Below are 72,089 nucleotides of genomic sequence, written 5' to 3'. Positions count from 1 at the left end.
TATGGGGCATCGACTTCATGGGTCCATTTCAAATTCTCATGGCTTCCTATACATACTTGTAGCGAGTTGACTATGTGTCAAAATGGATTGAGGCATTGGCATGTCGTGCTAACGATCATAAAGCGGTAGTTTTGTTTGTAAAAGAAAATATTTTCTCTCGATTTGGTGTTCCAAAAGCTATAATTAGTGATGGGGAAAACATTTCTGCAATAAAATTTTTGAATCATTAGTAAAGAAATATGGAGTCACGCACAAAGTGGCAACTCCGTATCATCCTCAAACCGATGGTCAAGTAGAAGTCTCTAATCGAGAAATAAAATCCATTTTGGAAAAAGCTGTCAATCCATCTAGGAAAGGCTGGTCTCTACGATTATCGATGCCTTGTGGGCATCTGAGCGACTTTTAAGACACCTATAGGGATGTCTCCGTATCGCCTCGTTTTTGGAAAACCTTGTCATCTGCGGTTGAACTTGAGCACCGTGCCACCATGGGCCATCAAAAGCCTCAATTATAACACTAACGTGGCGGTGAAAAAGAAAATTGCGGTTAAATGAGCTTGAGGAAATTGAGATTGATGCCTATGATCTCTCGAAATCCTATAAAGCCAACATGAAAAGAGTGCATGACAAGCACATATTGCGAAAAGAGTTCAAAATCGGTCAAAAGTTTTGATGTACAACTCAGATTACACATTTTTCGGAAAATTAAAAACTTCGATGGTGCGGTCCTTTCAGCTTTCTCTGCTGTGTCACCCCCATGGGGCTATCTCGTGAAAAGCGTAAATGATGGTAGCGAATTCCAAGTAAATGGCGGTAGCCTTAAACATTATCATGAGTTCGCTCTCCGGATGTCGAAGAGACTCTTCTCGATGATCCGATCTACCGGACTAATAGATTATTTGGTGTACTTCTTTCCATGTATTTAAACGGGAAAAGTATGCCATTAGGGTAGCGGGCCCTCTTCTATTTTCTTTTCTAAAATTCCCTAGAGTGTGTGGTTGCAAAGCGCGGAACCTTAGTCCACAAAACTCTAATTGGCTGAGTATAAATGTCTTACGATGTCGAGCAAAGCGTGCCTCGGGAAAAACAATGGGTACCAAAATTTCAACTCCTTCTTTCTCTTCCCTTTTCTATTCTCTTCCTCGCGAACTCCAACTCATCATTTGGTCCAAATCTCACCCATCTCGAATTGGTAATGGTGGTAGTACTTTTTTTCTTTCGGCGGCGGCGAAAGGATGGGGTGGTGTATGGTATCAAACTCCTTTACGTCGGTCTTGATCTTTTATCGAGATGAGCGGTATAAGGTATATTATTATGCGACACCAGCTCAAAGGATAAACTTAAATCGTCGTCCGTTGCTCCCCGCGGTTGGGATTGGGATTTAAAGACTCTTGAGGATCGGCGTTAAAAGACTCACGATTAGATCTTGAGGATCGGCGTTAAAAGACTCACATTAAATCTTCGGCGTTAAATCTTGAGGATCGGCGTTAAAAGACTCACGTTCGTCGGCGTTGAAAATTAAATCTTGAGGATCGGCGTTAAAAGACTCAACATGTATATACCGTTTTGTTTTATTAGCACCCGGCATGGTGCCCAAAGAGAGTCGTGATATGCACCATCGGATATTTCATAGTTAAATGCGGGGAATGGATTCCCCGAGGCCAACCCATTCAGTTTTCTATGTATTTGTTTTGGGCGGTTTGAGGCTATACCATATGTACTAAGGGTAATATTATTATTAGACCATTGCACATTGGTCAAGGATGAATGCCGATCCTAAACCACTAGGCCCCCAAAACATAAAGGATAAAGCCGCGATCACGGGCGGATTGGGTTCACCGAGCCGACATGAAAGTTACTGAGTTAAAGCTTTGTTTGTGATGTGTTGTTTTATTTGGATTTCGGTGTTGTTGACCGTTCTTCTCGACTTGTACATTTGTATATAAAGGATAAATAAATAAAACCAAAATTGTTAAAAAAAAAAAAAAAAAAAAAATTTTTTTTGAATGTGATTTTTCATATTCTAATGGATGGCATTTTTAATCTTGATCGTTTTGATATCTCATCGGTTAAATTCGGAGTTGAAGCGAATCAAATTTCCAAGTTTGAAATTTGAACATTTAGGGACATAAGAGGAATTTCTGTAATTCATTTGTACTTGGGCCAAAATTTTGACCCGACCCAAAACCCAAGATCGGGTTTTAAAGCCCGCGGCGGGGCACCAGCGCGTTCCCCCTCTATTTTCTTCTTCCACAAAAAACCGGATCTTGGTCCCCTGACATAAACCCTTGCGCGCGACCCTCCCTGCACCGAAATCGACCAGCGCCGCGCGTCAACCTCCACCAAACTCCACCCCTTCCTCCAGCAGCACCTCCTCCACCTCCTCTTACTATTTGCACTATCAAAATTCAATTTAAACGGCTATGGCAGCCGCGAAGGCGAATTACGGTCGAGAGAAATTTGAAAATCTATATAATTAGGGATGTTTCACCCATTTTTGATGAGGAAATTGAAAGTAGAAGTGGGAATATCTTTTGCATCGAATCCCAGCTCAATATTCGAAGATTTGGTGTTGAAATTTTATAACAATGGAGGTTTCGGGGTGGCCAATTTTGGATTCGGCGGATGGGATGGAGCGTGAACTCCACTTTTGGAGTTGATTTGAATACAGCGGATTCGATTAACTTTCGGATAGCCCGACTGTTATTGTCGAGTATCCGACCACGAGGGATTTGATGTTTGACCGCGCTTCTCGGGGAAGTACAACAGGGCTCGAGCTGCGTGTACCGGCATTAAGCTCGGGGCGTAACCAATTAGCCGTCACTTTCGATGGTTGGCGCCTGGCGTCATTGGAACTTCAAAGGCGTCGGCGTGAACAAGACTTTCTTGCACTGCTGTGGATCCTACGGAGAGGAAGCACACTTTCGTATGGTCCATTTCACGGGCCATATTCTTCTTCGACCCGCGTCAAATAGGTCGACTCCTCTTCTTTGTACTTGTTACTTTCGGCTTATGCTTAATTTAGGGTTCGATCTACTCGCCTTTCATTGAAACAAGGGCTTTTCGAATTTTGGAATTTTTGAGACTTGTGTTTTGGACCATTGGGACCCGGTAGCTAGAGATGACATTGAGCATGATAGCGTACCTCCTCCTCCTCCTTCACCACCGGTTGTTTTAATGAAGATACCATCGCCCGAATAAATACTCCTATGGATCCTTGAGGAACATGAATTCTAGTATCGCAGCGGGATGTTTCTTAGCGAGGAAGAGATGATTACTTCGGAATGAATTCCGGCAAAGAAATGAGAAATCGCCAAGGCCAATTCGAGAATGATGATGATGGCTAATCGGCGGCAATTCAAGATCGGTTACTTTCTGATCTATAGGCCACATTCACCTTGATCAACTTCGGCTGAAGTTAAATTAATTGGCGAAGGCGTAGAAACCGGGTTCATCTTACGCTAACCGGAGGATTCGATAGATTTTATTTATTTTCTTTGGTTTAAAAATGACTATGTCATTTATTTCCCTAATGCATTGCATTTTTATTTTTTTTGCTAAATTATTATATATCGGTTGATTTCTCATAATTTTGTATCTCGAACGGTTTAAATGAGAAATTATTTATGTTATCACGAATATAGTACTTTCAAAAATATGAGTTTGCTCCTTGATTCATTGGGCCTACTCTCAAAGCCCAATGGTCGAGAACCAATGGTGATCAAAGCGGTCACATGCCAATGATTGAAACCAAGTTATAAATACAACTCTCCTTTCCTCTTTCACTCATTCCCTTCTCTCAATCTTCACAACTTCTTCTTCACAAATTTTCAATTTCTTGACAATAATGAATAAACTAGGCGATGGGAAAAGGAACAGCGAAATGGGCTATCACATTAATTGTGATGGCGGTGTTTATCATCATTCTCTTGTCACTCATGCATAACACGATCGGCATAACTAGATCTATGTAACCGTTTTTTTTTTTTTTTTTCTGATTTTCATTTTGTATATTAGTATGGTGTGTTAAATAATTCTCACACATTTATGCGGGTTCACGTATTAAATGGAGAAGTTCATTATTAATTAGTTGTGTCTATTAGTTGTCTTTTTAGTCTCTCTCTAATATATATATATATATATATATATATATATATATAATAAAATATAATAAAAAAAAAAAAAAAAAAAAAAAAAAAAATAAAAAAAAAAAAAAAATAAATATAATATATATATATATATATATAATAATAAGTAAATAAATAAACAAACCATAACAAAGAAGGCCATCCAAAATTCAACAAAATCATTAATGGATACACATGGTGTTGAGGAGAAAATCCATGCGCTACAAAGTACACATAACACTTGTCACATCATCGCATTTCGATTATTCTATCCATATTCTATTCTTGAGTTATGATCATCATTCTGAAATTACGTGTAAGTTTAACTACCACAATGAAACTTTCCTCCGTATTTTCTAAACATTAAACAATCTCATTAATTATATTTGGATATCGACATGACAAAGACTTCTTGTGGATCCCCTATGATCTTTGTTCATAATCACATGGGTCATTAAATACACTTGGACTCAGTTGGTATAGCCTCATAATTGCTCTATAAATCTCTTCTTTTTAAGCCATTCTTATTCATACAATTTTCACTATCCTTCCCTCGATAATGGCTCAACCAAGAAAAATAGCGGCGAGAAAGACTACCTAAAACTTTTCGAAGAAGGCGGTTTTCTCTCTTATTTTGACACTTGAAATCATCGTCGAGGATGGGCGCCTCTTCTATATCATTCATCGACTAGTTATTCGAGAATTGGTTTTGATGTTCTACCAATTTAGCGGTTATGAAGATGGAAAATTCTACTTCAATGCCTATGGACAGCGTTTGGAATTGAATAAGGACATGATCTCCGACATACTTCAAATCCCATAAATACCCGGGGAGTCCCTTTTTCAAGAGTCATCATTTGATTCATAAAAACTTTCTTTGCGAGCTACCGTATCTCATGGCGGCGTCGAAATACACATCACATTGTTCTTCAGCTCTTTGAAACGAGAATCAGCGTGTTGTGCTCCACTTGGTTGGGACATAATGTGGTAGGTACATCACACCAATCTGAAGTCACAAAGCACCGACTTCACCTACTTTGGATTTTGCAAACTCGAAGAGATGACTTTTGTATGATCGACACCTGCGGAGCGTAATCACCAAGAAAACAAGAAGGTCAGCAGCTTTACCCACTTTGGTTCGCAGATTATGATCGTTGGGGTTATCGATAATTTCTCGGAGACACCCCTTCAAAGAGCATATATAAAGGTCTTTCAAAGCGGACTACTCCGTTGGTTTTGGACCCCGATACTCGATAGATGAAGCGAGAACACACCCCAAGCTCAAATTGACCATTTTATTTGATGAAAATGCCATGGTGAATATTATTAATCCTATGGAAGGCATTAAACTCCTTCATCGGGGGTTTGGGAACTACTGCGCTCGTCGAGAATATCATCATCACAACTCTTGAGGATTTCCAAGATCGTCAAACAACTCATGATGTTGAGCGGGGAAGAGATCTTGGAAAATCATTCTCAATCCTTGCAAAATCATGCTCTCTAATGGAAAATCAAAGCTGTACTCTCTCGCCCCGACCAAGGGACATTCGGATCGCATTTCGGCCAACAAATAGAAGACCTAAAACGATGCGTGCAAAATATGCATCTCTAGATCAATATCGAGAATCCATGATATTACTAAGTCAATAAGTATATAATCATATATGTTATTACGTTTTTTCCGTCCGTCGTACTATGTATTTTATCTTATCCTTTTGTTTTATTTTGTATGAAATGCTTAGTAGGATTGTCATCATTTCCATTGTGACTAATATAATTTTAACATGTGCTTCTGGGGAGGGTCTATTTTCTTACATACTCATTTTTCCATCCGGTTGCGTACCTAGTTTATTACTTCATCCACTATGGCATCTTCATCAAACCACGACATCTTCATCATCCATGGTCCCTCCCAAAATCATTCTGAGCAATCCTTTTCGATCTATGATGGATTCGAATGCCTATGGCCATCTTTCCATGATTACATCACAAACATTGGGTGGTCTTCCCTAATTCTTCAACGACCAAACTTATTCTCCTAGTTTGGCTGCATACTTTATGCTAATATGGATGACACACCAGCATTCAACCATGCGCATGGTTTCTACTTAGGCGGGTTCACAATCCGAGTTGGTGACACACCTCATATCTTTTTTGAACAACAACTTGCTCTATCTTTGGACCTTCCATATCCGAACCCGGCTGCATCTTGGCGGTACATCTTTCATAATTCTTACCGTTCCTTTTCGGTGGCAAGCGTTTAGCGACTCTTATGGTGATGGTCTTGAGATCAAGCGAGAAGGAGATGGCCATGTGCCATGGCGAAACATCACCATTCCATTAGCAAGCATGACCATGAACATGGGGATTTGCCATGTTATTTGTACTCTAAACATTATGGGAGATTGGCATTTTTCTCTGCCAATGAGGGCTTGCTGCGTTGTATTGATTACTAGCTTCGGGGTCATGCATTATTTAACATTTTAGGTTGTGTTGTCTCGGCTGAAACGAGCTCGCGCACTTTTCGGGATAAGTATATACTTTTACCGATCACGCTTGCGAATCATGAAGACACATTTCCCACGGTTTGCGGCTACTTTTCATGGTGGGTCAAGGTGGATTCCATGTGCCCGACAAAAGCGAGAATCATTAAGCTCATTGAGGTTTTAAAATTCAATGGAAGCGTCCATTCGATACGAGGCATGTTGATGTTACCCAAAGGGCGAAAAGATGAAGACCAATTTGAGAGAATCGGAGACAAAGAATGGGCAGAAATTTGGCGGACTATTATCTATTGGCGATGCTAAGGAAATGCATTTCCTTAAAGAGGGCCTTGAACCTTCCGTCTGTTTTGGATGGTAAACTTGAGTTTGCCATTGTACATATATCTAGCTAAACCTTTTGTTTGGTGTGCTATTGTTTTTTCATGTTTCATATCTTTGTGGTTTATTATATATTGTGCTATGTTTAGTGTGCTATTGAACATTTTTCTTGTTCTTTCTGAATAATATATTATGATCTCCAACCTCTCGGTTCCGACAATCTAGCCCTAATTTTGCTCCGCGGTTCTCGGTACTTTCTCTCTTTAATTATTGATCCTTGAGGACTAAGCATCATTACGTTTGGGGTGCTTTAAACCTATAGCAAAATTAGGCATCTTGTAGCCTATATATAGTTTTATTTTCATATTAATAATTGTACTTAGTGACAAAGTCTTGTTTCCTTTTCAATGATGAAAATTGTCTAGAAATCTCACATTAGTATCGAATTAGGATTTGTTTTAAGAAATTTTAGATATCGTCTGCGCAATAGTTTTATACATCTTTTCATGAATATTCATATGCTTGAGTATCATTGATTGTACATAGCGATAAGTTTAAAAACAGCGGTTAGTTACTTAAACTATAAATCCTGTGAGAATCTAACCAAAAGCCTTGATATGAGTGATTTGTGTGTGATGACCGCGGAGGAGTAGTTTTTCGATTAGAGGAAATTACGCATCTACTTACTTGATCACCACCCGAACCCTAGGCGAGAATTTAGGCCTTCTTTGGATCGACATAGCTAAAATTCTTACATTACAAATATTACCGCTAGTCACTCCACTTGAACCTTTCATCAAACCTTTCACTTTCACCACAAAATTCCTTACCCATCTATTAAACCAAATAAAAAAAACCTACCTAAGTGATGAGTATGAAATAGGATGAAATGTGGAAAGAATAAAGAAAAGACTTGTCCCAAATATAAATTCGGTTACTTGCTTGAAAAAATAAAATAGAATCATGTTCTTAAAAAAAAAAAAAAAATCTTAGTATCCGGAGGCTTAAGAACAAGGTTGGAAAAACTTCGGTTAGAAGAAGGAAAGGAAAAAGGATTTCTCTAGTAAAAATATATGAAGACCCTATTCTCTCATACTTTCGTAAATTTTGATTATCCATTTCCATTTTCTTGTACACTATCACCTAAGCCCCACAATACCTAATAAAGACCTCTAGCTCAATTAGGAGTAGGGTGGTGTGATAATAAGTAGTAGGCGTGATTGATCGACATCGGCTCCTCATTTGTCATTGAGATGTAAGGAAGCGTGTGCCACGCTGCTGGAGAGTTAACAAAACACTGAGTGGAAAAATTTTTGAGTGAATATGTGTTTCAACACATACAGTGAGAACCCCGTTTAGGTATGCTCTCCAAGGATCGAAACAACCACTGCTAGTATATTTCAATGAAAAGTTCACTGCATGAATAATCATATGTAGATGTTTTAATTATTGAATACATATTAACTTGAGTTTCAAAGAAATAAATCCTCGTTCCTGCTAAGGAGATGTATGGATATCGAGATTAATTTAGGAAACAAGTTTACGTCATTTGAGTCGTTGTAGTATAAATGAAGTTTGTGAGTATCTTTTACGGAAAACTCTCCGCGAGGCTATAACTTCGTCCACTAGGGAATTCCTAGTGGTTTAAGGCCTGTTGCATATAATCAATGCAATCGCTCTGCTTGAAAGCGAGAATTAGTTTAGGACTACACATTTTTTTGGCCACTTATCTATTTTAGTGTCTCTTCTTTGCTTGAGGACAAGCAAAGTCTTTGTTTAAGGGTAGTGTGATAAGCACCCAAAAGTGTATTATGAAACCCCATTGAGACATATAAATTTGGTTCATTATGTGTTTAATAATCATGAAATAAATATGTTTTCATACTTTTGCGGTATTTGCGATAAACATGGAAATATTGGTTAAACTGCTGATAAAGCATGATTCAGCGCGTATATATGAATTCTCCCAAATCCACGTTGAAGCATCAAACTTCCAAAGCTCCTACCTCTCGAACCCGGGGACTCGAATCGACAAGAGAGCTGCTTTCGGACAATCGAGGCGATGAACTCTACGCGTAAAGGGGGAAGTTGTAAAAGCGCCCAAAATACGGGACTGCCAGCTGGACTACACATGGACCCACTATCTTGGGGCCACAAGATTGGATGAGTCATCAATCATGGAGCATGTCAAGACAAAGATAACAAATTATTGGTGCAAAGTTGACACCTTGCATGTAATAAATTAGATTAGGTGTTAATAGTGAGAAAAAGGCAAGGTGTCACTTTGTTTTAATGTGGTAGATAAAAATGAATCAATGTGGTTTGATAATTCCGTGGGAGGAAATGAGATTTCTCTCAAATGGAGAAGAAATTAGACAAAGGTGGGGGATACTCCATTTACTCCCTTGACTTATTTTCCTCACATGGCATTATTTTAGTTCCTTAGTGAAAATGAGAAGTTAGTTTTATTTTATTTTTTGCAAAAGCTTGTAATAGTTTTAATGGAGGAACACTTGTTCTTCTAGTTCTTCTAGAAATATATAAGTGAGTTTGGTTGTGGATTCTCTCTCTCTCTCTCTCTCTCTCTTCTCTTTTTTTGAGTTTTTAGTAGTTCATAAGTCCTTGTCCCAAGGATCATGAGCTAACTTCCCTTTTTGGGGAGTTAATCCAACTCATGTGAGGGAAAAACATTGGTTGTGAGTTTGGTAGGTTTTTAGGATAAACAACTAACACTACATCCTATCCCAAAATGATAGTTGGTGTAGTGTCTAGTTAGAAATCAAACAATGAGCTTAGAGATAAGTCATTGTTTGGTTTCACTTGCTAGCATGTATGAGCTCTTAAGTGAGCCATGCATGCTAGGGATCAATTATATTTTTCCGTTAGGGACTTGTCTATGAGTTTAGGAAGAATAAAACCTATTTCAAATCAACACTAATGGTAGCTTTCATGAGGAGGATTAACTCTCCAACTTCTCTTCCAAATTTCTATTTTTTGTATCAAGTGCATGTTTTCAACTTAATGTTTTCTTAATGTTTAAGTAGGAATGATAAAAATCTAACATTTATAATAGACCCTTACTCCTTAGTTCCCTTATTGTAACATCCAATTTGTAGTTGTTCTATACTTTTGGGTAGTTTGAATCCTTATTCTAACTCTACTCAACAAATATCGTGAGTAAGGAACCTTGATTTCTTTTGCTTCAATTTAGAGTTCAAAACTCCGGTGAAGAAAAACAACTAACGTAATTACACCAAAGAACGCCGACAAACACATCTATCTAGTATACCACCCATTACACCTCTAGCTACTATTCCACACACACCACCGATATAATGGCTGAAGAAAGAGAGACTCCTCTCTCTGACTTCTACAAAGCCTTGAACGATAGTCCCAAATCTTGCATCGTTCTAGCAGACCCAGTGGGGGATTTCCGAATCCCCCTAAATATTTTTAATTTGTTACCCGTTTTTCATGGTTTAGACCATGAAAAACCTTATCAACATTACGTGGATTGAACAAGTCCTAACAACATTCCACCATCCTACGGTTGGTGCGAACAAATTAAACTGAGGGTATTCCCTTTCACCTTAACCGATAAGGCGGCGTCTTGGTTAACTGCCCAAACGCCAAACTCTGTGGACTCATGGGCTCAACTTGTTCAATTGTTCATGGAACAATTTTACCCACCACTAAAGACAGATGAAATACTTCAAAAGATTCATTTCTTCCGCCAATCCTCATGAATCCTTTTCAGAGGCACGAATCGTTTTCATCTTCTTTTGAATGCCCGCATCATAATCTTCGCGAAAGACACGCTTTGTTCGTGCCTTCTTCAAGGGGCTTTTACATCATCATAAGGAGGTTCTAGATATCATGACTGGGGTAGTTTTCTTAGTAAAGGAGCCTTGAGGCTTATAAATTCTTAGAAGATCAATCTAAGAAGAACAACAATTGGGGAGGTAACGATTCCTCCCGCCCTCTCTCCTTCTTCTCTTGAGGTTAAATATGATCCCGAAGTTTAAAACTCTTATCGATGCCCCTCACTAAAAGGTAGATGCCATCTCGTTCATCAACAACCCACTCCATCATGAACATTAACTCTACTCGTTGTAATGTCTGTTATAGTCTTGAGCATTCCGACTTCTATTGTCCTCTTGTCTATGCACAAACACCACCACAACCATCACACTTCAACCAGCTTAACTCAACATCAAGGACAAGGGAACTTAGGTGACCAGAATAGAGGTTTAGTACCCATTACCTTAACTATCAACATCAAGACATGAACGCCAACAAGCTTTAATTCCAATACAACTATCTACGTATTAAAGTAGTAGTGACCTTGTTGGAGAAACAAAATCAAATTATGCAACAAAACTCCAACTTGATGAAAGATCAGCATGATCAAAACTCTAATATGATGAAACAAACTATGCAAATGATGCAGTCTTTATGCCAAAAGGTTATTGACATGTCTTCTAACCAAAATAATAACCAAACCGGCGTGTTTCTAGGTCAAGCAGTGCCTAATCCTAAGTCAACAAACACCGCCTTCGAAATAAAAAGTATTCAGTGTAATGGTAATATAAACCAAGGGGACCTACAGACAGTCATTACCCTTTGTTCAGAGCGAGTAGTTGATAACCAAGTGACTATGCCTAAAGATTACCCGCAAACTAAAAATGATACCATACAAAATATTATAATAGAAACTGAAGACCCTACAACTGTAGAAGTACCAGTTAAACCACAACCAAAAGGGCAAACATTACAAGACCCAATAATAGAAAGTGAAGACCCTACACCTGTAGAGGTTCCAATATGGATACCTAGATGGAAAACGGATAGAGATAAAGCAAAGACTAATAATACTTTTATCCCTTCTGTTAAAAATAGCGATAAAGCACCATATCCCCAAAGACTAGTTGTGTTTAAAAAGGACGAGAATTTTGATGAGATTAGGAAAGTGTTTAAAAATTTGACTATAAACCTACCTTTTCTAGAAGCTATAAAAAGTCTACCTGGACACGCTAAGTTTCTAAAAGAGTTGTGCACCAAGAAGAGGAAAACCAACATACCCCATGATAACCGTAAAAACAATAGAATCCTAAATATTAATGTTAACAACACTAATACGTAATCCTACCGTTCTTACGTTTAAATCAATTCTTCTTACTCTCAAAACATAATCATGCAATATAATGAGTAAGGATTCGTCCACTCTTAACTCTCTAGACTTAAATCGAATTCTACTAATCAAACCCAAAATGAACAATGGTAAGAGTAATGATTTGATGTGAAATTTCTATTCTACCATTCCCAACACAAGAACAATAATAACAATAAGACATAATTAAATTAAATTGAAATTAAAACTAATTTAGAACTAAGATTGTGAATAACTAATTATGAATTTAAGACAACTAAATCTAAATAAGAATTTAAGCAATAATCTAAATTGAAATGAATAACTAATACTTTATTCTAAAAACTAAAATATGATTCTAAACTAACTAATTGAATGAATGTAAAAAAACTAGATCTAGATCTAAAAACTAATCTAGATCTATCTTTTTCTAACCCTAAACTCCATTAACATTAGCTTCCTAACCTCACTACCATTAACAAAGAGTCAAGCTTTTGTTTTTATACTTTCAGATCCAAAAATCGTGTATGGGTTTGGAGCCATGTTTTGGGCCGGAAAATCGGGCCCAAAACCCAATTTCTTTAATCCAAAATAGGCTCTTCAGCTATAGTTGGCTTCGATAGATGTTTCATCTACTTTTGCTCCTCTGATTGGGCTAAGGCTTAGACCATTGGAAAGCTCTTTTCGAGCCAGTCGTTTTGACATAAGGTAGGCCCAATTCCGAGGTCTGAGTCCAAAGATATGGTCTTCGAAGTTCTCACGACTTTGTGCAATCAAGCCAAGACGCGTGGACTTTGACTTTTCAGCTTTTGACCGGGCTTTACAAAGCCTTTGTCTTCTTGAAAATTGGCCTTTAATCACAGAACTCCTTAGCAACCGACCTTTGCTCCTTTATCTCGCTAAAGTGGCACATTTCTGCACATAATAGACTTTGAAGCCTGAAATGCATAAAAACATGTAATAAGTATTAACTCTTAATTATTACTCACATAATTGGTCTAAAAGTATGATTGTTAAGGGGTTAAAACTACAGTTTTAGGCTCTTATAAAACCACCCCCAAACAGCATTTTGCTTGTCCTCAAGCAAAGATGAGAAATTAGAATAAGTGACCAAAATGGAGTTCTATCTACTCGTTTAGCTACTGAAAAGGATTGCATTGACCATATGCAACAAGGCCTTAAACTACTAGGAATTCCCTAGTTGACGAGTTATAGCCTCGTGAGAGTTTTCCAGTGAAGGTACTCACAAACTTCATCTATACTACAACGACTAAGAAATAAAACTATTGTTTCCTTTATTTATGTCTCAATTATCTATACATCTTACTAGCAATGAATACGTAATAATCATGTCGAAACCTAAGCTAATATATGCATAATAATCAATCATCTACTTAATAAACATCTATACAATGAGTAATGCTATGAAATGCAAGAATGTGTCCGTTTCAAAACTTTGGAATAGCCCCTTAAGTAGGTTCTCACATAAAGTCAAGACAAAAATCACTCGATTTTTCCACTCAAGTTTTGCTACTCCAAACAAGCAGTGGGCATACTTTACCTTACAATCTCAATGACACACAAGGAAGCCGAAGTTGATCAAACACATCCGCCACTTACTATCCCATTAACATATTCCTAATCGAGCTAGAGGTCTTTATTAGGTGTCATGGGGGATTAGGAGATGGTTTAAGAAGGAAGGAAATGGATATTCAAAAGGGATAAGTCTGAGATAATAGAGTCTTCATATTATGTAACTAGAGAAAACCTTGTTATTTACTTTTGCTTCTACACTTTGTTTCCATCCTTAGCCATTTTTCTTTTTTCTTTTTCTTTGGCTTTTGACTCCTTTTATTCTATTTTTTTGGAGTTTTTATTTTATTTCTATTTTTATTTTTCATTTCTTTGGATGGAAACTTCTTTTCTTTATTTTCTCAAGCAATTAACTAACTTTTTGTTTACACACGGGTTTTCTCTTCTTCTTTCTTCCTTATTCTATTCTCGGACTTATCTAAATCGGGTAGGTTGAATTTTTTATTTTGTTTTGTTTTGTAACAGGGTAAAGGATTTGTGGTTTATGGAAGGCTAAAGAAAGGCTCAGAGGGGCGACTAGCGGAAAATAATTCATAGGTTTGAATTTCTGGCTATATCAATCCAAAGAGGGCCTAAATTCTCGCTTAGGATATGGCATAGTGATCAAGCAAGTGGACGTGTGATTTCTCTATCCGGATTTTACTTCTCCCTTGTGTCATTTCTCAAATGTTTCACTCATATAAGGCTTTAGGCTATATTCTCACAGGATTTGTAGAATAAGTACTCTAGCCTAGATTTCAGAAACTTACTACCAAACAATCATAGATACTCATGTAATATATTTATAGATAGATGCAAAGATTATTACCTACATATTAACCTAAGTTTCTAAAAACTATTATAATGCAAAAGCTACGTGAGACTTCTAGATTATTAAGAGCATAGAGAAAGAAACAATACCAATATTCCTAAGTATATAGCATAAACTTTTTATTTTTATTTTTATTTTTATTATTTTTAAGACAAATAATACGTAATATACAACCTAATATGTGCTTAACATTTACATCGTGTTTCTATACCACCCCCAAACAATTTGGGAGAAGGGGGTTCATGAAACAATTCAATAGCACAATTAAATTTTGTAACTAACTAATTTTTATAATTTTTAATATTTTATAAATAAAAGTGCGTAATTTACATCTTAAAAGTGTCTAATTTTTGCAAATGTTTCTATCCCACCCCCAAACAATCGAACGCTTTGTCCTCAAAGTTTAAAGAGATAAGGAAAAGAATTTACCATAGAAACGTGGCAAAAATTGGCGCGCACTGCATGTAAATATTGTAAAGATGATATGATAATATGAAGCACAATTAAACCGCACGCACTAACTAACACAAACTCTAATCAAGTAAACATGACAGGCTTAGGGTGGCAACATGATTTAAAATGAATACCAAAATCACACCCCAAACAAAATTGGAAAACTCTTTTAAGTTTGAAAATTTTGTTTGGCCTATACTCGTAAAGTTGGTATTGTACGAAAACTTGGGTCTTTTAAAAGTCGATTCCCTAGAATTACTAATATATATGTATTAAAATGCAGTTTTACCATATATCAACAATCGAAAACTTGTAGGTCTTTCCACAAATAATTAACATGGAATGCACCATCAAACGTAATTAAGCACCAAGATTTCCTATGACATAGCTTAGTGGAATGAGAGCAAAGCCTTATAAATCTAAAACCTAATTGAGCATACAGTTTCTTCTTTGTCCTCTTACGGGCGGGATGCCAAGTAAATGAACGCGGAGAAAATTGATGGTTGTGGAAGATAATGGGATGTGGATAATTTTGAGAAGGAAAAATGGAAAAAATGAAAATGTGTCAGGTGGCTTGTCCTTGGGTGTCACTTCTTCACCAGTTGGTTTTAGATAGGTATGAAGCATAGGAGAAACGCCAAGGTCAAGTACAAACTCAATGGTTCTTTGAAAAGGTAGAGGGCGAGGAACATTCGTGATGGAAGGTGAATGAGTGACATGAGGATGTGAGGTGGGTGAATGGTGTTCAACTAGTGTTCTTAGTTCTATATCATCAGAGGCCTTGAGATATGCAAGACATTCCTCAATAGGTAGGTAAGAAGAATCACTGGGATAGAGGTTGAAAAATTCTTCTTCCGTCATGGCGTCCAGAGATGAATGGATGTCAATAGGAGAGAACTTCCGAGGCGCATAGAAAGGGTTGCAAAAGAGTCGGAAGGAAATCCTCCTTGATGTTATCTACGCCTAGGGAGTAGAAATTGTGATCCTTGTCTTCTTCCATAAGAGGGGTATCTACTAGTGTGGGGACTAAAGTGTCACCGCACTAATGTGAGGTACAAAACTCTCAATGGACTTCACTTCCGCCTTCTACAGTAAAACCTAGTTGTCCCTGTTTTTGTCTAAACATGTTAACTTCTACAGAAAGATTTCTAAAAGAAAGAGTCATTGAGCTATCCCAACAATTGATTTGGGCATTGGCGGTTGCCAAGAAAGGACGCCCTAAGATGATGGGAATGGAATCATGAGCAACTTCTGTGTCAAGAATAACAAAGTCGGCTGGATAGTAAAAATCCTGAACTTTAACGAGAATATTTTCAACTACACCCTTGGGATACTTAATAGAACGATCGGCTAACTGCAAAGTCATTTTAGTTGGTTGAAGTTTTATTAGACCTAGTTGTTTATATAAATAAAAAGGGAGTAAGTTAACACTCCCCCGTGTCTAATAAAGCGCAAATTATGAAGGTATCACCTAAGGTGCATTGTACAAGAGGGATCTAATTGTGGGTCCTTGTACTTAACAATTCCGCTATGTTCGGATAAAGAGGGATATTGTTCAGCCAAGAATGCTTCGTGGGGTATGTTGGTTTTCCTCTTCTTGGTACACAACTCTTTTAGAAACTTAGCGTGTCCGTAGACTTTTATAGCTTCTAGAAAAGGTAGGTTTATAGTCAAATTTTTAAACACTTCCCTAATCTCATCAAAATTCTCGCCCTTTTAAACACAACTAGTCTTTGGGGATATGATGCTTTATCGCTATTTTTAGCGTAAGGGATAAAAGTATTATTAGTCTTTGCTTTATCTCTAGCCATTTTCCATCTAGGTGTCCATATTGGAACCTCTACAGTGTAGGGGTCTTCACTTTCTATTATTGGGTCTTGTAATGTTTGCCATTTTGGTTGTGGTTTAACCGGTACTTCTACAAAGTAGGGTCTTCAGTTTCTATTATAGTATTTGGTATGGTATCATTTTTAGTTTGCGGGTAATCTTTAGGCATAGTCACTTGGTTATCAACTACTCGCCTCGAACGAAGGGTAGTGATCGCCCAGAGGTCCCCTTGGTTTATATTACCATTACAAGAAATACCGCTTATTTCAAAGGCGGTTTTGTTGACTTAGGATTAGGCAATCGCTTGACTTGGAAACACGCCGGTTTGGTTATTATTTTGGTTAGAAGACATGTCAATAACCTTTTGGCACAAAAGACTGCATCATTTGCATCGTTTGTTTCATCATATTAGAGTTTTGATCATGCTAATCTTTCATCAAGTTGGAGTTTTGTTGCATAATTTGATTTTGTTTCTCCAACAAGGTCACTACTACTTTGTCTGTAGATGGTTGTATTGGAATTAAAGCTTGTTGAGCATTCATGTCTTGATGTTGATAGTTCTGGGTTATGGGTACTAAACCTCTATTCTGGTCACCTAAGTTTCCTTGTCCTTGATGTTTAGTTAATTGGTTGAAGTGTGGTGGTTGTGGTGGTGTTTGTGCATAGACAAGAGGACAATAGAAGTCGGAATGCTCAAGACTACAACAGACATTACAACGAGTAGAGTTAATGTTCATGACTGGAGTGGTTGTTGTTGAATAGAGATGGCATCTACCTTTTTAGTGAGGGCATCGATAAGAGTTTTAAGCTCGGGATCATGTTTAACCTCAAGAGAAGAAGGAGAGGAGCGGGAGGAATCGTTACCTCCCCAATTGTTGTTCTTCTTAGATTGATCTTCTAAGAATTTATAAGCCTCCAAGGCTCCTTTACTAAGAAAACTACCCCCACCATGATATCTAGAACCTCCTTATGATAATGTGAAAGCCCCCCTTGAAGAAAGCACGAACAAACAAAGCGTGTCTTTCGCAAAGATTATGATCTGGCATTCAATGAGAAGATCGTTGAAACGATTCCGCACCTCGAAAAGGATTCATGAGGATTCCGGCTGAAGAAATGAATCTTGTGAAGCATTTCATCCGCCTTTAGTGGTGGGTAAAATTGTTCCATGAACAATTGAACAAGTTGAGCCCATGAGTCCACGAGTTTGGCGTTTGGCGCTTAACCAAGACGCCTTGCCTTTGTCGGCTAGGGTGAAAGGAAACACCCTAAGTTTAACTTGATCCGACTTACGCTAGGATGATGGAATGTAGTGAGAACTTGGTCTATCCTACGCGTATGTTTGGTAAGGCTTCTCGTGGTCTAAACCATGAAAAACCGGTAAGAAGTTAAATATATTAGGGGGATTCAAAATCCCCACTAGGTCTACAAAGAACGATGCACCCACTTAGGGCCATCGCTTTTAGGGCTTTATAAAAATCAGAGAGAGGAGTCTCTTGTTATTTAGCCATTGATGCAAGTGTAGTGTGTGAAATTCTAGATAGGTGTGTTGTATTTATTTCTACTGAAAAACAAGCCCGATTATACTAGAATTAAAACTCCTCCTACGTAAGAGGCGAGGAGTGGAAGAAGGAGTACCGAATGCCTCCTTGCTACGCGTTTGAATAGCGCCTTGTATATCGATCTCTCAGTGTATTTAACAAGTTAGAAACACTGAATAACTTGAAGAAATAGAAATTTGAACTAACCTCGCGAAAATTGGGTCGCTCACGCCGAATTTTCCTTCGGGGCGGTGCCCTCGTTTGAAGCCGCAGCGCGCGCTCGTGGTTTTCGAATGTCCAATGTTTTGGCGCGGTCGCCGGGTTTGGGCAATTAAGCTTCTTCAGGGTTTTCGAATGTCCAGTGTTTTGGGCGCCGGGTCGCTTTTCGGTTTGGCGCTGGTCGCTTCGTGGTTTTCAATGTCCATGTTTTGCGCCGGTCGCTTTCGGTTTGCGCTGGTCAGCGCTTCAAGTTTTCGAATGTCCAGTGTTTTGGGCGCTCGGTCGTGGTTCGGTTTGGGCGCGGTCACGCCAGCTTCCAAGTAATTTGAGCGCAGGTGCGCTTTAAAGCTTAAGGCTGGTCGCTTCGAAATTTCGATGTCCGGTGTTTGGAGCTGGTCGCTTTTGGTTTTGGGTCGCGCGCTTCAGGTTGTTCGAGTTTTAGGCCTTTTATCGTACTCCAAAAAATTTGCACTTTTTACAATAATTTGCTAAGATGTCTATCAAGTAGCCTGTAAAATTTCAGATCAATCGGAGCTATGAAAGTCCCTCTACTGCCCTGCAAAGTTTACAAAACAGTTTTCGGACACAATACAAACAACCGAATGGTTAACCCATCAAACCAAAGCAAAAAAAATTCAAATTTTTACTGGAGACTCCTGACAGATCCTACTTGTTCCTGTAAAAATTTTAGAGCAATTGGAGTTCTACAACCTCTCCTTATCGGTTGGTGTTCCAGATATTAAGTGTTTGCAACACTGCAGAACACACTGGAAACACTCTACTATTTAGGAGGTCAAAACAAATCAAAAACTCGTCAAATTTTTACTACAAACTCCTGACTTAGGATAGATACTCCTGTAAAAATTATAGAATTTTTAGAACTCCCTAAGTAACCTTACTCGTCTGTTTTTCAAGAACATACGGTGTGAAAACTGAAATGCAGCACTGTAAAGATCGTATTTTTTTCACAAGGTAAACCAACTTTGAAAAATCTGAAAATATTCCAGTAAATCAACAACACATTAAATATTATGTATGAAAATTTTTAGAATTTTCGAAAATTTAAAAATACCTTCACCGCAGTGTTTTTCTTTGTGAATCCGCATCCCCTATGCCTAAAACAGTGAACAGTTCCGAAAATTCAAGAAATAAGAATGAAAAATTAAAAGGGTGGGTGGGTAGAGAATGGGGGATTGCCCCTTGGATTCAAACAATTGAATTCTTGTCTTGAACGAGATTAAGATGGCAGCGGCGCCATTTGATAACCGTAAAACAATAGAATCCTAAATATTAATGTTAACAACACTAATACGTAATCCTACCGTTCTTACGTTTAAATCAATTCTTCTTACTCTCAAAACATAATCATGCAATATAATGAGTAAGGATTCGTCTACTCTTAACTATCTAGACTTAAATCGAATTCAACTAATCAAACCCAAAAGGAACAAGGGTGAGAGTAATGATTTGATGTGAAGTTTCTATTTTACCATTTCCAACACAAGAACAATAATAACAATAAGACATAATTAAATTAAACTGAAATTAAAACTAATTTAGAACTAAGATTGTGAATAACTAATTATGAATTTAAGACAACTAAATCTAAATAAGAATTTAAGCAATAATCTAAATTGAAATGAAGAACTAATACTTTATTTTAAAAACTAAAATATGATTCTAAACTAACTAATTGAATGAATGTAAAAAAACTAGATCTAGATCTAAAAACTAATCTAGATCTATCTTTTTCTAACCCTAAACTCCATTAACATTAGCTTCCTAACCTCACTACCATTAACAAAGAGTCAAGCTTTTGTTTTTATACTTTCAGATCCAAAAATCGTGCATGGGCTTGGAGCCATGTTTTGGGCGGAAAATCGGACCCAAAACCCAATTTCTTTAGTCCAAAATGGGCTCTTCAGCTGTAGTTGGCTTCGACAGATGTTTCGTCCACTTCTGCTCCTCTGATTGGGCCAAGGCTTGGACCATTGGAAAGCTCTTTTCGATTCGGTCGTTTTGACATAAGGTAGGCCCAATTCCGAGGTCTAAGTCCAAAGATATGGTCTTTGGAAGTTCTGCTGACTTTGTCCACTGTTTCTGCCCGCGTGGACTTTGACTTTTCAGCTTTTGACCGGGCTTTACAAAGGCTTTGTCTTCTTGAAAATTGGCCTTTAATCACAGAACTCCTTAGCAACCGACCTTTACTCCTTTATCTCGCTAAAATGGCACATTTCTGCACATAATAGACTTTGAAGCCTGAAATGCATAAAAACACGTAATAAGTATTAACTCTTAATTATTACTCATATAATTGGTCTAAAAGTATGATTGTTAAGGGGTTAAAACTACAGTTTTGGGCTCTTATCACCCCACGAAGCATTCTTAACTGAACAATATCCCTCTTTATCTGAACATAACGGAATTGTTAAGTACAAGGACCCTGGTCGTCCTACTGTACAATGCACATTAGGTGATACCTTCATAACAACCGCTTTATTAGACACGGGGCGTGTTAACTTACTCCCTTTTTATTTATATAAACAACTAGGTCTAACAAAACTTCAACCAACCAAAATGACTTTGCAGTTAGCGATCGTTCTATTAAGTATCCCAAGGGTGTAGTTGAAAATATTCTCGTTAAAGTTCGTGGATTTTACTATCCAAATAGACTTTGTTATTCTTGACACGAAGTTGCTCATGATTCCATTCCCATCATCTTAGTATGCCCTTTCTTGGCAACCGCCAATGCCCAAATCAATTGTCGGGATGGCTCAATGACTCTTTCTTTTGGAAATCTTTCTGTAGAAGTTAACATGTTTAGACAAAAACAGGGACAACTAGGTTTGCCTGTAGAAGGGGAAGTGAAGTCCATTGAGAGTTTTGTACCTCACATTAGTGCGGCTGACACTTTAGTTCCCACACTAGTAGATACCCCTCTTATGGAAAAAGACAAGGATCACAATTTCTACTCCCTAGACGTAGATAACATCAAGGAGGATTTCCTTCGACTCTTTTGCAACCCTTCTTTGTCACCATGAAGTTCTCTCCTATTGACATCCATTCATCTCTTGACACCATGACGGAAGAAGAATTTTTCGCCCTCTATCCCAGTGATTCTTCTTACCCACCTATTGAGGAATGTCTTGCATATCTCAAGGCCTCTGATGATATAGACCTAAGAACACTAGTTTAACACCATTCACCCACCTCACATCCTCATGTCACTCATTCACCTTCCATCACGAATGTTCCTCGCCCTCTACCTTTTCAAAGAACCACTGAGTTTGTACTTGACCTTGGCGTTTCTCGTATGCTTCATAACTATCTAAAACCAACTGGTGAAGAAGTAACACCCAAGGACAAGCCACCTGACACATTTTCATTTTTTCCATTTTTTCCTTCTCAAAATTATCCACATCCTACGTATCTTCCACAACTATCAATTTTCTCACGTTCATTTACTTGGCATCCCCTTCGTAAGAGGACAAAGAAGAAACTGTATGCTCAATTAGGTTTTAGATCTATAAGGCTTTGCTCTCATTCCACTAAGCTACGTCATAGGAAATCTTGGTGCTTAATTCTGTTTGATGGTGCATTCCATGTTAATTATTTGTGGAAAGACCCACAACTTTTTCGATTATTGATATATGGTAAACTACATTTTAATACATATATATTTGTAAGTCTAGGGAATCTGACTTTAAAAGACCCAAGTTTTCGTACAATACCAACTTTCTGGAGTATAGACCAAACAAAATTTTCAAACTTAAAAAGAGTTTTCCAATTTTGTTTGGGGGTGGCGTATTTTGGTATTCATTTTAAATCATGTTGCCACCCTAAACCTGTCATGTTTACTTCAGTAGAGTTTGTGCTAGTTAGTACGTACCAGTTTAATTGTGCTTCATATTATCATATCATCTTTACAATATTTCTGTTACAGGTACTGCCAATTTTTGCCACGTTTCTATGGTAAATTCTTTCCTTATCTCTTTCCACTTTGAGGACAAAGCGTTCGATTGTTTTGGGGTGGGATAGAAACATTTGCAAAAATTAGACACTTTTAGGATGTAAATTACGCACTTTTATTTATAAAATGTTAAAAATTATAAAAATTAGTTAGTTACATAATTTAATTGTGCTATTGAATTGTTTCATGAACCCCCTTCTCCCAAATTGTTTGGGGGTGGTATAGAAATACGATGTAAATGTTAAGCACATATTAGGTTGTATATTACGTATTATTTGTCTTAAAAATAATAAAAATAAAAATAAAAATTTTATGCTATACACTTAGGAATATTGGTATTGTTTCTTTCTCTATGCTCTTAATAATCTAGAAGTCTCACGTAGCTTTTGCATTAGAATAGTTTTTAGAAACTTAGGTTAATATGTAGGTAATAATCTTTGCATCTATCTATAAATATATTACATGAGTATCTATGATTGTTTGGTAGTAAGTTTCTGAAATCTAGACTAGATTACTTATTCTACAAATCCTGTGAGAATATAGCCTAAAGCCTTATATGAGTGAAACATTTTTGAAATGACACAAGGGAGAAGTAAAATCCGGATAGAGAAATCACACGTCCACTTGCTTGATCACTATGCCATATCCTAAGCGAGAATTTAGGCCCTCTTTGGATCGATATAGCCAGAAATTCAAACCTATGAATTATTTTCCGCTAGTCGCCCCTCTGAGCCTTTCTTTAGCCTTCCATAAACCACAAATCCTTTACCCTGTTACAAAACAAAACAAAATAAAAAAATTCAACCTACCCAATTTAGATAAGTCTGAGAATAGAATAAGAAAAGAAAGAAGAAGAGAAAACCCGTAAACAAAAAGTTAGTTAATTGCTTGAAAAATAAAGAAAAGAAGTTTTCATCCAAAGAAAAGAAAAATATAAATATAAATAAAATAAAAACTCCAAAAAAATTGAATAAAAGGAGTCAAAAGCCAAAGAAAAAGAAAAAAAAATGGCTAAGGATGGAAACAAAGTGTAGAAGCAAAAGTAAATAACAAGGTTTTCTCTAGTTACATAATATGAAGACTCTATTATCTCAGACTTGTCCCTTTTAAATATACATTTCCTTCCTTCTTAAACCATCTCCTAATCCCCGCAACACCTAATAAAGACATATAGCTCAATTAGGAATAGGTTAGTGGGATAGTAAGTTTGATCAACTTCGGCTTCCTTGTGTGTCATTGAGATTCTAAGGTAAAGTATGCCCACTGCACACTGGAGTAGCAAAACTTGAGTGGAAAAATCAGAGTGATTTTTGTCTTGACTTTTATGTGAGAACCTACTTAAGGACGCTATTCCAAAGTTTCATAAACGGACCTGTTACTGCATTTCATAGCATTACTCATTGTATATATGTTTATTCGTAGATGATTGATTATTATGCATATATTAGCTTAGGTTTCGACATGATTATTCTGTATTCATTGCTAGTAAGATGTATAGATAATTGAGACATAAATAAGGAAACAATAGTTTTATTTCTTAGTCGTTGTAGTATAGATGAAGTTTGTGAGTACCTTCATCGAAAAACTCTCACGAGGCTATAACTTCGTCCACTAGGGAATTCCTAGTGGTTTAAGGCCTTGTTGCATATGGTCAATGCAATCGCACTCAAATAAACGAGTAGTAGATAAACTCCATTTTGGTCACTTATTCTAATTTCTCATCTTTGCTTGAGGACAAGCAAAATGCTGTTTGGGGGTGGTTTGATAAGAGCCCAAAACTGTAGTTTTAACCCCTTAACAATCGTACTTTTAGACCAATTATGTGAATAATAAGTAAGAGTTAATATTGATTACGTATTTTTATGCATTTCAGGCTTCAAAGTCTATTATGTGCAGAAATGTGCCACTTTAGTGAGATAAAGGAGCAAAGGTTGGTTGCTAAGGAGTTCTGTGATTAAAGGCCAATTTTCAAGAAGACAAAGCCTTTGTAAAGCCCGGTCAAAAGCTGAAAAGTCAAAGTCCACGCGGGCAGAAACAATGCACAAAGTCGTGAGAACTTCCAAGACCATATCTTTGGACTCAGACCTCGGAATTGGGCCTACCTTATGTCAAAACGACCGGCTCGAAAAGAGCTTTCCAATAGTCTAAGCCTTGGCCCAATCAGAGGAGTAGAAGTAGACGAAACATCTGTCGAAGCCAACTACAGCTGAAGAGCCCATTTTGGACTAAAGAAATTGGGTTTTGGGCCCGATTTTCCAGCCCAAAACATGGCTCCAAGCCCATGCACGATTTTTGGATCTGAAAGTATAAAAACAAAAGCTTGACTCTTTGTTAATGGTAGTTAGGTTAGGAAGCTAATGTTAATGGAATTTAGGGTTAGAAAAAGATAGATCTAGATTAGTTTTTAGATCTAGATCTAGTTTTTTTTTACATTCATTCAATTAGTTAGTTTAGAATCATATTTTAGTTTTTAGAATAAAGTATTAGTTCTTCATTTCAATTTAGATTATTGCTTAAATTCTTATTTAGATTTAGTTGTCTTAAATTCATAATTAGTTATTCACAATCTTAGTTCTAAATTAGTTTTAATTTCAGTTTAATTTAATTATGTCTTATTGTTATTATTGTTCTTGTGTTGGGAATGGTAGTATAGAAATTTCACATCAAATCATTACTCTCACCATTGTTCCTTTTGGGTTTGATTAGTTGAATTCGATTTAAGTCTAGAGAGTTAAGAGTGGATGAATCCTTACTCATTATATTGCATGATTATGTTTTGGGAGTAAGAAGAATTGATTCAAACATAAGAACAGTAGGATTACGTATTAGTGTTGTTAACATTAATATTTAGGATTTTATTATTATTACGGTTATCACACACTAGTGACCAAGCTAGGAGTAATCTTGATGTCAAGTGTACCTTCATTGGATATGGCGATGATGATCTTGGTTATCGTTTTTGGGATGACCAAAACCGGGAAATTATTCGAAGCAGAGATGCCTTGTTCAGTGAGATGGTTTTATACAAGGACAGAAAAGAAGCACAACCCATGGAGTCGGTTACAGACAGTGACACTGAGTATGTTGAGTTAGAAGGCTCTTATATAAGTCGTGGTGTTGTGGAAGTTCCACAGTCAGATGATGATAGTAGTGACTCGGGTGAAGAGACTACGCCACCAAGTCCATCTCCATCTCGTGCACTAAGGAGGTTATCCAGGCAAACTGTACCGAGCATGAAGTATCCTCCCTCCACCTATTTATTTACTGATGATGGTGAACCTCATTGATATGATGCGGCATTGGAGGTTGGTGATGCTAGCGAGTGGGAGCTTATTATGCATGATGAGATGAAGTCCCTCGTCTTTAGTGTCACTTGGGAGTTGGCCAAAGTACCCAAGGACATGACTCTACGTAGCAAATGGGTGTATCGAGTCGAGAAGGAACATGATGGTTCCAAGAGATATATGGCCATAGTATTCTCTCCAAATATTTTTCAGTCACTGTTTAGTATTGTTGTAGCGGAAGGTTTAAATCTTAAGCAGTTAGATGTGAAAACTGCTCACCTCCATTGTGATCATGTTGAGGAGATTTACACATGACAACTGTTAGGTTTCCTACGGAAGGATAAAGATAATATGATGCGCAAGCTAAGAAAAAGTTTGCATTGTTTCCAACAAGCCCCTAGGTGATGGTACATGGTTTGTGCGCACCCGGATATATCTCATGCAGTGGGAGTTGCTTGGAGGTTTATAGCTAACCTTGACAAACATCATTGGGAAGCGGTGAAACGGATATTGTGTTATTCATGGAGTACCACGGAGACATGTCTATGTCATGGTAGGGGTGTTGTGAAGATGAAGTTGAAGTGTTCAACTTCGTCGGGTCTTCTTACTTGAAGACCATCTTGGATGAGCCGAGTGTTTCATTAGTAAATTGGATTTGAATTGAGTTGTTACAATTGAGATGTGATGTGCATATAGAATCTCGAAGGTTCCAAGTGGAAGATTGTTGGGTTTGTGGAACCGTCGAGCTTTGCTCCAGTGTCCGACCTGTTACCTTCAAGTTTTTTAGTTTGGAGAAGAGGGCGCGACCCGCGCTCAACCATGCTTTGAACAAGGCGCGCCATGCACTGAAGTTACTGGAGCTGGGCGTGACCCGCGCTCAGATTAGCCTTGGCCGAGGCGCGACCCACACTCATGCTTTCCGAAATTTTCACTGATTTTCGAAATTTCGGTCCAAAGCCCATTTTCTCACCTTTTTCTATGTGTACCTATATAAAGAAAATAAAATAGGGTTTTGAAACAACTTTGAGAGATTCATTTCTTAAGTATTGTGGGAGCTCTATTAAGCTAGGGTTTGAGTGAGGCCTCTTGTTCTTGATTCTTGATATCTCTTGTAAACTCTCCAATCTTTGTTATAAAGGAAACTCGGCTCTTGTGTGAATGTAGGTAACATTTACCGAACCACCTAAATCTTTGTGTCTCTTTGCATGTTTACTTCCCTATTTATTGTTTGTTTGTTATGGGTGATGATAAATTAGTGGCTTTGCTTGTTTGAGTTTGTTGTGATAACTACCAAAGTCTTGGGTAGGTGATTTTCTTGGTGTGAGCTCCAAGTTGAAATCATTTGGGATAGAAAGTAGCTAGATTGAGGTGTGACTTTCTAGTGAAATCTCCCAACAAGTTGTTCATACATCGTAGTGACCACAACCCTTTAGTAAATCCATTTTTGTCACTTGATAACGAGATATGTCTTCCGTGTTTAGACTCTTTCAAAGATGAATATGGTAGTGGAAGTGCTTTTAATGTAGGATATATTCGAAAGGCAATTTTGTCTGCGTACCACGGTCCAATTTTCTTTTTTTGTCGTGAAAATTTATAGTCGACATCGGAAGTTAGCGTTCTTCAAGTATGTTGGAGTTCCTTGTCTTTGACATGGGGGGGGAACAATTTCATTTACTTCACTGAGGGTTTTGTTGTGTTTAAGTGGGATCCATTTCTAGGCGATAATTCATCCTTCCGTGTATCGTCTTTTTAATAAACCATCCTGAATGCAAGCCGAACTCTATATATTTAACCTTTTTTTTTTTAAACAACTAGGGGTTAGAGTACCATAACTTTTATTTATATCAACTTCTCAAATACAACTTCCCATCTTTATCCGCTTCTCAAGCCGAACTGACATCAGAAGTTGTATCTTTAGTTGATTTCGGTCCTGTACTGGCGAAATATGGTTATACCTTCGTGCCGTTTTGAGTATTCCATCTGAAAGCTTAACTCTGGAAATAAATTTTTGGGGCCTAACGTATTTCCATCTAATAGGTTGTGGAGCAACGTCAAAGGTGTGACATATGAGTATAACTCTGGAAATAAATTTTTGGGGCCTTTGACCTGATGTAACAATGTACTTCCCTTTTCTCTGAGCCCAAATGAGTATATCATCCAGGGCTCGTAAAGTTGGGTGGGTTGGACAAATTCATCTTGTGTTTTCTGTGCCCTGCAATATTAGATTCTCACTTCATGATCTATTTGGAACCAAAGTCACCTGACAAGCAACTGAGATATTTGCTTCAGAATGAAGGAAAAAAACAAAAAGGGTTGTGTTTGTGTGTGTGGGGAGGGAGTGCAGTTTCTCAAGAGTGAATATGTTCACACTCTGAAGTTTGGACGGTCAACTTATTAGGCATTTAGCCCAGATATGGAGATACTCAATAATCTGTTTTGTACTTTGTAACTGTTGTCCAAGTCAAGTTTTGTTTTTTCCTTTTAATGTGGTCTTAGTCTCTCTTATAGATGCATGTGTTAGTGGAAATCTCCACATTGACAATACTACATAAGCGGCCGTCTGAAACAATACCTCAAAATACCTCATGGGACATAGGGTTTTTTTTTTTTTTTCGATAACCACCACTCTATCTATATATTAGAACATAGTAATATCAGTTACAAAGTTGGAAATACTAAGGGGAAGTTGAGTCCATAAAGCTCCTTTTATAGCCTAGGAAGCAATCTCATGTGCCAATTGATCCAACAAAATTTGCAGTAATTAATTCCTGCAACTAGAGTTTTAATATGACATACAATGGAAAAAACTTTCCAACCTACATCAGTTACAGTACTATCAGCCAGTACTAGCAAAGCACTTCTGCAGTCACTCTCGAAAATGACATGTTGTAGACCCATCTGTATTGCCAGCATCCATCGCAGCTATCTCTTCGCCTATGTACTCAGCTTGCTCAGCGTCCTCAGCAAGAAAACGCTTGTATGTAGTCCCTTGGATCCTCCCATCTCCAGCACGACAAATGGCCCCAGCAGCTCCGTATTCTTGTCGAAAGTACCATCAAAATTCAGCTTATACCAAGGGGGCGAATGCGGAAACCAAATACTAGCTTCCTCATTCAGCGAGCCAAGTAACTGGCTATTATTGATATCGGAATTAAGCCTTGCATAAGCTGCTTCACAGGACATGGGTTGGTTGAAAGGTATCATTTCTTTTCTCTTTCTCAAATCTCCATATATAGCACAATTTAGCATGAATATTAATAAAATTTTGAGGTGAAGAAGGTAATGCTAAAGGGATGGGAATTGATTGATTCGGGCTTATCCTTCTCCATTTGCAACAGTGTGGTTCTTTCTTAGAAAAATTCAGGCAGACCTGAATTAGGATAATAGAGAAACTAAACTTGTATAATATATGGTCTCCATTTTTTTTTGGAGTTACATTATATATTGTCTCCATTTTGCTCTGCTCCACCCCTTCGTAGATTTTTGTTATTTTTTTGAGTTCATAAATCTGATTTTCCAGCCCATAAAAGTGAGGAGAATACATTTTAGCAGCTCCACTCTTTCATCACGTCTGGATTGGCTGTTCCGGTTTTACAGGACAAAAGACTGGGAAGGTTTTACAGGTTATGAGAATTTTCCTATATGTGTTTAGTTGATAATTATAATTTAGAGGAGAGACATCCTTTAAATGGTGATGATTATGTTTAGATGAGGTTCGGTCTCATAGTTCGATCTGTGAAGTGGGTAAAAATAATAATCAGTACATGCCTGGTGATTTCTTGAATAGTTTTGCAGAAAGGATTTCATTAAACTCTCAAAATTCGAAGATACGGGTATTTTTACTCATGCAGAATTCTTCCCAGTTTTTTAAGAGAATTTTACTACGGTAATGTTTTATTCCACAATGCCTTTTAATGATTTGTTTGCCAAGAATATTATGGAGTTTTTAGAGAGTGCTAGCCCGTTGAAACCATTGGAAGACTCCATTCCAGCATCATTGCTTCCAGATGTTTTTGATCAAGCAAGAACAAACTTTGTTCATGCCTTTTTTTCAGTCTAAGTAAGAACAAACTCTGTTCATGCAGAGAAGGTGTTTAATAAGCTCGTCGACTCCCCTTCTTTCAATCTACTGTCTCTGATCTACTCTATTGTAACTCACCATCACTCATTACTTTGGGGTGGAGTTATATCGTCCAAATATGAGTGCTTGATAATGCTTTGACATTTTCTGAAAAATAAGTGTTAGTGTTACAGATTTATTTCTGAAAGCCGTAGGAGATATGCGGGTATGCTTCTGCCTTTTCTCTCTCTGTTTTTCCCTTGATTCTTTATCAATGTGATATGTTATATGGTGTCTTATTTTCATGTTTTTAAGCAATTTGATGTGAACATACTAGTTGGAATAAGTGCAAAGTATTGGATTCGGCAACTTGTCACCTAGGAACTCTCAATTAAGTGTAACGTATGGGTCTATGGTGATCACCATTTCTTTCCATCGTCTGCAGATACATATTCGACAAGGCAGCAGCTTCTACAGTTCTGTAAATTGGGTTGGGCAACGAATATGGTATTTCTTCTAGTATTACCTGTTCAAGTTATCTGTTATTTCTCGATGCCTTGTTTATTTAGTTTATAGATAATTTTTGTACTTTTTGCAGGAAATCTTATTCCCGTAAAGCCAGTTTTATAAGCCAATATGGAATTCTGGTCCTTAGCAACTTCAAGGTATCTTAAGGTATCTTTTGGAGTTCCCTTTTAGTTCTTATTCTGTATTGTTACTCGAAAAGTTTTAGCATTTAGTTTGGGTGATCTTGTTACACTTATCTAAACAACCGACTGAAAGCTGAAGTTACAAAGTTATATTGATTTCTATTGTTGGGTTTCAACCAAGAATCCTAGTTTCGTTGGAAACACATTATGTCTACTGTTGCTTGTGCATGTAGACTTTTCTGGAGCTTTCCTTTTGTGTAGTATTTCCTTCAAATTCTTTATATGCTGTTGTTATTGGAAGAGTTAAATTATTTGGTTTAGGTGATTTTCTTAGGCATTTGGGTGCCATAATTTCTTACAGATGAAGGTTTTCATGATGATTCCATTGTGGTTCAACAGTTGGACGAGATGCATGATGCATCAGGTTTATATATATATATGACTTTTGAAATTTTAACTTTACCTTGTTATACTCCATTTATTAACCAGACTTACTGTAAAGAAGTGTTTTAGTTTTCCCTTACATACAAGATTAGGAGGAGAAGGGGGGGTTGAATATTGGAAAGCCCGAGTTCGTTGTTAAGCGAACTGCCTACGTATCTATCTCTCAATTCTGGAGGGAGAGAAGAATCAGGCCTGACGTAGTTCATGTGGGAGGTATTTATAGTTGTTGAGCATGAAGATCTACTTAACACATGTACTGACGAGTACAGATGTGTGGTTGAGATCAGGGATGCGTGTAGGGCTGGTGTTGGTAGGAATTCCGTAATGATGGGGAGTGGTTGTAGTAGTTCATATATTATGGTAAGGGTTGTCCTGGAAATGATTGCATCTGAACAAAGGATGACGTCACGAGATAAAACGCTCTGCGTGAGGATGTGCGAGTTGATATGTTCTAGAGCGATCTCGTAGCTCGGGTGTGTGAGCTGATAAAGTAGGTCGCTCTGAAGGCAGTTCGGGGAACGAAGTCAGAGGTCAGTATGGTATTTCTGTTATGCTTAACACGTATATTCCTGAATGAGAATATCACTCCCTCACATAGCCCCCTCTCAGTGGGTCGTGATGTACATTGAAGCGATCTGCTAAGAGAAAACGGTGGCGCGTATTGAGCATGAGTGAAGAAGCGAACTGATGTGAATGGAAATACCAACTGTGCTATGGAGGTCGGTTCGTGGTGCATGATGAACTGATGTGGGTGATAATTGGCACGTGAGCGAATCTGAGCAGTTGAGGAGAAAATGCGCCGCCCCTTTTTCGGGATTTGAAAAGACAAGACAGCTCTTTGGTAGTGTTGGTTAGTTCAATGATGGACTTGCGAGAAAAGCTGGCGATTGTGACAGATTACGCTAAGCAATGCCAGGGCGTTGTGCGGAAGGCGCAAGGTGTATATGACCGGGTGTGCAGAGAATATGTCATGCTTGAAGAGAAGTACTTGCAGTTGTCAGAGGAGTGTGAGCGAGGGTCTCTGGGTACGAGTGTGCTTGTCGTACCTAGAGATGTGAGGAACGCTCCCTCGACTAGTGCTGCTCCTGTTATGTCTATTGTCTGTTTACCTCTTAGTAAGAGAGTAAAAACAATAGAACTGGTATCCTAGGCTTGCTTGGGCAGTTCGCCTTTTTGGTACAGATACAGAACGAACTGATTTCCACGCTAGTGGCAGTTCGACAGTTTCAAAAGTTGTAAGAAGACCGACCTGGATTTCTGGGTAGTCCTAGTAGATCGGTGGATTTGTGAACTGGTTTCCTTAGTTTGTTCAGGCAGTTCAAATTATGGATGTTTATGGAATGCATGTCATTTGCTTATGCTTAACTGCTTGTACCTATTGTTTTGTCCACAATAAATAAAGCATGTATGGGCTAAGAGCCCTGAGAATTAGCTTAAGGAAGTGTTTTGCTCGTAGAGAGCGTTTTCACTTAGTTGATCCTAAAGTTGTTGGTCGTCAACTAGTAAGAACTGTATAGGCTATGGAGCATGGTAGCTCGAGTGAGCGTGGTAGCTTTAGAAAGCGTGTTGCTCGCAGAGAGCATGTTGCTCGTCGAGAGCGTTCTCACTGAGTTGATCATACAGTTATAGGTCCTCAACTAGTGAGAATTGGAGAGGTTATAGAGCCTATGTGTCACACCCCGAATTTCGACAGAATTCGAAAAAACAATATTTGTTCTCGACTCTTCGATTTTCGAGGTGTGATGCACTCTCCACTTCCAAAAACCTATCATCTATCTATTTACGCGGATAATTAAAAACCAATAAAATTTTTAAGATAAACAAAAGTCATCTTCATTACCAAAAACTCACAAATATGATTAAATTACAAATCTCCTTTCAACCCTCTTTAATTATAATTACAACTGAAAATACAAAACAACATTTGTCTCAACTAAAATCTATTACACCTTAAGGGAAAACAAAACATATCCTGAATGCGACGCTAACGCAAACCACAAGCAGCAACCAACCTTCTTTAACATTAATTATGTCAAGACTTATCAACTATGTTCATTTAATGAACACACCCGATAAGCAAACATGCAAATCGGGTCAGCATTATAAACAATGCTGGTGTGAGTAGCCCTAAAATACAAATCATACTAATACATATATATACCCAATAAATAAGGCAGTTAGTTCCTCCACCGAGGCGCCTTAACATCCAATGAATAATGCAACATCCTTAAGTATAATAATTAAGGCAGATAGTTCCTCCACTGAGGCGCCTTAGCTTCCCAACAATAATACAAAGGTATTTAGTTCATCCACCGAGGCGCCTTAGGTTCTAACTAAACTAATAACCAACCAAGCATATTCTATACTTATCGCATTTCATGCTCAATTACAGAGTGGGTCGTCTCTGCAGAAGTAGTTAGTTTGACCCACCCTTCTGCAAAACCATATACAATCATATATTTAAAGATATATCATTAACCAACATATTACCATAATTATATTATTTAAGGCTTTCTTTGTGTGTCCCTAAAATCACGTCGTATCTATGTCTTACCTAGTTTCTCTGGCTACCACAATCGCTACCTAACGCCGAACATGTACATCCACATGCCTCCCATCACATAATGAACCACTCCGTGCGTAGTTACCCTAAGCGGGATATTGCATACCAGGTAACCCTCATACGAAAGCCATTATGTGAGTACTGCCACTATTCTGCATAAAAATATCGCGCGTCTCGTTCTAATTTTGCGAACGGAATAATCAAGCCACTATTTAGCTATGCCAGAAGGGCCAATCAAATTACTTATGCCAGAGGGCCATTCACATTCACTGAAACGCCATAAGGGCCAATCATATCACATACGCCCATCATAAGGGCAAATCACATGAGTTGTGGTAGCTAGGTTCTAGGATTTTCGTTACGTAATTTATTCAGGTGTCATACATTTATATCTCATAATAATTCTAGTTCTATCTCATGCCAGTATACTTAATTGTACTGAAGCTCAACGTTTCTCGTTATAATACAATCCACATTATCACGTGCCAATACTATTCATTGCACGATATCCAAGTATCTCTATATCAAATCTCAAAACTTATTATTTCACGTGCTAATCATATATTGTACTACACCATATGGAATATCTCAAGCCTTCATAAATACTACAATTCATTTAAGTAGCAACTCATAATAGTAATCAGTCATGTAATGTATTCGTTCAATATATTTATGTGAACTCAATTCACCATCAAAGCCCAATACTAAAGTCCATGAATCTAAGTCCGTATATAATTTAATTATCATAAAAACGTATATATCTAAGTCATATAAGAATTCTCATCTTGTTACGTGCCAATATTTATATATTTTACACACTACTCACGTCAAATCTCAATTAGATAATGACAAACCAATTTATACAGGCTTCCATAACATTTTAGCATTTGCTTTGTCCATACAATTTACAACATAAAACGTAGCACAATTAAACAGTCCACAGTCCACAATCAAAGCCCAAAACCAAAACCCAAAAATCTACATATTTAAAGACCACATTGGATCTATTTTAAGTTATATGGACCAACCCAAAACGTAAACTAAAACTGGTCCAAAACTTAAACTAAACTGGTCTGAAACTTAAACTAAACCGGTCCGGCCCAAGAACAAAATTAACCCAAATTGGCCTGAGAAAACTAATCTAAACTGGCCCAAAACAAAAGATTAATTTCGGCCCAACAACTAACAAAGGTTTAGGCCCAAGCAAATAAAATAGAACTAGCCCAACCAAACCAAATATAATCGGGACCCAAAGAACTAAACCAAACTGGTCCAAACTCAAAAGAAACTTGGCCCAAGCCCAACTAAGAGGAACAGGTCGTCTCCTTCACCTCCAGCGCTAGCCGGCAGCATCTCTCCTCCACCACCAACCACCACTCGTCCGCCACCCCCATCATAGCGGTTTTGCTCCTTGTGAAAAACCTCATCTTCCGATACCTACCAAACCCGATTCCCCTCACCTCCAAACTCGACCCCAACCGCCATTAACACCTGTTCAACCTTTTTCCAAGCTTCAACAGCACCCATTAATAGCCCTCACACACACCCTACCCAATCCCATCACCAACAATCCATTCAAGCCGACAAATTCAAAAAAACAAAACATCAAGAGTTCAACCAACATCATAACAGGCGACGCCATTAATGCCTGATTCCAAGCTTCGACATCCCCCACCCAACAATCACCCAAACATCAAACCAACAATCCACAATCAATACAATAATAGGAATTTAAAACCACAACAAAAAAAGAGTAAAAACTATGCAGGACGATTTTTGTCTCCTGGGCTTGCGCCACCATTAACGGGCCCAATCAAGCTTCTTCAACAGTTCAATTTCAATTTCCAATATTCAACAGAGTTTAATAATATGACAGGACGCCAAAAATAACAGGAGAATGAGCAATAAAAATGGACGAAACATTGGACAGACAAATATGTCTGTATACACGTAAAACTAAACTATAAGTTCGATGAAAAATAGCAAAATAACTACTCACCTGTATCGCGAAAAACGTATCTAGAATATGAAAGAAAAATGATTCCGAGCCAGCTAGAAGACGCATGATCCGTGCTCAGTTCTTCTTTATTTTAACTTGTCTAGTTCTAATGAAAAAATTAGTTTTTCTTAAAACCTCCATTTTTGAAAAACCATACCATTGTAAAGAATTCTGCCATATTTTACTTTAAGAAACTTTCCATATTTTCTCCCATAAATTTCGGAATTATTCTCTCCCTATTTCCTTATTAATACAAACTATACACATTATTTTAAAACTTAAAAACTTTCCTATTAAATCATTTTTAAATCAAGCAAACTATTTTCCTTTTTTTTTCCAAAAGTCAAACATACATATTCACTCCACTTAACTTAAAGCTTAGTCAATATTATATTATTATTATTATTATTATTCTGCAAAATAATTAATTTTGGACATTTAATAAAATGAGGGCGTTACACTATGAGCTCAAGAGAGCGTGTTAGCTTAAGAAAGCGTGTTGCTCGTAGAGAGCATTCTCACTGAGTTGATCCTAGAGTTATAGGTCCTCAACTAGTGAGAATTAGAGGCTATGAAGCCTATGAGCTCAAGAGAGCGTGTTAGCTTAAGAAAGCGTGTTGCTCGTAGAGAGCATTTTTACTGAGTTAATCATATCCTAGAGTTATAGATCCTCAACTAGTGAGAATTGGAGAGGCTATGGAGCCTATAAGCTCAAGAGAGCGTGTTCCTCGTAGAGAGCGTTCTCACTGAGTTGATCCTAGAGTTATAGGTCCTCAACTAGTGAGAATTGGAGAGGCTATGGAGCCTATGAGCTCAAGAGAGCGTGTTAGCTTAAGAAAGCGTGTTGTTCATGGAGAACGTTCTCACTGAGTTGATCCTAGAGTTGCAGGTCATCAACTAGTAAGAACTGTAGAGACTAAGAAGCATGTTAGCTCGAGTGAGCATTATACCCAGGTGGGCGTCAGGACCCAAGTGAGTTTGTCTGTGCTAGTGAGTTGGTGGCTTTAGTTAGCATCTTGATTTGGAGATCGCAGTTGATAGCTAGTCTTGAATTGGCCTAACTATAGGTAGCCCCAGTTTTGGAGCTTTGATTGACCTCTAGGGTCTTGTCAACAGGATCTGGGGCGACCTCTGGGGTCATGTCAACAGGAGCTGAGGTGACCTCTAGGGTCTTGACAACAGGAGCTGGGGCAACCTCTCGGGATGTAGTTGATAGCTAGCCTTGAATTGGCGTGACTATAGTTAGCCCCAGCTTTGGAGCTGGATTGACCTGTAAAAGATGCGAGCTAGCACCAAAGAGTTAGTATGAACTAACAGTAGTAATTTTGGAGATGCATGGAGCATAATAACATAACTGAACATGTTTAGATGGCAATAATGAGCCCCAGTCTGGAGATGGCTATAGCTAGCTCCCAGCCCCTAGTTTGGAGCTTGATCGATCTGTAAAAAGTGTGAGCTAACACCATAGATGCGGTAGTAATTCTGGAAATGCATAGAGTATAATAACTGCACTATAGAGTGCAAGGCTCTGAATGTATTGAGCTACGTGTTGACCGGGACATGTGCTGCCATCATACATTAAAAAGCGTGGATTTGAGCTTTGAGGCTTGCCATGCATCGTGGGCTTGAAGATTTTTGTTTATGTAAAGTGGTTTCTCAAGAAATCGAGACCACAAACGGCGCCAATGTAAAGGAGCGTTTTAGTTTTCCCTTACATACAAGATTAAGAGGAGAAGGGGGTTGAATATTGGAAAAACCAAGTTCGTTGTTGAGCGAACTGCCTACGTATCTATCGCTCAATTCTGGGGGGAGGGAAGAATCAGGTCTGACGTAATTCATGTGGGAGGTATTTATAGTTGTTGAGCATGAAGATCTGCTTAACACGTGTATTGACGAGTACAGATGTGTGGTTGAGATCAGGGATGCGTGTAGGGCTGGTGTTGGTAGGAATTCCGTAATGATGGGGAGTGGTTGTAGTAGTTCATATATTGTGGTAAGGGTTATCCTGGTAATGATTGCATCTGGACAAAGGATGACGTCATGAGATAGAATGCTCTGCATGAGGATGTGCCAGTTGATCTATTCTAGAGCGATCTCATAGCTCGGGTGTGTGAGCTGATAAAGTAGGTCGCTCTGAAGGCAGTTCGGGGAACGAAGTCAGAGGTCGGTATGGTATTTCTGTTATGCTTAACACGTGCTTGATATTCCTGAATGAGAATATCACTCCCTCACACTTATTACTGAAATGCAGAATCTTGGTGAGGAGGTTCGAGTATGAAACTCAGAAGGTCGAGGCAGTTTTAATTTCTAGTCCTTAGTATTTCCTAGAGTACATTTTATCTGCTTGTTGTGTTTTCTCAATTCTGTCCTGAGAAATTTCGTAAGCTTAGTTTCAGTAGTTGGCAAGAACTGTTTTGTTTGTTTGACTGTACCATTTTTTTTGTAGATATGGAACTGTTCAAAGAATTCTCGAGGTCTCAAATTATACTTCCAACTATGAGTTCATTTGTTTCATTACTTCCTTGTTTAGACAAAAACCTAAACACTTCAGCTTCTTTGCTAGATTGCTTGCATTTGCTTTCCAAAAAAAATGTAATATATTGCGTATGGTTGCAGACTGTTTTTGTTAGTAATGTCCGTTGTACCGATTTACTGCTTGCAAATTGGTTTTTAATATTTGCAGTCTGAAAATTTGCTGAATGTCATCTATAACTGAAATACACTTATAGTTGTCTTTTGAAGAGACTAATGTCTTTGCAACTTGACTTTCGTGATAAGTTTGGTGTCACATTTGCTTGGTATATGTGAACCGTGAATCTACTAAGCTATAGGAACTGTGGAATACCGAGCTATAGGAACATTCATTCAAATTGCTGATCTGGGAGGGCTGAATAAAAATGGTAATCAACAAATAAAAGAGAAATACTAGAGCCAAATAGTTCGAACGGGAAAGAGAACATTCAAACAACACAGATCAATAAAAACACACACCCAATCAAAATCCCTCTTTATGATTCTACCTGTTCAGACTAGAAATGCCAATCTCATACGTGTCAAACGGTTCAAGAGCCTCTAAGATTCAACAGCAAGCTAAAGTTTTTTTTTTTTCGGTAGAAACATGTCATATATATATATATTATAGCATCAAAGGTACAATACTACTCTCCAACATATGTCCAGGCAGCAGGCTCACATCTTGATTTTTGAATGCCCACTTTAATCATACACCTAATAGAGCCTAATTTCCAGTTCAGAGAATCTAAACTACAGGAGCTCTGTAAGCTCTGTACAACCTACTTACAGTCTCCCTAAAAAAGAAACGAAGTTTTGCCTGTTGTTCTTGCTAACTTGGCTACCACTTCCATTGCCACCATCTCAGCCTCCTCAGCACTGCCTGCTTCAAAACTTCGAGTAGCTGCTCCCACCAGGTTGCCTTCCCCATCCCAAGCCAATGCCCCCGCAGCAGCAGCTCTCTTATACCTGCAGTAAGCCGCATCAAATCTAATTACTAAAGTGTTCTCTTCTATCATAGGGAACATGGTATTGTAATCCAAATTATTGCATAAAAAAGGGGGGTTAGAGTGTTGTGTGATCACTCCCTGAGTATCAGTAAAAGCTTGGCTGCTTCTACTCCTCTTAGCATAGGTCCTATGCAACAGACCTCTCTGTTGGGTGCTTTATCCTCAAACTTTGCTTTATTTCTCATCTCCCATATCTCTTGCAGCAGAATACATGCGAGCAGACCCTTTTTTGCCCTACCAGGATCTTTGGCCTTAGTCCACTCTAGAAACTCGTCCAGCCAATCTCTAATGGTCAGAGTTGCTCTCTCATCCACTCTTGCTCCCAAATCAGAGGCAAACCAAACCATCTTAATCCATTCACATTGGAAAAACAAATGATTTGGGTCCTCTTGATCAGTCCAGCAAAAAGGACAAACATAGTCTCCCTTAAGGTTGTGTCTGGTCAGTACGTCCCCTATGGGGAGTATGTCCATATACAGATTCCATAGGAACAGCTGGGTACTAGCTGGCAACTTAGTTTTCCATAGAGCCTTGATGCTCTCAGTGTTAAAGGAGGATGGACCTCCTTGCCATCCAGAGTTATTCAAGAAATGATAAGTAGACTTCACAGAAAGTCTACCATTCCTGGTGCCCCCCCATTTGACTGAGTCACTTGCCAAAGCATAGGGTCTAATCACCACTTGTTTGATGAGAGTTGCTATATCAAATGGGAACAACCTTGCAATCTTATGATTGTCCCATCCAGAATCATCCCTAAGCATCAAATCCCTCACCTTTAGGCTCTCAAGGTCTAGTCTGTTAGGTAACATCTCTACCAGTTTGATGGGGGTAGGGCAGGGAATCGGGTCGGGTAGATCCGAATTCTACCCGACCCGATTACCGAATACATCGGGTTCGGGTCAATTTTTATATCCGTTTATATAATCGGGTCGGATTCAGGTTCGGGTATGTCGGGTTTGGGTTCGGATTTGGATATAATTTTTGGGCTTTTTTTGAATTTTTAGTGTTATCCGATCGGGTTAGTTGGGTTCGGGTCGGATTCGGATTCGGATATTATGAAACTATTCGGATTCGGATATAGCCATATCCGACTCGAACCCGACCCGATCCCTGCCCTAGATGGGGGCCTCATTTATCATGAGCCAAGGTTGCTTCAGGACATTGACCTTGTCCCCTTTGCCAATGCTCCAAACAACCCCTGGTAGGATATCCCTAGCAGTCCTATGCATTGTCACCAAGTACAGTACAGGTTTAAAACGGTGTACCTGAAAAAAACTTAGTTTGTGTTTTAAACGGAACGTCTCGGGAAAAAAACGGAAAAAAAAGCGTAAAAAAACGTGGGGCATAAAAAACGGGTTTAAAACGGTAAAACGGGTTTAAAACGTATAATACGTAAAAGAAACGGTAAAAACCGATGATAAATAATATAATAGATAAGGAGTTTGATTTTCTATAAAAGTAGAAAAAAATAGACACATAAAATAAAAATAATAATAATACAAATGAAAGAAAATTCAAATACATGAAAGTATCAAATTATCATTACTCATCCAAATACTAGAAGTTTTAGATTCAGTGCCAAAACACTACTCAAAATAAGATACTATTAATTACCAACCATAATGGCATAATTAAGTACTACAAATAAGTTAATAACTTTAAAATTTTCAATTAATTATTAATAGTTCAAAACAAAATAGAACGGTCTCAATAAGTCAATCTAACGCCCACTCTTCAAAAAGGTAAACTCCAAAACCCTTTTCTTTTCTAGCGTTTAAAAAAAAAAAAAAAAAAAAAAAAAAGTTTTAAACGGGAGATTTTCAAAATCTCGGGTTTTAAACGTTTTTTAAGTTTAAAACGAGTTTAAAACGTTTAAAACGCGTTTTTTTTTAAAACCCGGGTTTTAAACTGGAACCAGACGCCTTGGCAATATCTCGGGTTTTAAACGCGTTTTTTTCAAAAAAACGCCGTATTTGGTGACAATGGTCCTATGGACTCCCTTCCAAAACCAAGAGGCCCAAGGTGGGGATTCAGCTTTAACATCAAACCAAGACTTCGCATAAGCAGCTAGGAAGGTTTTTACCTATATAGAAGTGTTATCTATGAGAGCTTTCCAGGCCAGCTTTGCCAGCATAGCCATATTCATGTCCCCAGCTTTTCTCAGCCTTAGGCCTCCCAAGGCCTTAGGTTTGCATATACTATCCCACCCTATGGTGTGGATACTTTTGCTGTCTTCCTGCCCATGCCACCAAAAATTCCTACAAACTTTGTCAATCTTTTGACATATAGATCGAGGTAGTTTGTAAGTGGCCATAGCAAAAAGAGGTGTAGCCTGTGCTACAGCTTGTATGAGGGTTGTTCTCCCAGCTTGAGAATGGACTTTTGCCCTCCACCCTTTTATCTTGTTGTGCACTTTGTCCACTAGGAAGTCAAAGTCCTTTTTTTTGGGAGAGGACTATAGGAACCCCCAAATACTTGTCCTTTCTATCAAAGAATCTCATCTTCCAATATCTTTTTAACATCTAACTATGCATCCGGTGCACATTTTTACTACAGAAGATACTAGACTTATCAAAGTTTATTTTCTGTCCAGAAGCTTTGCAGTAGTCCTTAAGGATGTTCTTAAGCTTTCCACTCTCAGCTAGAGTAGCTTTAGTGAAAAGGATAAGATCATCAGCATACAGTAGATGAGTAATATGAGGAGCATTCCTTCTGATTTTAATGCCATTGTATATCTCCATTACTCTCTGCCTTTGCTATCATCCTTGAAAGAGCTTCTGACACCAGAATAAACAGGTATGGGGAGAGAGGATCTCCCTGTCTCAGGCCTCTATCCGGATTAAACTGCTTAAGGGGAGACCCATTCAGCAGCACCCTATAGAAAATAGTTGTGATGCATTGGGAGATGAGGAGTCTCCACTTATCACTGAACCCCAACCTTTGAAAGATACTGTCAATGAAGGACCACTTTACTCTGTCATAAGCTTTAGCCATATCCATCTTAAGGGCCAAAAACCCTTTTTTGGTTTTCATATGGTTCATATTATGAAAGATCTCACTGGCTAAGCCAATATTGTTTCCAATACTCCTCCCTTTTATGAATGCACCTTGAAAAGGGGAGATAATCTTATTGATATGTGCTTTGAGTCTAATAGCCAGAATCTTTGCTATAATCTTGTAACAGAAGTTATAGAGGCTAATAGGTCTGAACTTAACCATATGATCCGGATTAGAGATTTTTGGAATAAGAGCAATAAAAGTCTCATTGAAACTAGGGTTCATGCTACCTTGAGTAAATTTTTTTTACACAATCAATAATAGAAGGACCAATAACATCCCAACATTGTTGATAGAAGCATCCCTAGAACATATCAGGTCCAGGTGCTTTAAGAGCCCCCATATTCTTTACCACATTCCAAATGTCATCCCCAGTAGGACAGAGAGTGAGAATCTCATTTTCTCTTTTCGTAATGTAGGGAGAGAACATAGTAAGAATTTCTTCATTGGTATCTAGCTCATTAGAGGTATAAATACCATCACAGTATTCTTTCACTGCCAGACCCACTTCTTGCCTTCCTTCCCTCCACCTGCCCTCATTATCTTTAATCTTATCAATATGGTTTTTTGTCCTTCTGTAAACAGTGGATAGGTGGAAGAACTTGGTGTTCCTGCCACCTTCTTTGATCCAGTGTTGGCTAGACTTCTGTTTCCAGAAGTCTTCCTCCTTTTCATACCACTCAAACAAACTAGCTTTCAGCTGTTTTGCTTTCTCATGGTTGCAGGTAGGATTGAAAGCTTTTTGAAGAACCCTATCCAGATCCTTTTGGATTCTTTTAATATTGTGGAATATGTTACCAAAGACTTTTTTGTTCCAAGTAGTAAGCCTTTTTTCAGTATTTTTTAGCCTGTTTCTAACCCTCTAATCAGGTATAACATGAGTGACCTCATTCCATGCCTCATCAATAACAGGTTTACAAGTGGTATCCTTTAGCCACATGTCAAAGAACCTGAAAAGCCTCTCCGCATTCTCCACTGTTGGCTTGAGATGGATCATAAGAGATATGTGATCTGATGTAGCATTAGCCACATTCCTGACCACCATATTGGGGAACAGATCCATCCAGTCAGCAGTGGCAAATGCACGATCAAGCCTTTCAAAGATGTTGTCTTTCACCTTTCTATTGTTATTCTAGGTAAACTTGGCGCCTTTATACCCCAAGTCAATCAAACTCAAATCATTAATCAGAGAATTAAAATCAAGCATGCAATTGGTAAAAACAGCTCTGCCCCCTATTTTCTCATCCAGAGATTTTATAGCGTTAAAATCTCCAAAGATGATCCAAGGGCCAGGTATGGCAGGGGCAGTTTCTCTAAGTTCAGTCCAGAATCTATGTCTAAGGTGTGCATTAGGTTCCCCATAGACAAAACTAAAAAACCAAGAAATAGAACTGTGGTAATCTGAGAGTTTACCTGTTATCTGGTTTGTCGTAGCTCCTAGAACCTCCAGATTTACTCCCTCTTTCCAAAACATAGCCAGACCACCTCTCATCCCATTAGCCGGTACACAAAAGGAATTATCATACTTAATCACCTTACTTAACTGCCTTATCCTATTCTCTCCTACTTTTGTTTCAGACAAGCAAATAATCTCAGGTTGATGTTGCATCACCAAATCCTTTAGATTTTGAATTGCTATGGAGGAACCTATTCCCTGGCAATTCCAGGCTTGTATCATTTTTGGTGAGGCACCTGTTTGGGGACAGCCGCCGCGAACCCTGGAGGAGGACCACACAGACCTCCACTACTACTTGACTCACTACTGTTGCCTTTTACTCTTACACCACTACCATAACCACTATACACACCCCTTGATTTCTTGGTTCTCTTGCCTTTCCACTACTCTTTGAACTTGGGATTGAGACTTTTCACCACCGTTGAGTCATCAAAAGCAAGAGGCTGAGGTTGGGAGATACTATCCTCAGACTCATAAACCAAATCACGAGGGGCATTACCAGTTGATACCTGCTCTTGATGATTCTCATTATACACCACCATACCTTGCTCCTCGTCATCAGATGGATCCTCTTCTTCTTCATCTGTTGAGTAGACATTTACCTCTGACGAATAATCTTCTTCTTCCTCTGTAAAAGCATATGAAGGAATGTCTTTTTCAGGGATGTCCCCTCCTTCATCTACAGAGGGCTCACTAGAATCCAGCGAACCTTCAGATGGTACACTTGAGTCCATCGACTCACTCGATACTGGGATAATAGGGGCATTTTCCGGTATCAGCAAGTTTCCCATTCCCCTTGACCTCAGATCATCAGCTTCAAGCTTAGCCCTCTTCGACTTCTGTACTGTCAGCCTCCAACTAATCCTTTGCCACCCATGATCACCCATACTTTCTGATTCTAAACCGTTGCCTGAGAGGCTAAACACTTTCCTTTTTTTCCCCACACCAGACTCTGTTGATTCCTTTCTAAAGCATCTGAAAAAACCTCTTTTATTTCCTCTTCTAGCCACCACAAATTTTCCCCTTTTCCCTCATGTTGGTTGCCCAATGAAACAAAAATATGGTGTAACAGGTCCAGTTTGCATGGAGGCACGCTTAGTCCCATCTGATTCATTGTAATCAAGGTGAGGAATAATTGCCTCAGTAAGGTGAGAAGCACTATTTTTCAGCGAGGTATAATCACTCCTTTTTGCTTTTCCAGTTCCCAAGCTAGCACCCTCCAAGCCTAGGTCTCCTGTTTCCACCTTTACACACTCCGAATCTAGGTTAGATGCAAACCTTCCAGAAGCTGGATCATAACCTAGGCCTAGCGTCAAGTCCACCGATCCGCTTTCCTTACCCATGTCCTCTTCCAGTTCCATACCCCGACCCATTCCTATCTGGCCTCTAGACCACCAAAGCCCCATAGCTAGTTCCTTGCATATTTAAAAGGCCCATGTGTCCATCTCGTGCCTCTTGGGCTTGGACGTGTGTATCTGACCCAAGACCAAGTCTAGTGAGGTTTGGGCCCCCCAACCCAGTATCAGCAACGGTCACTGACAAGGACTTTTCAAAAGAGCCGTTTTGCTCTCTTCCAAACCTAGTACGCTCTCCTCAGCTGCCACAGTCCTGCTGTCAGTGGGATGTTCCACGTGTGGTCTTCTTCTTAGAGGTGTTGTCAAAATCCCCGTCCTGTTCCAATTCCGTTTCACCGGTGAACCTCTGTTCTTTGCTGGAATTTGGTCATACCTCAGTTTTTGTGGTGTTCCAGAGATCGTAACTGACCTAGGGATTGAGCTTGATGCCCCATTATAGAACACATTTGCTCTCAATAAGAAAGAGAAATTGTTCTTTACATCCCTTGGAGATCCCCCATACTTCCTCATTTCCATACTGTACTTTTCACGCTAGTAATAATAATGTAGATCATGCCCAATACAGCCACAAAAGTAACAGAAAATTTCCAATTTTTCATACTTGAAAGTGATTGGGAAAGTTTCCCCCAATTCTGTTCGGAGATCTATGCCTTTTAGCAGTCTTTCCTTGATATCCATCCTGACTCTGACCCTAGCTACCGGTTTGTTGAACTCCGGTGAGCACAGTAGGTCCACCGCCTTGACTTTGCCCAAACTTTGCCCCACCTCGTTTACATTCTCTTCATTGATTCGGTTACTTGGGAGCCCATATATCTGAACCCAGAAATCCACCATATCAAACTTCCAGTTCTCATCTACTAGTTCAGAGGCCTTCCATTTTTTAAATGAGAAAATGAACCCCTGAACCATCCAAGGTCCATTCTTTCTTACATGTTTATATTCCCCAGGGTTCTCGAATTCCAGCTTGAACAAACCCTTCACTAAAGATTCTATCTTGGTGTTACCCCTCGTTTGCCAGCATCTATGGAGCTCCTCCGCAAGATCTTGAAGGAGTATGTTTTTACCTCCAAACAACTTTCCAAGTAGGGTGTATTGTCCCCTTGCACTGGCCTCCATATTCTTGCAACCAATATCAATTACTATTTTTTCCTTGTTGCAAAAAAAATTCTGCATCTCAGCTTGGAGTATTTTAACTTTAGATCTGGATGATTCATCTGTCTCCATCCTTATTGGTGGTTCCCCTGTAAGGGAGTCAATGGTAGATGTTGCAAAACAGTTAGATGTGGGGGGGGGGAGAAGAAAAATAACAAGGGAAGGAGAGTACTAAAGCTACTAGATCTAGCCGAAGCCAATATAACAGTATCCACAGAAAAAACAAAAATAAAGAAGAAAGAAATCAAGACTATATAGAGAAAGCGTGAGAGAGATGGTATGCAGAGAAGGAAGAAAGCCTATAGACATCAGGGATCAATTTGAATTTTGAAGATAGAAGTTCAAAAGAGATAGAGGGAAGCTGCTTTGAGCCGCAGCAGAGCTTTGTTGTGGTGGTGGTCTACTTAGGTATAGCTGCATGGAGACATGGAGTGTGCATTCTGATCCCTAAATTTTTGTTGTTTGGTTAACTGAATCATGTGCCAGAATTCTTTGAAAGGCTTGGGCTTTGGGTCCTTTAAAAAATCTGTAAGAATGAAGACATATATCCAGAAAGTTAAAATGGGAGGCCCATTTAGGGGCTGTTTTTTTCTAAAAGTTCATCATATAGAGGCCCATTGGTGATGCCCTAATATGGTCAGTTAAAAGGAGACCAATATCAAACTAGGCTTAATGTGGTGAATTAAAAAGAGACCAGTCTCAAACTAATTCCCTAGATTGACGATTGTCTTTGTTTGCAACGTTCAAGACGTCAATATCAATGTCCACTAAAATGATTTTTTATCCCATTTCTGTGGTGCACCACGAGTGTATCGCACCAATTTTGCATCCCGAACATTCTAAAATATAAGCCACTATCCAAAGTGTACAACGTTAATAAGAACTAAGAAGAAGAAAAAAGCAATTGAGAGAAAGAAAGAGAATAATGCCAGGCGTGAAAGGCCCTTCTAATTACTCCCAAGAACCTTCACGACATCCGTGCCTGAGCATCAACGCCAAGGTTTTTGTTCATCACAATCTCTCAACCCAACTTTAGTTTTTTGTCCTTTTATTTATTAAACAGTTGACACGTTTGTTCTTATACGATATATATTATGACACACTCCTGGCCATTGGGTTGCCTCTAAAACTTCGTTTCAAATTCACGCTCATTTTTACTCGGTTGCATGACCTGTTTTTGTCCTTTTTATCTTATTGAGCAGGAACCTTTTAATGCTGAGCCGCCACGATCTGCTTTGATTTCCTCATATGTGACTCCTGTGGATTTCTTCTACAAGAGAAATCATGGTCCAATCCCAGTAGTTGATGATATTGAGAGGTCCTTAATTTCGTTTCTGTATTTTCAGAACTAACGAGGTTTATTTCTGATTATTGTTAAACTGACTATGAAAAAATGGTTGGGAAACAGTTACCGTGTTTCTATCTGTGGTTTGCTGGAAAATGCCAAAGAATTATCTATGGCGGATATCAGGTGGGTGATGTATTTTTGAATTTTAGGTGCAGTAGAGCACCATGTAGTACTAGTTTTTTTTACATATATACGTAATTACACACAAACCCACATGCACACACGCATATAATTTAACAGAAACACAACTATATATATGAGAAGGTCCTGACATCATTTTTAATCACAGGAAGCTCCCAAAATACGAGGTTACTGCTACGTTACAGGTAAGTTGCAAAATGCTTATAAAAGCGCTTCCTTCTTTGGTTGAATAAGCTGGGTTTAACTCCTCGAGTATATGTCTTCTGTATCTTCTGAATGCCAGCAAAGCAATTTTATGCTATACAGTGTGCAGGTAACAGAAGGACGGCTATGAGTAAAACGAAAACAGTGAAAGGTGTTGGCTGGGGTGTATCTGCTATTGGAACTGGTGTGTATATTTACTGGATTCACACTTACTTTTCTAACATCACGATGAGGTGAAGAATTTCTTTTATTAGAAGAAAACGAATGCAACTGACAGTCTTGCATTATCTTTTGATAGCCATTTCACTGCATAATTTGCTTTAATAATATACAAGACGTCTTGGAGCAAGTCCTAAATTATAGTAAGCCCCTTGTATGGAAATTTGGAATTTTAATAAAAGTGGTGAGGCAGACGCTGCATACAGAAATATGATGCAAATCTATCCTTTCTTAAGCCCTATGGTGTCTAGGCCGTAGTCCCAATATCCAGTGTTTTTTGTGTAAATATGAAAACTTACATGATCAGGGTGGCATTGGTTTATTGATCAATGAATCAGGAAAAATAACTATCTTCTGTAAGTTAATAATAGAAGGAATTAAACTTGGCACCAATTTCTCAATCATGATTATGTTGTGACTGCAATGCACAAAATTGAATGAAATTATGGAATATTTTATTATGTTTTATTTATTACTTAATCTAGGTTGCTGCAGTTTCTTTCCTTTTCTGGATTTCTGGGCTCCTTCCAACTGAACCCTTGCTGAATTTAACTTGATTACTACTCTGTACCTTTTGGCAACTCCTTGACGCTTTTCATGTGTACAGTCAATGTGTTTATTCTCCAGACACGTTCATCCTATTTGTGAAGTCCAGTACAAGTGTACAACAGTCTACAAGGCTCAGCTTCATCCTCTGTTTTTTTGATAAATATTTTAGGGTTAGGCTTGACCCTTGCCTACATTTATTTCCAGAATAAACATTCCCATTTTGAGGGCTAATGTTATCAGCTGTTTTATGGGGGAAGTTGGGAGAATTTAGGAAAAATGTAAAGGAGGCTCTTGAGGCTTCTGGGAGTCTTGCGGCCATAATTTGAGCTAATCCTGTGATTCCTGTCCATCAACATTTATGCAAAAAGGTGGTAAAGGAGTAATGCAAAAACACTCTCAAGGAGTCAACAGCAGCAAGGTAAGCATAATTGATTTGGTTGGGGAAGTAGATGCAAGGTCCGTATGACCGTATTGGTTATTGAGGAAGTGAGGTGACAACCAAAAGAATGGGTGGCTTTGTTCATGGTGACATATTATGGGGAAATGGTGTTGATCTATCTAGTAACAGTATTGCGCCTGCACCTGTAGAGGTTGGCTCTTTTGACAATACTGTGTTGGTTGATCGCCCTCAGTTGATGAACGAGGGCATTAATGAAGAAAATGTTAGTGAAATTGCAAAGAGAATGTACAATTGCCAAAACACTAACGACACTCACGATTGGATCAAATACATGGTGGTGCCATTAGCAGCCAACTTGGGGATATCATCTGGTTTGGGAAGAAGGGGCCTTGAGAAACTCTATGGGGAAATACATGGAAATAACAAGGAGTGCGGGATTGAGCAAAATATGGCGCTCAATTTGGACGAAAATCAGCCTATCACGGAGGCGCATGAAGATAATCTTGTAAACTAACTTAATGTATCACTAGCAATGGTGTAGTTGCTAATGATAGGGAAGAAATGTAGGATCTCTTGGCTAACGTTCGGATTGTAGCTAGTCCGGAGAGTGTAATTGGGTCATCATCGGGGCGTGGGTGTTTTCTTGTTATGGGTGTAGTCCTGGGGAGGTATATGGTATTCCAGGGTTTAACTGGTTGTACCGTGTCTGTGAGACTCTCTCTCACATTTGTATTTTATTCTATTTACATCCTAATCAATAAATTTCAGTCATCATAAAAAAATAACATTTATGGATATCGAAGAACAATCTATCATAAGTCTAATCAACAATAAACTTTAGAAATATATATTTACCTGTCCTGCTGTCCCAATTCGAAAGTAACCATGTTAAGAAGATCAGAAAATTTTGTAGTTATCTGGTTGATTGAGTGGTAATCAAATATTACTGAGAGTAAAATGTGAGATTCAAATGACAGTTTCAACTCCTATCTCAGAAGAGTACTCCTAAATATATACCCATTTTTCGGATTTTTTTACGTAGCTACTATTGTGGCTTGGTCCAAGAAATGCCAGTGTCTTTATATTGACTTTGGCATAAAGACTCCGTTGGACTGATTACGATTTAACTGTTCTGTGAGTTCAGATCTTCTTCAGCATGTTTTAGCAGAGGCTTCTTTTTAACTAGTTATGTTATGAACGCTCCATTGATCTAATTAATCATTCAAATTTTTCGTCAACTCAGATCTTCTGTAGCATGTTATTCTTTCCGTGACATACATCTCTCTTGTTTACAATCGCATCTCTTATTCCTGTTGTGGCCCAATTGATCACCTCATTACAAAATTCCAGATATAAGCCTGTGTGACCCTAAATTAGCATTTCAACCCTTAGTTAAGCACATTAAGAGTCCTATTTTCTTGTTCAATCCTAATTCGAACTGGAGCATTTTATATTTGTTGGAAGGGTCTATGTTCGTTTTAGATGTTCCAGTGGATTTGGTATTAATACCTTTTTGTATAGATATAGTCTTAAGACTAAAGTTGTCTTTTATTGTGTGAAGTACGAATAAACTCCATATCAGTGAAAGTGGAGTGAATTCCCAATCAGTCTAAACGAAAGAACTGCATCGTCGCTGGAAGAGGTTCCTCAATGGCGGATGGAAGAGCTTATGGAGGAACAGTTTGCCGTGATTGAAGGTAAATCCTTTGAATTTGAGTGGTGGAGAAAATCCTCAAGAAAGAAGAGGTGGGAATCCTAGAGAAAGGTCTTGGTGGAGTTTTTGTTTGCTCTACATCAGAAGTTAAGAGAAATTGGTTGGGTAATTTGCTTTGTCTTGATCAACGTTGGAACTTTGGTGGGGAACTTGGATGACTCTTGGAATCTGATTGGAACTGTCGGACACTCAGACATAATGATAGAGGCGACTCCTTGCAGGTGCTCTCTTTTTATTTCTTTAGATCTCGTTCGAAAAGGGCCAAAACACTATGTTTTCCGGCGGGGAAAGACAATGAAGGGTGGGCTGATGCTTGTGATGAAGTTCTGAAATTTTTGAACCTCCAATGGAGTGCTGAGAGCTCGACAGGAAATGGTAAATCTCAAGTGCTGGACCAAGAAACAGAGTTTCGGCACCACCAACTGATCGGAGAGACCTTACAACACTAGTGTGGGAGGCTGGTAAAACCAAGGATAAAGCAAGTTCAATTGCATCTGTCCTCAATTCTTCTTGGTGGTTTGACAGTGTTATGCTCCTTTAGCAAATGAACACCAGATTGCAGCTGGGTTAAACGGAATCTAAAAATAGTGTTTGGTAAGGTTGATTTTACTAATTTTAGAATCATTGATGAAGGAGAAGCCTTGGTCTTCTTTCAAATTTAGGGAGAAGAATATCATTTTCAGACTCTGGAGTCCTGAAATAGGGAGTATCAGTCAAAACCGCTTCAAGTTGAAGGAAGTTTGCTCTCTGTTTTGTGGTTTCCTCTTCACTAGAAAACCAGGGAAACTAATGTTTGTGGTAGCTCAGCGGAGTTTGGTGAGAATTCTCTGAATTGCTGCAGTAAGAAGATTCAGGTTAAATCATAGGTAGGAGATGTGGGGCTGGTTGCTAGAATAATTAGTTTGGAGGAGAGAGCGTATGTGTTCCCGGTTTGTGTTGAGGTGGGTTTTGACGGAGAAAGGGAGGTTGATATCCTTAGTTGGCCTAAGATGGTGAGTGTTGATTCTGTGGTGGTGGAAAACGAAGTTGGACAAGGAGCAGCTGATCGAGGTCACTGTGACAGGAGTTCATCAAATAGTTCAGCTGGCAGCCAAATGGTCCCCACATCAGATGTGACTATATGAGTAGACCTCCTGGCGCTGAAAGGGTTTTGGTGGGAGACCCTCAAAATACGAATTTTGAAATTGGTGTACAGTATGGGGAGCTTCCTTTGGCTGTGGTGGTGATACTCATCCAGTCGTTACCTGTCAAGAACACATGGATCACGTTCAAGCAGAGTTTATGGCGAGAGAGAGTGAGTTGGGAAGCACTGAACCTCTTCAGAGTTGAGGACCAGTGTCTGACGGTGAACAGATGACAGAACAGGATAATGTTGATGTAGCCACCTCTCCAACAATTCCACTAGAACAGCAGGCCCAATGTCCAGCCTGGATTAGGAAGAAGGTGGACCATAGAACTAGGGGTAGATGACACCACTCTGTATGTCCAAAAGGGGTCCATACAACTAAAAGCAGGAGATAGCATTCTATGGGTCCAAAAGGGATATTACCATGGCCCATCAAGTTCAAGTATACTCAACCCTTATGAAAGTAAGGGTAGGAGTGCCATTCCAGCAATCTGACCCCAGACAGGAAGCAACATGTGGTAACAGACCCAGGCCAATCTTTGAGTTTTAATAATTTAGTTTCTGTCTCTTCAATGAATGAATTTGATGATGTTTCTCTGAATTCTGAACCGTTTGATGATCGATCATCGATAGTTCACGACGGCGCTCCGAGTATGTGGAATTTGGCAGCGGTTGGTAGTAGCCTATATAGCTGTCAGAATCCAGATGAGGTGAGTGATTGGATTAGATTCATGGTGGTTCCGCTTGCTGAAAATTTGGGAATGTCTACTCGGTTGAAAAGAACTGTCTTGAAAAACTGTTTGGGTAATCGCATGACAACAATAACAAAGGAAGTGTGATGCCGTAATGGATGGGGTTGCCTTAGGGAATGAGAAACCATTCTTGGCAGGGGAAAATGAGGTTTCCCTTAACGTTTAAGCTGGTGTCATGGAATCTAAGGGGTCTCAGTAATGACAAAAGATGCAACAACCTATGTTTGTTAATAAGGAACCAAAATGTTGTAATGTTCTTACTACAGGAGACTATAGTTAGAGAACCAAAATGAGGTTTCCCTATTGATGAGAATGAAACATTGGCTGCAATAAATCACTTAGGAGGGGACTGAAGAGCCAGAAGGCTTCCAAAGGACTTTGTTTTAAATGTGTTGGCAAACTTTCCGGGGGGGGATTTATGGCTGTGGTAAGTGTATTTCAGGAGCTGTTGTCCTTGGATAGAAGAAATAATTCAACCTGTATCACCTGAATTCCTAAGAAGCAGGGTACCATTCTATTGGCGACTATAGGCACATATCTATTGGCGACCATAGGCATATTGCAATCACAATTGCAAAGAACGAATTCTAGGAATTCTCAACTAAAATCAATTCAATTCAATCTCAAAAACTAACTCAACCAAAGGAAAAACAACTTCTAAATCAATTAAAACACCCTAAATTCGGAATTAAAAATATCCCTAAAATACCCCTATACTGAATAATCTGAAAATAGCAATTAAAGCTAATTCTAATACTCCCTAATGACATAGAAACTAATATAGGACTCAATTAGTAATGTGAACCCTAATTCAAATCAATATTAATTTGGTTGGTGGAATCATACGGTTATATATATATATCTAAAGTCTTAGCCACGAGAATCAAGTCAGTTTTACCGTTGATCTTGTTGTGCATTCAAAACGCATTTGTGGGGGTAGGCAGATCCTGGATGGTTCCCTTGTTGCTAATGAGTGTATCGAAGCCCGTCTTAGAAAAAATGAAAATTGTGTACTGTGGAAGGTGGATATTGCTATAGCATACAACTGCGTTAAGTGGGACTTCCTCAAATACTTGTTGAAAAGTATGGGTTTAAGTGTGAATTTAGAAGCTAGATGAGATTATTTATCTCCTGCACATCTTTTTCTGTGATTTATTAAAGGTACACCTATAGCTATAGGTTAATTTAGAAGTCAGCGTGGTCTGCAGCACGGAGACCTGATAGTTCACTTCTTTTTTAATATCGTTATGGAGGCTCAGTCGCTTGGTCTTGAAGGCTATGGACCTGGATTTTTTTTAAGGCTTCAAACCAGCTTCTAGCGTTCCGGAGGTGGGCATATTACAATTTACCGACCACACTTGTTTCTGTTAGTTTAGTCAATTTCTCAGCTTATGGTTGTCAAATTGATACTTATCATTTTTTGAAGCGGTTTCAGATTCGAAAGCAAGCATGGCAAAGTTATACAAAGTGGGTATTGAAAATTTGGAACTGCTGGCTCAAATTATGTGATGCGGTATATGTACTTTGCCTTGTTGGTATTTGTGGTTGCCTCTCTGTGAGAAGAAGATATGGGATCCAGTGATAGAAACCATCCAAAGAAGACTAGGTGGGTGGAAGAGAAAACCTTTTTTTTTTTTTTTCCTTCTAAAGGATCGAGAGGATTCTTATGCAAAGGTATCCTAGCAAATCTACCCACTTACTGTCTGTTGTTGCTCACAATTCCTGTCAATGTCGTGGATAGAATCGAAAGAAGGGCAAGAGACTTCTTGTGGGGGTCTACTGCACTTAAAAGGAAGTCCCATAGCACATGGTGGAACAAGTATATTTTTTCCCAAACAAATTATTTCCTTATAGATGTCTGCTGTGGCGTGCATAAATACTTGAACATAGTGTTTACACATCTTATGATGCAAGAACCTTGGGATAGCAGTATTCTCATTGAATTACAGGGATAGGCACAAAAGAAATAGAAGCAATAGGTAATCCAGTGAAAGGTTACCAGAGTTCAACCTTTTGCAGCTATTAATCAAGACTTAACTGGTTCAAAGAAAGAGTGCAACCATATGTTTTTATTTCCATGCTCTCGAGTAGACATGTGTCTCGATGCACAATGTGCGTCAACACAGATCATCTTCTTCTTCCTTCCTTCCTTTTCCTTTTTTTTTACCTTCTTTATTCTTTTCTTTCTTTCTTTCTTTCTTTCTTTCTATCTTTCATTCTTTCTTTCTTGTGTTTTGTTTCTTCTTGAAGTATGCAAGGTGCAGTGTGATTGTTTTTTTTGTGGATGATTAATCATCTAGTTAGCATTTATTGGTTAATTTGATTTTTGACCTACTTTTTTTTGAGTTATCATATTTAATTGACTGAAAAGCTCACAAAACATTGACCTTATATTATGTCGATTGGTTTTTCAAACCTTTTTTTCGAGCAACAAAAAAAGCAAAACTTAAATTCTGTTTTCAATTTGAAATGCTTGTTACTAATTGACGTTCTCTTTAGCAACTTGGGGTGGAGCGAAGTTATCAGATGTGCTTGAACTCGTGGGGATTCCTAAGCTGACTTCTTCCACGCCTTCAGGAGGAAAGCATGTTGAGTTTGTGAGTGTTGACAAGTGTAAGGTACATGCCTTGGCTTTGTTAGTTATATTCTTTGTGAGAATTGTCTGCTGTTTTGTGGAAGATGAGAAGTTTAAGTCTGAAATTAAATTTACATCTGATATTATACGTGTAGGAGGAGAATGGAGGTCCTTATAAAGCATCAATACCATTAAATCAGGCAACAAATCCTGATGCTGATGTGCTACTGGCATATGAAATGAATGGGGAGGTATGAACCTTGTCGTTGTGGAAGTAGATGCAATAGCACGTGCTTCGAAGTTATGCCAGATGTCTCTTCACCCCTTTCCTTTAAACTTTATCTGATATCTGTGCCGTAAAAACTACCAAAGGCATTGCAGTCTATGCAGTTAAAGGCTCAGGATAGGTGCTGCACGTGAGCCTAGGGGCTAGGTGAGAGCCTAGATGACAATAGGCGGATTAGGCGCCCCTAGGAGCAAGCCTAGGTGACACTAGGTTCGGGCAGCCTAGACCCTAGGCGGGCCTAGGTGAGCCTTTGACTGCTTAGTTCACGCTTTGTCTAGAATTTTCTCCTGGACTCAGTTGTTTTGCTTCCCTAAGCTTTCTCTTCCTTTACTATTCCATCTCCTGGATTCTGTTCCAGTGGCTGGAAGAAATAATACCTCCAAAGATCCTGTTCGGCACATGAAAGTAAACACTTCTTTGAACTTTCAAGCTATCACAAGAGTTTGCAAAACCTTATGGACAACCAAGTACAAATGGTGCCCTCCATAGATTCTAGATGTCAGATGACCAATTAAATTTCTTTGGACCTTTTCCACGAGAGGTTTATCCTTTTTTCAGTTGGCTATGACGGTATTTACGTGCAAACCCGTTCTTAAACCCTTCATATGAGCATAACCCAGAGATTATAGGTGAAGAATTACTAAAGTCTATAAGTAATAAAATAAAAACAGGGAAAGTTGCTATGCCAAACACATCATTGACTTGACTATATGAAGAAAATTAGGGAACTCAAATTTCCAAGGTAGTTTTTGAGGCCTTCTTGAATTTTCAAACTTTCTTATAATACCATTTCCAGCTGTTAGATAGACACGATTAAATAGGAAAACATATTACAAACGGCAACAAAGAGAAAATTGAGAGAGAGACATCTTCTAAGTCACTTTTCTTCATACAAAATTACAGACCAATGAAAAATTCATGGTCACCTAATGACAAAAAACACAAGACTAAAATAGAAAGATGATGTTTTATAAAAGAATCGATTACGAAAGAATTTCAAACGAAGTTCATGATTCCAAGATACGATTTATTTATTTTTTAGAGAATCTCAAAAAGCTTTCACTAAAGAAAAATTTCAATATTATTTTAGGACCTATGAAGTTCAATTGACAAATCGAGGAGTTTTTTCTTTGAAGATGTAAAATCTAAATGCATTGCTTTATGGATTTTGAGAGGGAATTTTACATAATTGTGTCAGTTACACTCAAAAGCTTTGTATCAATGGGTAAGGCTCAAATAAAGAAAATAAATTGGAAGTGAGAACAGAAAATATGAACAGATGAAGACCTTCTTTTGTTTCCGCAATCCATGCGCTTCACAATAACCTCAGTTATGATGGATATAAACACTTTCAATTCTATTGAGACTCTTTGAATTAAAGCTTCAATTTTCAATGAATTGAAGAAATGGAGATCGAAGTGCAGTAGAAGAATTAGACAAGGATGCAAACTTTGCTTTCTTCTGTTCGTTCTTGACTTCATGGCATTAAACCATGTGTTTTTTCTTTAACAGTTAAATGTGCAACTGTCAAGGCCTCAAGTGTAGTTATGGAAAATACTCTGTAGAGCTGGGAATTCGTCAAAACTTACCGTGACAATTTGCGGTCTCCAAAATTTCCAAAAGAAATATAATGAGAAAATAATTATGCTTAGTACCAACAATTTTGTCAATAAGCTTCCACCATTCACTACTTAGAGGCCATATCGTCTAGTACATCCATGATGTTATAGAGTACATCAATATATATATGCTGCACGTTTACTTTTCTACATCATTCTGTGATTTATAATGTTTCTTATCAATCTATGTGTTTCATAGACTGCAGCATATGGGCTCATAGATCTCTACTAATTGGAGTTTACTATATCTTATTCAAAAGACTCTAAACAGGGATCATGGATATCCTTTGAGGGGGATAGTCCCTGGTGTTATAGGTGCACGCTCTGTGAAATGGCTGGATTCCATCAACGTAATTGCTGAAGAATGCCAGGTTGGGAGATGGAAAGTTTTTTTGTTTATCTGGAATCTCTTTGCTCTTTATTTCTTCCCTTCTGAATGTTATTTAGTTGAGTATTTGTTTTTGTGAAACAGGGTTTCTTCATGCAAAAGGACTACAAGATGTTTCCACCTACTGTTAACTGGGACAATATAAATTGGTCTACTAGGAGGCCACAAATGGATTTTCCTGTTCAGGTGCCCTTAGCGATTCTGTTATTGTGCTTTTGCTGTAGATATCTACCGTACCCGCCAAATGTGAAGAAAATAATGATCGAGAACTCTAGTAAACTACTCCAAAGCTTGAATATTGCCATCCAATCATCAGATCAAACTATGTATTTCTTTATTGCTTTTAACATCTAGCCATCCATTCCTACCTGTTGGGATGTTTAATCTCAAGTTGGGAGTTTAAAGCCACCGTATATATTTCCGGGGGCTGCTCCACAAATTGGTTTTGAGTTGGATGCTCCAAAGTTTAAGATGGTATTAGAGAAGGTTATAGTATTTGGCTCAAAGGGCTCCTTACATGTTAGTCTCAAGTAACGCTCCTTACATCCAAATGAAGAATGACAGACATTGTTTCATAACATGCAAATGTTGACAGAACTTTTTTAAGCATGCCTTTTTAATTGTTACGTCCCTTTTGTTTTCATCAACATGTAAACACTCAGAAAATTTCATTTTAGAGTTTGTTGTATAGGATCCATAAGCTTTCTCATCAATGTTCTTATGGTGCAATGACCTTTTAAGTATCTTACTGCTTTTTGTGGATTTGCAGTCTGTTATATGTTCATTTGAGGATGTAGATGTTGTTAAGCATGGAAAGGTTAGCATTCTCCTCGAGAAAGTTTCTTGTTATTTATGTGCAAGCTTTGTTCAAGAGTGAAATATATATTAGCATGCATCATTTAATTTTTCGCTAGTGTTGTTTTTCAGGTAACTATTAGGGGATACGCAGCCTCTGGCGGTGGACGTGGTATTGAGAGGGTAGATGTATCTGTCGATGGAGGCAAGACATGGATAGAAGCCTTTAGATACCAGAAAGCTGATGTTCCATATATTGCAGATGATAATAGCAGTGATAAATGGGCATGGGTGCTTTTTGAAGCTGAAGCTGAAATCCCCCAAAATGCTGAGATTGTTGTTAAAGCGGTAAATGGTCTTACACTTACTGATACTGCTTAGTATCAAAACATTAATGTGATACCTGAAGCACCTCTTCATAGTTTAGTTTATTGATAAAATATGTATCCCTTGATGCTTTTTTCCTCTTAACTGATGGGACAGGTTGATACTGCGGCAAATGTGCAACCTGAAAATGTAGAAACAATATGGAACCTTCGAGGAATATTAAACACTTCATGGCATCGTGTTCAGGTCCGGGTAGGACACTCCAATATGTAGATCCGGCTCACATAATTTAACCAGTTGAATGACAGTTAACCACTCGAGAGGTTGGATAATTGTCGTGTTGTTGTTCCTGTAAGTTTATCAGGTTTACAAACAGTTGTGTTTTTGGAATTATATATATACTAATAATGGGAGTGAAATGTTTTTGGATGTACATGACATCAAAGGAATTATGATGTTATTGGAACCAGCACCTAGCTATACCTATGTCGTTGAATGATTCTTGGGATTTTTTTTTATTGTGTCATATATTGAAACATTTTAGTGTGCGAAATTGATTCAACCACCCATTTCTATTTCTAAAATATTCATTATTTCACTCTGCTGGCTTTACTATAGGAACACTTCATACATCTCGTTCTTTTTCAGAAAGCTAAAACTAATATGATTGCAAGCTGAAGTCCACATCTCATAAATGTTCCTGGAAAAGGAGGCTAGCTAACTGTCTTTTAGCTTGTGGTTCTTGGCATAGTATAAAATATTATGATATATCACGATATTTAGAGATATCTATCTAGATTTCAGAGAAAGATATATAAATATCACGATATGTTTAGAAATATATATGATTGCAAATATTGGTGATATTTTAACGATATTTGTGATATTTTGTGATATTTTGTGTATATAACAATTTTATTTAATATTTACCATTATATTTCAAATAAATATAAATAATGTATATCAAGAAATATCCATAATATTTACCATTATATATCAAGAAATATCCATAATATTTACGATATTTATCGATATTTTGGATATGTCCACGATATTTGTATGTGAAACAATGTCAAATATCTCCAAAGAAGGGGATATATCCACGATACATATCCAAAAATTGAATATCGATAAATATCCATATCCTGATATTTTGTACTATTGTTCATGGAAACTATGAAATTGAAAATTTGAGCAGGGACATCAATGAGTGAGTTTCTTTTAGCAAATTTTGTTGGACATCTTGATACAACACGTTTCTTTTAACGTACATATAACAACCCTATTTTTTTAATTAAATAAATAAATATTTATAACATGTATTTTATTTTGTTTTATTAGTATTCCAAGTATGCAAACTGTGCTACGCATGAGTGTTTTTTCAAGTCTTTAAACCTGTCGCTCTAACATCTCTTGGATAGTATGAATTTTTGAATTCTAGTTCTAATATAAAAAATAATATAAAAATATTAGGAGGGGTTGAATATAATTTTAGTGACGTGAATGAATAAGGTTTTTTAAATTATTTTAAATAATATGAAGCTATTTCTAATTTCAATAAAGTGAGGGAGTTTTTTGTAAAATGTTTAAAAAAGAGGGAGCTGATTAGAGTAATTAAAGGAGGTGATTCTAAAATCTTAAAATAGAGAGATTAAAAATACACTGTTCAGTTGAGAAATGTGCCTCCTAAAGACCCGTCTATCATATATTAGTATTATTTGGACATAGGCTTAAGTCGGCTTTAATTAGAGAAAAAAACAAAAGGGATAAATAGTGAAAGAGAAAAACGTGGGTAGAGAGGGATAGGGGTTACATAGTACAAAATATCACAATACATCATGATATTTGTCGATATCTATCCAGATTTTAGAGAAAGATATATAAATATCTCGATATGCTCAGAGATATATACGACTGCAAATATCGATGATATTTCAATGATATTTGCGATATTTGAAGATATTTTATAATATTTGGTGATATTTTGTGTATGTAACAATTTTATTTAATATTTACTATTATATTTCAAATAAATATAAATAATGTATTATGATATATCAAGAAATATCTACAATATTCACGATATTTGCCGATATTTTGGATATATTGTGTGTGAAACAATGTCAAATATCCCCTAAGAAGGGGATATATCCACAATACATATCGAGAAATTGAGTATCTATAAATACTCATATCCTGATATTTTGTACTATGGGGGGTTATAACTACTGAACCTCTTTCCTTGTATTGGGAGCCTATTTTCTTGTATTGGGGTTTTTTAAAAATGATACACGAGAGAAAATGAAAAAGAGTGAGGAGAGGAAGAGTTCTAAGTTTAAAACAAATAGACGTAAATAGGGAAAAGAGAAAGAGTGTTTACTGCTTGAGAGTGCTTGAGTGAGAGAGATAGAGATAAAAGTTGGAGGAAGAATGAAGAAGCTAAGGAGTATCGGCGCGACGTCGTTTTCCGGTTTTCTTTAGTAGATACGATCTCAAGTTTTGTGATATCGGTGAGTAGTCTAAACCTTATTTTTATATAATTGATTTATTACTATGGTTTAGATTAGTTGTGTATTTAATTATCTATAATAGAACTTTGAGATCGAAATTATTTGTTTAATCAGAGACTTTCGATTTACTGAGTTACTGACACCAAAAGTTTAGCTTTGATATATATGTGTTGTCGTGTTGAGGAGTATTTGTATACAGTAGTAGTGAGTAAACTATGTGTTTATTGATTGATCAGTAGTATTATATAGGCCTGCAACTGTTTTGAATGATGTGAAGTCATTGGATTCATGTTATAGGGTTTTGATTTTTCAGAATTTCAGAACTGTTCTTGGTAATTTAAGTATAGAAAATTCGTTTTTTATCTTTTTGATATGAATTCAACGCCTGTTTACTGTAGACACGCATATCTACAACTTTCGTGTTTTGTAAAATTTCATATCTAGTCGTTTTGCACTTTTGCATACTGAAATTTAAGTTGAAGTCTGATGCAGAAACTGGGACTGAAACTAAGCAGTCTGCAGTAAAAATATCTTATAAAATCAAAAATTTATTCTTTTGTGTTGATTCCAAAACCATTAGAATCTAGACTTAAAGAGTTACAACCTCATACTTTGACCCGAGTTCATACTCATGTTTAAGATTATGAAAATTGACTTCAATATATGTTAATTGTTTGTGCACATATTCTGGACATGTTGCATTGTAGGAAGTGTATAGGATACTATACTTTGTAGATTTGTGAGAAACCAAAACCTAATGAAATGTTAGAGAGTCTTTTATCCGACGCAGTGCGCCTCACTTAATTTGGATAAGTGACGGAAAATATATAACCTTGACAATTCAATGCGTCAGAAATTCTATTCATCAGAAAACAGTTTTTTGCATAGGGTTTGATCACAAATTGCATAAAGCTAGGGGGAGAGTTAGAGTTTTTGTAAAACATGAAAAGGTGAGTTTTATGAGTCTTCTCTCTCACTCAATTGGCCTCGTCCTATTCTGAGTCTTGTAGAGACAGCTATGATGTATGGAAATTTGGTTGACAAAAAATAGTGTGTCAGAATTCAGTTTCTGCGCAACGTGTTCGAGTCCAGTTTTCATATAGTTAGAGTGAGAGTTAGTATTTTTGTAAAATATGAAAGAGTAAGTTCTGAGTCTTCTTTTCAACGCAAAAAATCTTGTAGCGTTTGGACACTTGTGGAAAGAGTTGTGGTCTCCGAAAAATAATGCGTCAGAATTCTATATAGCTAGTTTGTTGAAAATTAGGATTTTTACCGTTTTCAACTTAAGTTTTATTTTAGATGGGCTGAGGTCAGGACTTTGAATTCTACATGAAAAACTAAGTCTACATACCCTAGTTTCTAAATAATTAAGTTGCATGTCTTTTGGATGAATGTAGGAAAAACTATAGTATTGACAAGTTGGCTAGAAAACTTACCGTGGTATCCTTTATGTGCATGAACCTATTTTGAGAAATATGTCTAGTAATGAACTAAGAGTCTCTTAAACATTCATTGGGTGTTTTATATAGTATTTGCAGCCTACTTTTAGACTGTGGTTTTATTTGGAACCGACATGGTTCATAAGATCGTTTTTGGAGAATTAAAAGTAGAGAAATCCATTTTTGAGTTTTTGGATTTAAAGGTTCATAGTGTATCTCTAGGTATGAAACTTTACGTATATGATTGTGGGAGTATTTGAAACTTATTGTATGTGATTCTATATAGTATAAATTATTGTTTTCTTTAAAGGTACATACAAGGATATTGATATTTATTGGTTAAGAGCTACGTAAGGCTTGATTGTAATCTTGAAAGATTGGATACGTAGGTAGCCTTACGTAAAGGTGCAGCTACCATATTATATATTATATATTAGTTTTAGTGATAACTATATGTGTACAATATTAGTATTAAATTGGGTACGTGATACTGGTTGTTTAAAAAGGTATTCATTGAATGTGTCATGAATGATCTGTTGGTGTTATGAAGGGTATTCCTTGAATGTGGCGGGAATGACTCAAGATATTCATTGAATGTGGCGGGAATGACCCAAGGTATTCATTGAATATGCTATGAATGATCTGTTGGTGTTATGATGGGTATTCCTTGAATGTGGCGGGAATGACTCAAAGTATTCATTGAATGTGTCATAAATGACCTGTTGGTGTTATGATGGGTATTTCTTGAATGTGGCGGGAATGACCCAAGGTATCCATTGAATGTGCCATGAATGGCCTGTTGGTGTTATGATAGGTATTCCTTGAATATGGCAGGAATGACCCAAGATATTCATTGAATGTGCCATGAATGACCTGTTGGTGTTATGATGTGTATTCTTTGAATGTGACGGGAATGACCCAATGTATTCATTGAATGTGTTATGAATGACCTGTTGGTATTATGATGGATATTTCTTGAATGTGGCGGGAATGACCCAATGTATTCATTGAATGTGTCATGAATGATATGTTGGTGTTATGATGGGTACTCCTTGAATGTGGTGGGAATGACCCAAGGTATTTATTGAATGTGCCATGAATGACCTGTTAGTGTAATGGTAAGTGGTATTTCCTAATATGCGGGACGAACCATGTGGTATAAATTAGACTTAAATGTCTTAAATGGGGTTTTGATTATAAATGAAAATTTGACTGGCTGAGATAAATCTTTGTATTGTGATGTCTAACTTTGTTTTTGTAGGGGGTAGGATCCGTTAATCTTGTATGCAGGGACGTAAATATCCTACTCTAAGACGATGTGCTGGCATGCAAAGGTAAAGTGTATCAAACTCATATTTAAATAAGTTATCATATGTGTATTTAATAAGTGGAAGGTAAGTGGTATTTATATTGTGAGTTAATTTGGAAAATGAGAATGATGAGTACTGTTATATGAGTTTCTTGGAAATGTATATTGGGATTGAAATCTTACTTGGGAAGAAACTACATGCCGTTTTGAAAAAACAGAACTAACTTGTCTTCCAAGTTGAAATGATTGTAATATTTTTATTTGTGAATGAAGAGTTGTTCGTTTTGTTTTCATTTGATTTCAGTTTTTTTTTATATCGTGATTGATAACAGTTTTTGTCTAGAAATTTGGTGTGTGATAGTACATCTCCACGTTTTCACTCTCTTTCGATATTGTCGGGAGAGAAGAGTATGAAGAAGTCGAAGAGGAGTAACGGGGCATCCAAGTCATTGTGGAACCGTCCCCTAGACATCACTCTCAACATATTTCTATGATTCAATGCAGTCACTTTTTAAGAAGCTGGCACACCATAGTCTTTGATCCTCATCTCATCAACACACGCGTAGTTCATGCATCACATGCTGAATACCCAGATATTTTGGTCAAAACCAGTAAATACAAACATTTTATGGTGAATACTGTAGCTTGTGCTATACGTGAAGCAGTGAAGCGTATTCGACTCCCCGTCAATTTTCGGCTGACCACTGTTTATGGTTCCTGTAATGGCTTACTTTATCAGGGAATTACGCTGTATGTTTGGAATCCATTAACTAGAGAACGTATGTATCTTAGGGAGCAAATAAATACAATTAACTAAGAGGATCAGCAGTTGTGGTTTGGGTTATGAGCCAATTCTTAATGAGTACAAAGTGGTAGCATTTGTCACATACCCTATTGTAGAAGCTCGGGTGTATGTACCCTTGGTTCTGGTTCATGGAGAAGAATTTTAGAGATTCCATTCTAACGGTACGGTATTTTTAATTACCTAAGGGGGTGTTTGGATCCTATTTATTTATTGCTAAAAAGTGTTTATTAGTGAAAAAACATTTTTTGAAAAAATAAATGTGTTTGGTTTCTATTTAAAAAAAAAATAGTTTTTCATCCAAAAAACACTTTTTGGTCCCAAAAACTTGTTTTATGATAATTAGGTAAAACTTGTTTTTTAAGTTAAAAAACTATTTTTCTTTGAAGGAAACACTTTTGGAGCTAAAGGCAAATGAACTCCCCGGATGTTTTAGACTTTAGTGATTTATGCCACGATATGCCAAAATATATCGAAAACATAGTGTAAATTTTTGATAAAATAGCTTTTAGAAAAGTCACAACCAAACATGTTTATTGAAAAACTGTTTTTAGAATAAATACTTTTTCATAAAAGTGTTTTTTAAGAAAAAATACTTTTTTGAAAAAATGAGAACCAAACACCCACTAAGTCTTGGTGTATCCTTGATTGGATGTGTTTTACTGGTTAGCACAGTTGAAATGTAGTTCAGGTTCAAAGCTCAGTATTGTTGCTTTTGATATTCGTAATGAGTTGTTCCATTCCTACTTAACTTGTCGACAATCCCACATTGGACATAAGGGTGCATTTGGAAACGAGAAATAGAATTCTCATGAGAGTTAGAATTATAATGGAATCCGATTCTCATGATTATGCGAGAATTATTGTCACAGCCCGAATTTCTAAACAATTAAAAAAAATGAATAATTGAAATATAAATATCTCAACCATCACTTGGTTCAATTGTCTAAAAACCCAGGCTGTGACGGGAATGACCTAAGACATATAGGCACTAAATGGTGAGTGTATAAGAAAAGAAATTGATTAATTGATAAGAGAAATTGATTTGATTATGCGAGTGTATTTGGGCTTGCATTGGAATACCTATAGGATATCTACACATATTAAAAAAAAATGCTAACTTTCTTTTGCAGGAGGGTAAGACTTAATAATATTTTTGTGCAGGGACGCGGTCCTACCCTTATACAGCAGTGGATATCGGTAAGTTTCAATGCAATGATTTAGATATTAAAACGAGTGATTTGAATGAGTTAAAATAAATTAAAGTTTTGCTTAGGAAGAAACTATGCCAGTTGAAATGACGGAACTACCTATCTTCCAAGCTGTGAATGATTAAGTTATGGAAAAATATAAAGTGATTGTTTTGATAATTAAAGTATGATAATGTTTATATGTGGTTAGTCTACTCATACCAGCAAATTCCATTTTGCTGACCCATGTTTGTTTTGTTTTGGCAACGTGGGTGTGTTCTTGGGAACACAGGTGGAAGACAGTGGAATCGCGGCGTGTGATTTGGATTCTCGCTTGGAGCAGTTTGGGAGTTTAGTTTATTAGGTCTGATCTTTTGGAAGTATGTAATAACGTAGTTTTCTTTTCATATGACATGAAAATTCGATGTTGAAGTCAAACCATCATGGTCGAAGTCAAACTATCGTTTCCATGTTCAACAGGTTAAGGGTTATAGCCATGGTTCATGGCTAAGGTCAATGTGCATGGCTCATGGCTAAGGTAAAACGGTTCAGACCCAACTGGCCAAGCCCAAACCTTAAAACCCGAAAGTCTAAAAGTTGAAAGACCCATGTAGATCTATTTTAAATTATATGGACTGGCCTCAAACAATATTAGAAACTAGCCCAAAACAGTTAAGTGATTCAGCCCAAGAATTGAACTAAAACCGGCCCAAAAACTTTAAATTAAACTGGTCCACAAATAACTTAAAATCGGGCCCAACAAGAAATAGAAATTGGCCCAAAGAATTTAAACATTTCGGCCCAGCTAACAATAAGGGTTCGGCCCAACCGATTAGGCCCAAGCCCAAAATCGGTTACTGTTCATCTTCTCCCTCCACCAACAGCCACCAAAACCGACCACCACCAAGCTCTAATCGACCACCCAATACAACCCCGCGGTTTTGATCCCCATAACAACCCAAACAACATTAACAAAAGCGAAAGCTTCAATTAATTACAACAATTCCTTTCTTCAAAAGTAGATCGACAATTTCGGCCTCCATTAAAGCTTGTTCCAAGCTCCAATCGACAGCCCCCACACCCACACTACACTACCCTATCATCATTAAACTCAAACAACAACAATATCAACAAAAAAAACGTTCAAACTGTGTTACTGCATTGTTTGGTTTGGGCAAGCCGCCATTAATGGAGCTTCGAGCTTCAACAGCACACTCTAATCTCCATCCCGACGTCCTCACACACTCAAACATAAACCCAATCATCCACAATCAATACCACAAGAGGAATTTAAAACACCCCAAAAGTATAAACGGGACAGGACGATTTCTAAGAGGCTGGCGCCTCCATTGACGACCCCTCCAATGCTTCTACAGAACCCACAAACATCAATTCTCATACCCACACTTTTACAAACACAACCAAACCTTATTCAATCACACCACAACCATCAAAGTTCAACTACAACAGAATAGTTCAACCAAAACAAAAACAGGACGCGCCGCCATTATCGTGCCCAATAAGCTTCGACAGTTAAATTCCACTTTCCCAGTTTAACCAGAGTTTAACCAGTTTTAATAATGACAGTTTAACAAGTTTTCACATCAACAAGACGAATAATAATGACAGAAAGAGCAGAAACCATGAGTGGAATCTTTGAACAGTAAAGTTAGACGTGAATAGAAAAACTAATCTACTCACCTTTAGCGCACTCCGACTATCAACCAGCTACCAGGAAAAATCTCCTTTTTTGCTGCCAGTAAAACTCTCATTTTTTTTTTTCTAAAACCCTCGCTGTGTTTTTTTTCCCAAAAACTCTACGTGAGAAAACTCCCCGAAAAACAAGGACAACACTTATCCATTTATCTACGGGCTTTTATCCGTCCGTAACTACTGGATATCCTATATCTGTTTTATCTATTATCTATTTTCATTATTATCTTTATTATTATTATTATTAGGAAAACAAAGAATTAAAACACGGGGTGTTATAATTATGGTTGTTTGGCAAACTGTGAGAATTCTCGGTAATTCTCATTGTCAATTTCCCACATATTGTTTGGCTGCTAAGAATTCTCACATTAATTTCCTAGACCATTTTTGTTAATTTTTTTTGGCTCAAGTATTTCACAAAACCAAAATAATAGTCATTCCAAACACAATATTCCAAACACAATATATAAATGTGAAGATCAAATTTCATACATTACAACATATTATAAATTGTCAATCTTAATTTATTTAAGCTAACATATAAAATGGGCATTGTCAAAATTATAGAACATCAATTTATTTAAAAATAGTTGTAGCATAAAAATAAGAAACAAATGTCCTGTCATAGATTTTTTACGTAATTTACACAGAAGTACATAAAAACTTATTGAAATTAAAAAAAAAAAAAAAAAAACTGACTAAAATTCAAAAATCAACTAAAAATATTTAAAAATAGAAAGGTATGTCTTCAATTGTCAGGTTGCACTTGATCTCCAATCTCCTCAGATAATTGGTTTTCAATAGGGGGTTCATTCTCATTCATTATTTTGATCGTTAAAAAATTCAGCAAAGCGTTAGTACAGGGGAAGTGATCTTCCAAGATATCGTAGCAAGTGTCTTCTCTCCTGTTAAATTTAGAAAATGTGTCAATCATATGTGTATTAACTAAAATGGCATGTAGATAGAATATTTGTATATATAATTTTGTAGTACCGACATTGTTGATAGAGAGCTCCAAATAGCTTCCTCGGCTTGTACATGATTTGCTTCATCATCCTATGCAAACCCTGCAATTGATATCAATTTTTGTACATCCTCTTTGATCTTTTTCCATTGACAAACCCGACCTGTAATACTGGGACCTGAGACGTCAACATCGCATATGCAACTCACTTTATTGGCAATACGAAAAGAAATAATTCTAAAGCACCTTCTATTTATGTCGTCTTCCAGCTCTCTCAATGTGTCCACCAAAACAGAGTCCTTTTCAGTTGTCCACATAACATGACGACGTGGTAGGAAAGTTGACATACCTGTCTAAATAAGTATTAACACCAAATATTTATATATAAAAATATTTCATATAACTAAATAATGTTTAACAAAGCAAAACACTAACACTAATAAACAACCATCATTGGTACATCAATTATTTCAAAGACTTAATAAATTAAAGAACTACTTATTAGCCTAAGCAATGTAACCATCTCCTACCGCCAGCTAGGAATAAAAAGTTTAAAGAACCTAAAAACCATAAATCCAAAATGTTAAACAAGTGTTTTCTACACTTCTTTATTCTACTAAACTGTAGTTCCTTAGTTTCTACCAAATGCCAACTAAAATTGAGTTGGATATGGCATCGGGTTGTAATTAAACTTCCTAACGAGCCATCGTTGACGTTGATGTTCGTCCATATTGAGAAACATTCTTCGCTTCTCAACATCTTGAGCAAACCACTCCATAGCTTCAATTTTAATGTCCTCATCCACATTAGCAGAGGCTTTTAAAGCTTCCCTCACAGGAGTCCAGAGAGAATCATTAATTTCATTTGTCGACTCCATAGCACCTGCAATGCGACCAATTTCCTTAAGCATTCTAACCATCTCACGTTGCACCCCTGCAATCACAGACCGACGACCCTTTAGTTTGTCATTTGGTTTAGCAAGGATTGGGTTAGATGAGGACGAATCAGGAGTAGGCGGCATTGTGTCCTCATCCCCAACATTATCATCGGCATCCTCCATGTTCACATTGTCTTCCGTATCAGCATTAGCATGCAGGTCTTCATCAGCCATGGTTGTAGTTGTCTCTCTCAAGCCATTTGCTTGATCATTCCCTACCACTTCAAGAAATTCTGCATAATTCTCAATTCCCTTGCCCTTTAGTTTTTTCAAATGTTTCATTCCCTGTCAAATATGAAATAACAAGTATTAAATGTTTACTTCTTATTGGATATTGGGAAAAAAAATATGACACGTAATACATAAAACTAATACCTTCAAAGCATCAGCCCAAACAGACTCAACGGTAGTATCAGTTTTCTTACAGTCATCCCAACCAAAACCACTCAAACCTAGTAATTCTTGCACTCCGCTCACAATTTTCTTCCATGTCTTCAAACGGTTTCTATCATTGGTACTCGTGATTTTCATTATGTATATGTGTAGCACATTGTTAACCACCGCTGTATATGCTACAACTTTCCATCCCCCTTGGCCTTTGTTACCAAGCGACAGTTGTTCACGCAACGTGTCCAACATCACCTGGTCTATCTGGTCATTCCAAAATAAATGACCGGATTGTTGAAACTCTGGTCTAGATTCAGATTGGGATTCCATACCTATTTAATAAAATAGTCGAAAATGTATTCATCTAATTTACAACATAAAATTAGTCCTATTAATTATTACCCGACCCCAACAAATAAATGGATAAAAAATGAAACCAATAAAGTTGCTCAAAATAATAAAAAAAATACTATTAACATACCACAAAGATGAAATTTCATAAAAAAATATTTATCATAAAATCATATCATATAAAGACAAACTAATTATTTCTATAAGGGGGGCGTTCATTCCACATTGTCGTTGTAAGCTGATTTCTAAAATTTGTCCAATCATTATGTGCGTGGTTTAAGTGCTGCAATTTCCTCTTGGTCATTTACTAAATCATTGTGTTGCTCCTCAGGCTCGTCTACCCATTCATTTCCATTATCATTTGGATCATCATCTAGTATTATGTTATGTAAAATACAACAAGCAAGTATTAGCTTTATCTGTGTATCAATAGGATAAAACGGGGTTGTCCTCAAGTAAGTGAAACATTTTTTTAACAACCCAAATACACGCTCAATCACATTGCGTAAAGATGAGTGGCGATAGTTGTATAACTCCTTCGCTGTTTCTGGTTCTCGTCCTATACGTTCAGCCAAATGATATCTAGTCCCACGGTAAGGCGTCATAAAACCAGGAGCGTGTGGAAAACCCGCATCACCAAGATAATACTTGCCTACGAATCGAATTTAGGAAAATATATGTGAACATGAAATCGATTATATATAATAAATTACAAAAAAAAAAAAAATATATATATATATATATATATATATATATATATATATATATATATATATATATATATATATATATATAGTTGAGAGGTATACCGTTTGGAACAATTAACTTGTCTCTAACTCTTGTTAGAGTTTCTCAACATCCTATTATCATGAACTGATCCTTCCCACCCAGCTAAAACGCATGTTATCTTCATATCAAAAGAGCAAGCAACCAAAACATTATGTCTAATATCACCCTTCCGGTTGCGGTAACGTGGTTGGTCATCTAAGGGTACCATTGCTGGCATGAAAGAACCGTCTAGTGCACCAACACAATCCTATAAGAAATTTAAATGTGAATGGTCTCTAAGAATTTGAGTTCCCTTAAACTTTATAATATACATAACTAATATTTACCTTGAAATATCTCATGGACCAAGGTCTTGCGTGTACACTACAACCCATTTGTGGAGAAAAACTTGCACGTGCAGGCTTCATAACTTTTTTTCCAAGTTTTAGGATAGCTCGCAAGACATTGTGAAAATGTCGATGCACTGTTTCAAAAGATCTTATGACACCAAATGCACTGTGCCTAATACGTGTTTCGTGGCCAACAATGAGAAGGAATAGAGCCACTTGCTCCTCCACATCAACCCACCTATTAGATTCTCTTTAATCATGCACACAACCTGTGAAATCCAAACCTATTCATTCTGAGCATGTCATGACAATTGTTATCACTTTCCATGTAAAGCCTCCTAAGAATTTGATGTCTCTCTAATCCCTATTCCAAGATGGTTCTCGATCTATGTATACAATAGACAATCCAATCTGATAATAAATCCATTCAACAATACAACAAATCCATGTAATAGCTCGGTAATCATTTGTCATTTTCCTACATTTCCAGAGCATATATACAAAAGTAAGTAACAAGTTATGAGAAAAAAAAAATGTAAACAGTAGAGCATATCATCACTAATAATTTGACTGCAATATTATTTACTTATTATTTAGTAAGTAAGTAACAAGGTTGTGATAAACTAGTCAAATGTATTTCTTACTTTCTTATAACATGATTGACTAAATGAAATGTAGACATTGTAATAAACAGTAGAAACAATGTTCATATCTTATGATCATTCATTGGTTGATTACCTTTGCTTATCGCATTTGAGGTGAGCTATGTTTATTTTTCTGCAGTGTTCAATTCTTCAGTGTCTTGCATGTCTGTTAAAAGCTTAAAGCCATAGTTTTAAGACAAAGTTTACAAGATTACTTTTCTAGTATTCCGGTT

General features: G+C 37.5%; 3 protein-coding genes and 1 long non-coding RNA gene across 7 annotated transcripts; 2 read left to right on the top strand and 2 right to left on the bottom strand.

The window, feature by feature from the left end:
• The first annotated feature begins 28,455 nt into the window (after positions 1–28,455).
• On the top strand, positions 28,456–38,127 carry LOC147493258 (uncharacterized). 4 transcript variants are annotated; one of them, XR_015198964.1, is made up of 4 exons: positions 28,456–28,989; positions 29,313–30,359; positions 30,451–30,527; positions 37,955–38,127. It is a non-coding gene; the product is annotated as an uncharacterized LOC147493258 (long non-coding RNA). The 4 variants fall into 4 exon arrangements; XR_015198965.1 differs by lacking the exon at positions 37,955–38,127 and adding an exon at positions 30,864–31,057; XR_015198966.1 differs by lacking the exon at positions 37,955–38,127 and having other exon boundaries at positions 29,313–30,078; positions 30,298–30,359; positions 30,451–30,798.
• A 4,263-nt stretch (positions 38,128–42,390) lies between these two features.
• LOC147493257 (uncharacterized) lies at positions 42,391–43,764 on the bottom strand. Its single transcript, XM_086567796.1, has 3 exons — positions 43,244–43,764; positions 42,973–43,120; positions 42,391–42,849 (listed from the first exon to the last, which is right to left on the bottom strand). Exons 1-3 carry the CDS (start codon positions 43,762–43,764, stop codon positions 42,391–42,393), a joined length of 1,128 nt encoding a protein of 375 aa, XP_086423922.1.
• Positions 43,765–46,687: 2,923 nt separating this feature from the next.
• Positions 46,688–59,045, top strand: SOX (sulfite oxidase). Its single transcript, XM_086565680.1, has 12 exons — positions 46,688–47,049; positions 47,252–47,367; positions 47,458–47,520; positions 47,687–47,723; positions 47,845–47,926; positions 55,002–55,120; positions 55,233–55,328; positions 57,243–57,353; positions 57,455–57,556; positions 58,140–58,187; positions 58,298–58,513; positions 58,649–59,045. Exons 1-12 carry the CDS (start codon positions 46,975–46,977, stop codon positions 58,763–58,765), a joined length of 1,182 nt encoding a protein of 393 aa, XP_086421806.1. The 5' UTR covers positions 46,688–46,974; the 3' UTR covers positions 58,766–59,045.
• Positions 59,046–69,071: 10,026 nt separating this feature from the next.
• Positions 69,072–70,073, bottom strand: LOC147493255 (uncharacterized). Its single transcript, XM_086567795.1, has 2 exons — positions 69,732–70,073; positions 69,072–69,641 (listed from the first exon to the last, which is right to left on the bottom strand). Exons 1-2 carry the CDS (start codon positions 70,071–70,073, stop codon positions 69,072–69,074), a joined length of 912 nt encoding a protein of 303 aa, XP_086423921.1.
• Positions 70,074–72,089: the final 2,016 nt, after the last annotated feature.

Source organism: Coptis chinensis, chromosome 6 (assembly GCF_015680905.1).
Source record: "Coptis chinensis isolate HL-2020 chromosome 6, ASM1568090v1, whole genome shotgun sequence".
NCBI classification, from domain to species: Eukaryota; Viridiplantae; Streptophyta; class Magnoliopsida; order Ranunculales; family Ranunculaceae; genus Coptis; species Coptis chinensis.
This window is presented reverse-complemented; position numbering and strand designations above follow the sequence as displayed.

Excerpts from the sequence above, each read along its gene's own strand:
- LOC147493257 (XM_086567796.1), bottom strand. The coding sequence starts at position 43,764 with ATGATACAAGCCTGGAATTGCCAGGGAATAGGTTCCTCCATAGCAATT. Across the intron at positions 43,121-43,243 it reads TTGAGTTTGATTGACTTGGG|GAATGTGGCTAATGCTACAT; the intron begins GTATAAAGGCGC and ends TATGGTGGTCAG. Across the intron at positions 42,850-42,972 it reads TTGATGAGGCATGGAATGAG|GATCTGGATAGGGTTCTTCA; the intron begins GTCACTCATGTT and ends AGAATCCAAAAG.
- SOX (XM_086565680.1), top strand. The coding sequence starts at position 46,975 with ATGCCAGGCGTGAAAGGCCCTTCTAATTACTCCCAAGAACCTTCACGA. Across the intron at positions 47,724-47,844 it reads AGGTTACTGCTACGTTACAG|TGTGCAGGTAACAGAAGGAC; the intron begins GTAAGTTGCAAA and ends TATGCTATACAG. Across the intron at positions 47,927-55,001 it reads TGTATCTGCTATTGGAACTG|CAACTTGGGGTGGAGCGAAG; the intron begins GTGTGTATATTT and ends CGTTCTCTTTAG.
- LOC147493255 (XM_086567795.1), bottom strand. The coding sequence starts at position 70,073 with ATGGAATCCCAATCTGAATCTAGACCAGAGTTTCAACAATCCGGTCAT. Across the intron at positions 69,642-69,731 it reads TTTGGGCTGATGCTTTGAAG|GGAATGAAACATTTGAAAAA; the intron begins GTATTAGTTTTA and ends CATATTTGACAG.